The sequence below is a fragment of the Condylura cristata genome, unplaced genomic scaffold (assembly GCF_000260355.1).
Source record: "Condylura cristata isolate star-nosed mole 26May11 unplaced genomic scaffold, ConCri1.0 scaffold00031, whole genome shotgun sequence".
Taxonomy (NCBI): Eukaryota; Metazoa; Chordata; class Mammalia; order Eulipotyphla; family Talpidae; genus Condylura; species Condylura cristata.
Genome location: NW_004567132.1, coordinates 18,758,761 through 18,830,849, shown reverse-complemented (window position 1 = coordinate 18,830,849; position 72,089 = coordinate 18,758,761).

Here is a 72,089-nt window from a genome sequence, read left to right as displayed (position 1 = left end):
ACTTGAGGAATGGGCCACTACCTTGATGCTGAAATATTTGAGGGATTTCCTTTAAAACTTAAAGCATTTGAGTCATTAGGACAGACTAGAATAATTTATTCACTAAGGACATTCAATTTAATCAAAAAAGAAATAGCATATTAAGAAAAGCAGCATATCATTTTTCATGGAAGCAACCTTTCTATAAGTTTATTAGTAACTGGATCTATAAATATTTGAAACTCAGGAAAAGTACTAAATATATCATTTATGTTTAATGATAATGATTTGGGAATGTTTCTTCTTTTGATTTATCTCAATTACAAGAAACATGTTATTGTTAGCCAAATCTTACTTTCTGAAGACAACAATGGCATCCACACTATCAAACTTAGATAAAATAAGCTTTTGTAGTTTTAATGAAGTATGGCTGGAAAGATAAATGAAACAGTTCAGTATATATTAATGAGTTGAGACGCTGAGGAATTTGACAATTTGAAATACATTGACTTTGATCAACCCAATATACTAGTTTATTATAGGAAAAGTCATTCAAAGTCCCTGAATATAGAGCTAATTAAGAGACACCAAGAAATGGTAAGAACACAATGAACATAACATACTTCAAAACTCCTTTCAGGCGCACTAGGGACACCTACCAATTTAGGGGAGTTGATGTGTAACTCAGTGTAATATTTTAAAAGCAGGTCAGGGAGATTCTTATAAATGTCCAATGGAACATATGGTTGTATGTAAGCAATATGGACTGCAAGCCCATGTAAATATTAAAATAGACAAAGTCTATTAACTGACCCAAATGTTATTAAAAAGTTATCAACTAGTGTTTTCTCCTGTGATCCTAATTATAGAAACTAGTCACAAATTCTATTCATGATTATAATATTCCATATCTACCCCTAAATTCTAAGTTTCTCAGACTCCTTTTAGTCATTAAAAGCTAATGTCTTGTTCTTTTTTTTTTTTTTACCCTAAGAGTCCCTGGTTAGTGAGAAATGATCTGATTTTTTTTTTTCAAAAGTTGTAATGTGAACAGTTGTGCAAAAGTTGTAATGTGAACAGTTGTCAAAAATGCTTGATAACAGTTTCAATATGACTAGATAGAGATAAGTTAATTTTTAAAATACCTGATTATTTAATTTTAACATAGGTTTGCTAAAACGAAGGAAACAAAAGACTGCTGTCCTGTTTATAGTGTAGGTATAAGAATCAGGAGTAAATGGGCTTAGCCATTAGTGGTCAGGGTACTTAGAAAAATGATTGTGCATTTAAAAAAAATACTTTAAAAATACTTGGAGATTGGCTATTCATTAAATATATTTGTATTAAATAGGGTATAATTAAGTGGATTTCATTTCATTTAGATAAAATTCAAAATTTTACAACCTTTCCAAGTGACTTAGCCAAAGGATTTGGAAATTTAAAAATGCTTTATATTGTAGAAAAAAACTCTGTGTGTGTGTGTGCATGCACATGTAAGCGTGCTGGGTATAAAAATAGCATACTGACATTTCAGTACATTTATTTTTGGAAAAACTTTCCATAAATGTTCTTGGTCATAGAAAGACTAATGATCCTCTAAAGAAGAGATGGCCTAACTTGTGAAAATGTGAATATTAAGGAAAAAGGGAATTAAGGGTGCATATGAAATTCAGATTACAAATCACCTGAATCTTAAAATGACAAGATTTTTCTGTATTATCTGGATTGATGGGCCCAGATAATCAAAAGATTCTTTAAAAGTTTAAAAGGAAAGAACAAAAAAGAGAAACTGTTAAAGAATAGGCAGAGTGTAGATGTAATTGACTTTTGAATACTGAGGAAGGGGGTCATTAACCAAGAAATGCAAAGAATGTAGTCAGATTCTAGAAACTGGAAGTTAGGGAAATACAATGTAGACCATGAACTCCAGATATAACTGAGACTTGCTGGTATCTTGATTTTTAGCTCATTTAGATCCGTGTCAGATTTTTGACCTATAGAACAAGATGATGATAGATTTGTGTTGTCTTATACTACTAAATTTGTGATTATTTCATCCCGCAACAACAACACAGTATTTAACTCCACAGAGGCTCCAAAAAAAAATGTGTTCAATAGGTTAGTAAATATCGCAGAATCTTCTGCCAATAAGGAAGAGGGATGGTAAAAGAGAAAGAGTATTTAAATAGATTCCAAAGATATGTTTTTTGTTTCCAGATATCTTTTATCTAGACACATTTCTACAGATAGTGACTTGGATTCTGGGTTTCAATATCTACTCTATATTAATCAGGAAACTTTCTCATTATTCACAGCGGATTGTAAGTGTCCTAAAGGATTGTCTTTGAGAGGCAGCAAAGGAAAGAGAAAGTTGAACACAGGTGTAGGATTCAGGATAGTTGAGCATTTCCCACACCCTCTTCCATCTTCCCTCTTTGTGAACCACAGACTCTAGTAAATATGATTTTTTTATTATTATTATGCTGCTGACTAAAATTAGTTTGAGTAAGACATTTGGTATACAAAAAAAAGAGGTATCAGAAAATGCTTGGATCGAGTTTATTTTCTAGTCACTCACAATTCTAAAATCCAGTTCTAACCAAGATCTGCTAATATATACTCTAATTCAGCAAGTTTAATTGAATGCTATAACATTTGTACCACATTGTTTTTATTTACCATGTTGTGAGCACCTCCTGTGATATTAAATGATTTTTGTAGAAAATGTTAATTCTTATATGATATTCTATAAAATGGATATGTCATAATATTTAATCATTACCTTGATTTTGTAAAGACCAAGGTGTTCCAACATTTATTATTTAAAACAGTGCTGAAATGAACATCCTTGCACATTAATCTCTGATGGCATTCCTTGTTTCAAATTGGATTATTTGCTAGAAGTGCAATTATTCACTCAGTTATTCAAGAAGTGTTTATGGAACATTGTGATGTGCCAGGAACTGATTTGGCTTATGGCAATAACAAAACAAAACCATCTCCCTATGATATACATTATAACAAATAAATATAAATATTAAAATTGACTATTGCTTTGAAATAACTTTAAAAAAAAATAAAGGAATAGTAACAATGACTGACCGTGAAGTTTTGAGACTTTTGAAATGCATTTCTAGCTACCTAATATTTAAGGAAACATAGAACCTTCATCTAAAAAAAATTCATGTGAATACCACACACACTATATTTCTGCTGGCATATATTACATTTTTAATCTACACTCAAGATGTATTTAGTCTGGAATCATACAAAGAACAGTACCATAAATTCTGATGGTTCTGTAGTGAACAAAGAAATATTCTTGTGGTCATAGAACTTACTATACAGTAAGTTTCCTTTTGTCATATTTTGCCCAATATTTCACCCCAGTTTGTCTTTGCCTCTTGATAAATTCACAGTTGCCTTTGCTCCTCAACCTAGCTTTTTTTTTCCTTATCTTCATCTATAGTTTTAATAAATTCCTGTTGTTCTCCTTTTTTTTCCTTCCACCTACACCAAATCCCTGACATACTGAAAAAGAACTCATCTCACGTGCTCTGCATTGACTATTACCTTCACGTGGAACCTTTTCTCTGGAAATCTTCAAGAGTTATATATCACCTTTTCCACATTTTTGTTCAAATATCACCTTCATAAACTTAGTGATTATCAGCTTCATAAGCTTAATGATTTACTATTCTCAAAACCCACTACAATTTTATCCTTCCTCTCCATATTAGTTACCATCTACCATCTACTATTATAAAGTGTGTGTGTGTATGTATGTGTGTATATATATATATATATATATATATATATATATATGTATGTATGTATCTACACATAATCTATGTATACAAATACATATTTGTCTTTTTCACCTCTATTAAAATGTTTGTTCTATGAGGGCAGGCACATGTGCAGTTAAGTTTATCTCTGTATCCCCTGTATCTATTTGTTCAATAAATTATTGAAGTTATTTCCAATCTTGACGTTTGTTAACATTTAACCTATATTTCATTTCAATTCTTAGCTCTCAGTCATAATTAATCAATTGCTCATTTTGGTACAGAGTTAGGTAAGAGCTTCATATTTCTTCAAATATGTTGTAAACCAATTTTTCAATACTATTTTCTCATAGTGTTGAAGGCATTTCACTAATAATTTGTGATTACAGCTTAATCAAATAGTGTATTATATATATGTATATATATACATATATATTATACATTATAATATTATAATATATTATACATTATTATTATTATATACATATATTATACATTTCTGGGAAAAACATTCTTTTAAACATTTAAATTAATAAACAAAGAAGTAGAATGAATAGTAGAAATTAATGCTGATCTTCCTCAACTTACAACGGGATTTTATCCTAATAAATCCCTAGAAGCTTGAAAATATAGTACATCATAAAAGCTAGAAACACAGTCCCCTGTTAACCTTCATGATCATATGACTGACTACAGCTGCAGACTGCTGGGGCTGCCTTTCACCTCAAGCACCTTTACAATACATAGTGCTAGCATGGGAAAAGATCAAAATTCAGAGTAAAATTTCTAGTGAATGCATATTGCTTTCCACCTACAATAAAGTAAAATAATTGTAAGTCAAAAATCTCAAGTCATGACTGTAATTGATCTATGAAATAAGTAAAAATTACTAGCAATATTATATATATATATATATATATCTCCTATTATAACACACATGAGTTTTTGTAGACTTGGTATAAATCTTTCATAAAATTCCATATCCTCAGAGTTTTTGCTGAAGAAACTGCACATTAATATAGAAAAGAACAGATTTGAACAGTTATCATCAATTAAATTATTTTGCACATCACTCATTATTATGCTGACTTTTATGACCATTTGAAATTATCCTTTTCTATAAGTGAAATTTTGATGTGAAGCATGCAGGGGTAAGTTATTTCAGTAGATGTTTGTTCTATTGTGTGATGGACTATCCATATAATGTAACAGTACTTATAAAATTAATTTGTTAGTTAACAGTACTTTAAAATTCATTTGTATTGTAATTTTGGGTTTAGGTAACACCACTATGACATTCAAAAGTACAGGTTCACCTCTTTAAATGGATTCTATCACACCACTCTCACCACCAAGGTTCTCCTAGATATAAGACAACAAAATTTTTGCTGAAGCATTCCTATATTCTTAAAAGCAAACACATAGTCACTGTATAACAAGTTTGTATTTCATTTTTATACAAAGTTAAGAAATAGAACAACCAATAATATTACATGATCTGTGTTAGTAAATAGCCTTTAGAATAAACAGGGAAATTTTTAATAAGGAAAGAAAGATCATATGAATTGGTCACATTTGCTTTAGCTAATTTTTATCATAATAGAGGGAGCTTAATCATTCTCTTATGCTCCTTCATCCCATTTCTACAGAGATGCTCTAAAGAGAATTTGGATAAAGAAACAAATCTGGGTCATCTTAGTAAGGGTTAGAAGTTACATTTACAAAAATGGAGAAATTAAGATTTTTTTTGCTAAATAATATCCTCCCTATTTAAATTGTCTTCCTCATTGATGGCTTAATTCTACAGATATGGAAATGTGATTTTGTTATTTCTACCTCTATGGAATGAATTGCATGCTATGATTAATTGGTCAGGCAGGCTTAGAGGTGTGACTGAAAGGTAAAAGCCAATAGACCCAGAGACTACCTGAATGTATGCACAGGGAAATGAAAATACGGTCAAGCCCACATCACTGATAGAAATGATATTAGAAGCCATAACTTAGCTAGTGGTGTAAAAAGATCTGTCTAAAGTGTACTGTCATCTAGTTGTATTAATTGGAGCTACCAATTAATATCTGTATAGCAACAACTATCTTTATCTTTAACAGACTGGATCTAGTAATTTAAGATGCCATCTTACTCTTTCTGTTTCCATTCATCATATTATAATGCTATATACTCTGTACAGAAGACTCTAATATAAAATATTCATAAGAAAATTTTAAAGATTCAAATTGCTCATTTTAGTGTCATTTAGGCCCAATAGACTTAGTGATAAATTATTACTTTATAAGCTCTTTTATTTTAGATATGGTAAAGAAATTTTAGATGTCCATGATACTATATGACTATACTTATTTCCTCTACTTACTCAATATTGAAATTTCTGAGAGCTATATTTTCTCTTAATGCAGCACAGACGGTGATTATTTTATGGTGATATCACTACAGTACTCTAGATAAACTATTCAAACATTTTTAAGTTTATATTTACAAATTTTGAGCACTTTTCCATCTTAGTTGTAATCCCCATAGGCTTCCCATCACCAACTCACCCGTGTGCCATCACCATAGTCCAGTGCACATTCCTCCCTCACACTGCTTTTTGATCTCATTCCCCACTCCACCCCATAAAATGTCTCCGGTATATAGCTGTTCATTATTATTATTATTATTTTCGTGTCTGGTCCATTATACTTCTGCTGTGAGTGAAACCATAATGTATTTTTCCTTTTCTTTCTGGTTTATTTCACTAGGCATGATCTTTTCCAGCTCCATCCATGTTGCTGCAAAAGGCATGTGTTTATTTTTTTTGGTTGCTAAGCAATATTCCATTGTGTATATGTACCACATCTTTTTAAGCCAGTAATCTACTTTTGGGCATTTGGGTTGTTTTCATGTCTTTCCAATTGTAAATAAAGCAGCAATAGACATGGTGGGTACAGGTATCTTTTTTTGTTTTTTAAAATTCATTTATTTGTACATACAGAACTGGGGTACAGGCCAGAGGCTCAGGGGTGGTGAGAGTCTTCACCAGAGACAGAGTGGGGAGCAGAACAGGCAGATCAACGAAGTACACTGCTGAGGGGAGCAGCGGGCGGGTCAGGAGAGGTCTGCCACGCCATGTGGTCACCTCCGGGGCAGGCGGGAATCGAACTCATGAGGAAGTGGCTTTGGCTTCTTAGTGCAGTGCTTTAACCCGCTGCGCCACCAGGAGGGCCACAGGTATCTTTTTGAATCAGTGTTTTTGTGGCTTTTGGGTAGATACATAGGAGTGGGGTTGGTGGGTCATATGGAAGCTCAATTTTTAGCAAGATAAACAATTCAAATTTAAATCAAAATTTGCTTCTTTATCTTAAGCTCAGAAAAGGTGACCTGTTAGACTCACTGAAGTACTTATAATAGATTTCTCTCTGACATTTAAATAGAGCCCCTGTTAGTGAATTGTACAGCCTCCTCAGAATATTCTTCTCCAAATTCATAATAATTAAAAGTACAAACTCCACATTTCTTCTCATTCCCCTGTTTCATAGATAGATAGATAGATATAGATATATATGTAAAACCTGTGTTTTTACTTATTTCAACTAGGTTGGTAGAAATAAATTGACATACTTAATTCAAACTTTTATAGATACCTAGTATAGCAGAAAAATAGGTTTCTGGTGTAAGGAACATTTTACATATGCCATGTACAGTCATCAAAGCTTCCTAAGAGAGTTCTATCGAAGTGGATCCAAAACACACTTGCTAACTTGAAAGAAAATAATTTGAATATCAGACTGATTCTTAGAGATTTGATGAGATGACATTTTCATAAACCAAGTGAAAATATTAAGATCATAGTTTTAAGTAAAGTAATTCCCTTCTGGGAAGGTGATCTAAGACTAACTAATATGTACTTGCACATTTTGAACCACATAAACTTTTCCAGTTATGGCATATTTGATTTTTTGACTCTTTGCCATCTTGTGAAACATCCCATCTAAAATCAGCCACTTGTATTGTTCAATCTTGATGATTTTTCTTCATGAAACATCATTTTTATAGCATTATAGAATATAATTTGCTGGAGTCAGATGGAAATTAAAATTTGTCCATGTCTAATAAAAAGTATCATTTTTTTTTTTTTTGGTCCACAGCAATGCACTTTTAATTCCTTAATTTTTATTGACTTTGATTACATATGTTATGGTGATTATATCTAAATTATTGTCCAAGTGATTCTTTTAGCTACACAATGAGGAAAAATATAATCAGGAGTCTAAAACCATGTGAGAGAGCTGGAGAGAAGATCTACCTAAGTTGGGAACTAGCATTTTAAATATTTACATTTTCCTTTTTTTGAAAATTTCCCTTGGAGACTATTTTGTGAGGCTCATCTATGTGATAGATAATGATCGTTAACATCTTTGGAACAAGGCAAAGTGTTTTTCCAAGGACACAGACTTGGCACTAATTCACCCCTGTATTCACACACACGGTAGCACACAAACCTGCTGTGTGCTTTTATTCACCCCTTAAGCCTGACAGATGTGTTCCCAGTGAGGTTCCACCATATTCTACAGCTGAGTGGGGCCCATATGTTATTGAAAAGAGAAAAAGAAAAGAGGAAGATTAATTCAGTTGTCAATGTAAGTAATTGGGGTTATGTTGCCATCCTTCCCAGTCTGTATGGAATTTAGACATTTTCTTAATTATTTATAAAAACCAGACTTGGACTCAATATCACCAATATGTTTTTTACAGTGTATTTATCCCTGTGGCTCTTCATATTCCGTTCAGTTGGAGTGATGAAGGCACAGATTGTTGCCTTAATTGTACAACCTGAAGAGTTAGCTGGATTTATGGAGAGACCCTGGTTCAAAGTAAAAGTAGAGAAATATTTACATCTTAAATAGTCTGTTTGCCAGAAATCATGACTGGAAAGGGATAGCAGTTCTAAGGGAACATTTTCAATTCTGTGTCCATTGGCTCTGAGGATGAGCTATTTTAACTTATGTCACCCAAGTCTGCTTTGTTTTGAGAAAATATATCAAAATGGGATATTTGTGACCTCCATTTGTAATTTGGAAAGGTTATAGAAATACTGCAAAAGGTATTGTTTTTATTATGATCTCTTTCTCATCAATAAATAGTAGGACAATTTGCTAATAGACTCACCAGTAAAAAATTTATAGTTAACCTATTTTATAATGGTTATTTGAACAAGGGTATCTTTATCCATAGGAGACCAGAATCCCATCTTCCACAAACTTTATAAAAATTGAGTTGGAAATAAACACAGAATTCTATCAAAAGCAAATAAGTCATAAATAGAAATGTAAATGAAGTTTCAAAATCTTAACAGTAGAAAACTATCTACCTAGGATTGTTCATAAAGTGAGTCTTATTTTAAATATTTGCAATCTTTGCAAATATTTAAAATATTTGTTTCACTTCAAAAGAAATTGCCATTCTCTAGTATTTGGTAAGTGAATTTCTAACCAGTTAAATCTGAAAGATTTTTATTTACTGTTAAAGTTTAATATTTTAGGGCCTCCCTGGTAGCCTAGGGGTTGTGTCAACGCTATTATGATATCACCACTACAGCCTGAGTTCAATCCTCTGTGAGGTAGCTAACCCGCATATGACTCAGCAGACCTCTCCTGTCTTGCCTGCTGCTCCCCTTAGCAGTATTTCAGTAAATCTGCCTGTTCTATGCTCATTATGTCTCTGGCAAATCCTCGCACCCCTTGCAGTTCTGGCCTATACCCCAGTTCTATGCAAAGATAAATAAATTTTAAAAAATAACAAAAACATATATTTTCAAAAGAATTAATATAAACACACTAATAATGTTATTCAGTCATATCGTTAACACTCTAGTATAGCTATGTATGTTATGTCCATACATTGTGAATAAACAATGTATATGTGTGTACCTCAACCTATATATGGATATAAGCCTATATATAGAGAGAGATACACACATATAAACATAGATCCATGCACAGTATATGAGTAAATATTACATATATACATGTACATACAGATATCTACCAGCAAGTTTATAGACAAGTGGTTAAAAATGTTTACTGAGTAGAAGTCAGTTTATTGAAAGAAATGTTGATCAAGCTACTTGCCAAAGACAGTGATTTTTTTTTTTTAATAATATATTCACCCCAGGAGGTTTCAAAATCTTATAAGAGTTAATGTTTGGCCCATCTTAAAGACAGGAAAACTAATATCTCAGCACAATGTCATTTGATTAAAGACACCATGAAAACAGCTATTCTGCAGTTTTTACCTGCCAGCAACTTAAAAGTCCGAAATCCAGTCAATGGTAAATGCGTTGATGAATAAGCTGAATTGAACACATTATCCTTAAAAGTGGTCTATTTGGTGACCCTCCCTGCTGGTGCAGCGGGTTATAGCACCACACTAAGAAGCTAAAAGCCACTTCTGCATGAGTTCGATTCCTGCCTGCCCCGGAGGTGACCACATGGTGTGGCAGACCTCTCCTGACCCGCCCGCTGCTCCCCTCAGCAGTGTACTTCGTCAATCTGCCTGTTCTGCTCCCCACTCTGTCTTTGGTGGAGCCTCTCGCCATCCCTGAGCCTCTGGCCTGTACCCCAGTTCTGTATGGACAAATAAATAAATCTTTAAAAAAAAAAAAAGTGGTCTATTTGGAAACCATGAGTAGATGGGACATCTATAGGGTCTCAAATGACTCAATACTTTGTATAAACAAGACCCATAACATCCTAGAACCCAAATCCAGAGAAAACTAACTGCCATATACTCCAGTTACCCTTTAGTGCTTCATCTTACAAATACCTAATTATCATATGATTTTCTAGCATGTGCACAAATGCTCACTGACTTCAGAAGAAAACGCCATTAATTTACAGATGTTTTGAATAGCCAAAGTATATCTGTATATATAATATATATTTGTCATCTTTGGAGAATATGTATACAGACAATTAATAAACTAACCATTTCTAGTCTATAGATATGAATGGATATGATTGGGGGATTTACCAATGGTTGGTTGAGGTACCTGTGCTAAAACCTTGTTTGAGTTCTGGCCTTTTAAAGTCTGTAAAGTTCCTCCTATACTGAGACAATCAATATTTTTATTTTTCCTTCTGACTTATGTCACTGAGCATAATTTCTTCTAGCTCCATCCATGTTGCTGTGAATGGTAATAGCTTATCTTTTTTTGATTGCTGCATAATAGTCCATGTTGTGAGGGAAGGGAAAGCAAGGGGACTGTTGTGAGGGTGCATGGATGAATTGGTGATGGAAATTCTATGGGGACTACATTTGAGAAAAGAAAGCTTTTTTAATTCTTGGGACCCAGAAATTAGTCTATTGTGGTTTTCTTTTTAATGGAACAAATAAAAATAACAGAATGTATTGATGCAACCTGAATTTTCTCTATCTCTGACCCGAAGGGCCCTATAGTGACTATTTTTAAAAGCCCCTTTTTCTTTGGAAATTATTTTTAATTAGATGTGATTATATATATATATATATATATATATATATATATATATATAATATATGTTTTGAGCATTTGAATTTATTTTAAATATTAAGTCTGAACATATTTTAATATGAAATGTAAATTAATATAACTGAATGACAAGTTAATTTACTGCTTTAATCTTATTTGGTAGTTACTTTATAAATTCAAACTCTGTGGTCAGTTCTCCTTTAACTTTTTGTATATTAATTATTTTTGCTTCGAATCTAATAGTACTAATGCTTGTTTCTCTGAAGCCCAGATTAAGTATAAGTCATTTAATTATGATTTTCAACATCTTTTCACACTTTGGGGAAATGTTTGAATACATGAGTAGGGAAGATCTTAATAATCCCCAAAACATGCCACTGAAGTACCATTTTGATGTTTCTTATCACATTGCCTTCTAAGTCAATATTCCCACCGACATTTTTGAGCAGCACTAGTCCTTTAAGATGCTCCTTGGAAAAATGACTTGGGAAATAAATATGTTTGGGAAATGCAACATACTTCATTTCCCTCTAGAGGGCCATAATGAATATTTAAAATGCTCTGACTTTTTAAGTTTAAAATATGCAAAATCACCCAGCTTTTCCTAAGTGTATTTTACTTTGCATCTCTACTTTCCCCACTGATTTTTTTTTCCTTTTTTTTTTTTTAACTTAAAACTACACCTATTGACATACTGTGGTTTCTTGGGAAATATTTTGGGAATTCCTAACATACATCACTGTTTTTTAGGGTTGCCAAAATACACATACACACACATACACAATTTAAGCTTACATCAGAATTCAAAAGGCCAGAAATGGTAAATATTATGCCTTGTGGGCCTATTAACTCACCCTAGCTTCCTAAAATCTACAATAAAAGCCATAAAAACACGGTATGAGCATTATAACATTTACATCATGTACCTGGCAGCAACTTGCAGAATGAAACAGCTAGGACTTTGGCATGAAATATCTGTGCTACCACCAGTAACTAGAAAATGAGAAACTATTGTTAAAGGTATAAAAATGGAAGAGAATCTAATCAGAATATATTTGGCAAATCATAAAACTGGCTCATAATTGTATATCATAAAGGACAAAAGAGACTGAGAAGGGTTACAGGTGAATAGTTTCCAGGATGGATGGATTGGTTAGCCAGTGGAATAGGGTTGGGGTGGGGCCTGATAGCTCCACAGTCTTTGTTTTCATTCTCTATTGAGGGTGTTAAGAAATGCATCAGAGTGCCCTCCCTGGTGGCACAGCAGGTTAAAGCACAGCACTAAGAAGCTAAAGCACTTCAGCATGAGTTTGATCCCTGCCCCAGAGGTGATCTACCTGGCGTGGCAGACCTCTCCTGACCCACCCACTGCTCCCCTTAGCAGTGTACTTTGTTGATCTGCCTCTTCTTCTCCCCACTCTGTCTCTAGTGAGTCCTCTCATCACCCCAGCACCTCTGGCCTGTACCCCAATTCTATATGCATAAATAATAAATCTTTAAGAGAGAGAGATGCATCAGAAGCTGCAAATATTTTGCTTGGAGCCATCTTCTCAGTTGCTACAATGCTGTAGCCAGGAGGAGTCACAGCAGGTATGCAAGGTGGTGAAGTGACTCAACACCTCTGCTTCTACTTCTTCATTTGCAAAATGGGACCACTCTTGAGTCCTCATTACCTTAGATGAGATAATAAACAGAAAGCATGTAAAGGATTGTTAAACACATAATAAACTTACAAAAATAGAAACAATTATTAGGCATCTTTTAAATTATTATCAGGTAAGAATATAAAGATATTTAAGTTCTTTTCTAAGAACCAAATATCTTGCAAAAATTTCCCAATTCTATTGGACATATATTCTTACTATTGGAAATGGAGCAAAGAGGTGTATCAGTTGTAATTTAGCTAGAAAAATTTTAAAGAATCTCTACTTTAAAGGACTATTACTAAATTCTTCATATAATAACTGTGACTGAATTTATGTTTCTTTTGATTTTTAAAGATATAATAATATCTAAGGGAAATTTCAATCATATGATTAAGTTTTTTGTTTTCTATATAGTACACCACATGGAAGCTATTCTTCATGTATGTTTATTTTTAAATTTTACCTCTTATTTTAGTTATTTATATGTTCAAGTGATAGTTCATCTGTGATATATGCTGCAAATATTTTATTTTTGATTTTCTTTTGTCTTCTTCCTTTTCTGTGTATCATTTATTATAATATTTAAATTAATTCTTTCCTTTGTTAATCTGTTTCTGAGTCATAATAGAATTTCTCTATTCTTCATTTAGTAATTAAAACATCTGTGTTTCCTTCTAGAACTTCTGCAGCTTCATTTGTTATATTTATAGAGTTCTCATTCATTTGTTGTTTATTATGATGAGGAATGAATCAAACTTCATCTCTATCTTCATGTCTCTCTCATTGCTTAGTACATTTTTATTTAAAAGTTCACATTTTCCCCAGTGATTTTGTATACTACCTTTATCAGATTTGCCACATTAAATTGCCATTTGTATTTATATTTGTTTTTCTCATGTCAATCTTACTTTATTCTTTATTGATTTGCAATGCTGTTTATAACTTAGATGTATATCTTCACACCTTTCAGGTATATGCTAGCACAACACACCCAAATCCATTTTAAACTTAGCATTTTATTTTTGTGTTACTATTATAAATTGGGTTTACTCTTGCAATATTTTACCCATATCTTATTCATATATTAACATTATTGAATTTTAACTGTTCGTATCAAATTCTGCCATGGTAATAAAATGCTATTACTAATGTCAGTTTTTTGAAGATTTATCATGTATGCATATGCAACTGGGGTGCAGGCCAGAGGTGCAAGGGCAGTGAGAGGATTCACCAGAGACAGAGTAGGGAGCAGAATAGGCAGATCTATAAAGTACACTGCTGAGGGCAGCAGCGGGTAAGTCAGGAGAGGTCTGCCATGCTATGTGGGTCACCTCTGGGGTGGGGATATAACTCATTCTAAAGTGACTTTAGCTTCTTTGTGCTGTGCTTTAACCCACTGCGCCACCAGGGAGGGCCCTCAGTTTTTTGTTTTTTTTTTTAAAGATTCTCTAGAGCAAGAACCAGCAAACTTTTTCATAAAGAGCCAGATACTACTCTAAGATTAGTTGGTAATACAGTTTCTGTACCAACTACTCAATTCGGTTGTAGTGCTAAGACAGCCTTAGACTGTATATATGTGAATAAATATACTGTACTCCAATATAATTTTACTTACCAAATTAGATGGTCAGTCCACAAAGCTTAGTTTGCTGACCCCTATTCTAAGGTTGCCAATAATATGAGGACATCAGGGAAATGGTGATCATATTTTTTTTTATCATTTTATGTAATTCTAATCATGTTGATTTTACTTTGTTCTGTTTGTTTTATATTTTGCCTAAATATGTTCATTAATATTTCCAATATGGTATTAAATATTACTAAGATTCTAGATGTCTCTTTTCTTTTGCATATCCTTGCTGAGAATACATCTGGTGCTCCCACTAAGTAAAATTCTGCTTTAAGAAGAAGGGTTAAACTTTTTAATCTGTAAAGCAAGTATTCACTAATTCCTATTTTATTAAGTGCTTTTGTCAAAGAAAAGTATTGAAATTTATAAAAGACCTATCAATACATACAAAGATAATAATGATTTTTCTAATTAAATTATTAATTCAGTAAATTATATAATAATTTACAAATTGTAAACTATTTGATTTTCACAGGAAATATCCTAATTGCTCATGATGCATTATTTGTATGTGTGTTTTATGCCTTTTTGTGATATTTTTGAGGAATTTTTCATCAGTATGAGTGAAGTTCACTGGTAATTCTGGATAAATGTGCATATTTGTATATGTTTAAATATTAATATATAACTTTTCATAGAGATCTGGATGCTATTGTGTGTGTGTGTGTACATATAATATAAAGTAAGTGTGTATGTATACATATACATATATACATATATATATATACAAAGTGTGTGCATACATACATATACATATGTAAAGATAATGTTGGTTTACATAATTATATTTTAGAAATGTAGATTGCCCCCGTTGTATTTTTTTTAAACTCTGAGAAAATGTACAATAGTATTGTGATTATATTTTTTAAAAAAGTTGAGTTTCCTCTAAAACCCTTTGAGACTAGTAATTGCATGAATTAATTCCATGGAAATTTTCTCTATGCCAAATGCTACAGTACTTGACTTTTTTTCTTAAGGTAATTTCGTAAGGATGTTGCTACTTGTTTGTTAACTTTGAAATTCCACCTGCAATGACAAGTGATTCTTTTTAGTCAGGGGTGAATGTTTGAGTTATTCACTGCATTTCTTTTAAGAGCCTCTAATATTATGTTTAAATGACTGTGTTTTGTTTTGTTTTGTTCAGCAAACTTTCTGGCAGGGATGGTTTGTTGGGGAGAGCTGTCTTCTAATTTTATGATTCTTTTTGTATCTGTAGAATCCTTACTTTCCTTCTTTTTCCTTTAACAAGAAATCTTCAAATGATATTTTCCTCTTTCACGTCATCCTTTCCCTTTCTTAAAACGCTACTTTCATTCTCTTAAAATTGCCAGGCTTCTTATGACCCTCTCAATAATCATTTTGTCTGGCCCATTAGTGTAAGACGTGTTCTGAGTCTTCCTCACCCAGACATCTGTGTCTGTCTTTCTGGGAGTGCATCTGTTACAGGACAGGAAATGGGCACCCAGAAACCCCAGTCCTGCCTGCTCTAAATAGATTCTGCCATCTGTTGCATCAAGACAAAACATGTAAGACCTTTCCTGTAAAGGAACTTTAATTTAATTTGTGTGCAATACAGAAAAGACAAAAATTTATTTGCTCACTTAAACACCCTAAGTTACCCAACCCCTCATGAGTAAATATCTAGTCAACCAGGGCTGGCCCAAAACAAGGCATGAAAACCTAAGTTGCTTTAAGTCTAAAACACCTTCTAGTGGGGACCATAGGAAAAGGCCAGAAATAGCCAGGCAAGTCAGGGAGGAAAAGTGCAAAATCAAACTCAAGACACAAGCTGCCATTGTTCAACTCCCCATGAGTCTCTCATCTATGTATGTTTCAACCAGTCCAGAACCAAGAAGCAAGTGCAGTCTCTTCACATGTCTCCCTGCTCCATGTACTTCCTCCAGACATCATCTGGTTCTCCATCCTTCTCCTTCCTCTCCAGTTCTCCTCTCCAGTTTCTTCTCTTCCCTGCTCATCTCCTCCACTCTTCCTTGGGTGGGCAGTGAACCTGGAATCTCCCATTTTTAGAGTACCACCATCTTACAAAGTTACCTGTGAGCTGTCACTCCTGGGTGCTTTCAGCCTTCTTTTCCAAACAATCTCTGCCTGATCTTCCTTTCTGATGACAAGTCAGAGTTGGCTCTGGTTAAAGTATTTATTTTTATAACTTATAAAAAAGCAACTTTGCAGCTTTATTTCCCTGCCACTTACATTTGAGCTATGGCTTATGGTCAGTTGGATTTGCTATTTTTGTTGGTAAATGTGCTTTTTGAAAGCTGTTAATGTCCTATAGAAACATGGGTGTGCTCTTCTATTATCTACACAGAGAGGTGAAATCCAAATCCAAAAGTCTAACACTCTGACTTGCTCTGGGTAACCCAAGTTCTACAATTGCTTCTTTACATTGATCCAGGACAGAACATTCACCTGAGAATGACCGCACATCTTTTTTTTTTCTCTTGACAGAATGATAGCACTCTTTAAATATCTCCGTAGTCATCCATTTAAGAATAGGCTACTGAACAGAATGTCTGAGGTGAACTGTGGTTCAATACCTGGGCTCATGGTTTGCAAATTCTTGATGGTTCCCTTTTGAAATCAACTCAATCTCTTTCCATTTTTCCTGTCTCTTACCACAGCTCCCAACCCATTTGGTCTCTTTTTACTGCTCCTAGAAAGAAACAGAAACATAAAGGCTAAAAAACAAGAATAGTTCTGCTTTACTACTTAACCATCCACTGAGAATGTGGTGGGGGCCACTGCTTGGGTTAAAGAACAATCTTTTTGCCTGCCTGCCACCTTGCTAATTGGACCATCAGTTAACTTGACCTTCTATTTGCTTCAGTCAGTATCCTTGACTCTTTGGAGTCAAATTATTTTTATGTAGCTATTGTCAGGTTTCCAGCCTAGTTTCATCACCTTTATTTCCTAAATTCACATAAATCAAATGGTAAACAGGAATGATTGTTCAGAATCATGAAACTATTAAAGGAACTAATAGTTGATTTTTCATGTTGGAAATGAAAGACCTATCCCCAGCAAAGTCTTTTCTCATTTCTGTAAGGCTGTGTCACTTATTTTCTACTAGACTATACATAAAAAAATAAATATATTATTAAAATCTACATAAAAATAGGCATTCTTCACAACCAATATCTAGTTTCTCAATTTAAATAGCCTCTAGCTCAAAGGTTTGTGATGAGGCATGTTTAAGACTTAAATGAGCACCTTACTTTATCTAGATTTGTATAAAATGGTGATTAAAATAACATTATTTTACATAATTATAAATTAATGTAACCAAAGCAATATTCAAATGCTTTTAACACAGCTCCCTGAAAAAAAAATGCATCAAATTCAATTTTTGATAAAATGATCTTTTCCTTTGTGATACAAATACTATTAATTCAAGGCTAAAATGGGAATCTGGGAGACTTAAGTACATAGGTTTCCTTAAAAAAAAAGAAAATCATTGTAATAGAATCTTCCTGAGTCTCACCTTATTACTCTTATATAAGACAAAGTAGAATGTAGTAATAAGGAAACTAAGCATCAATATTTTGTAACTACTAACTTAACTGTTACAATAAAAAATCCTGTTTGAGCATGACAACAGGTACGAGATGCAAAAATTTGAATCTTTTTCCAAGGTAGAAAAAGAAACATAATGAATAAAATTAATACTATCTGAGAAAAACACAAACATTAAGAAAACCTGTAATCCAAATTAAATTCAGAAAAAGATACTGGATAATTGAAACAATTATCTAAACAATCTAAAATTTGAATAGAAAGTGAAACTGAAGCAATTCTGATCAGTAAGGACAATTAAAAGGCATTCACCATCTCAATGAACCTGAATTTTGTTTATTCGTTTCCTTGCTGGAAGCTGAGATATTTTTTAGTCTTACATATATTTTTATTAATGAAAGATATGAATGGACATTAATAAGGCTTGCTATCTTTAAAGAATTATTGTCAAAATATTCTTCTATAGCAATTTTAATTATTAGTATACCATTATACAAATAATCTTACAAATTAAATAAAGCAGTATGTGATATTGCATTTCAGGGCTATTTCTTGTATTTAATTATTATTTCAAAATAACTGCAAGCTAAAATAGTTCTTTAAAATTATATATTCTTATACATGCTTTATATGTAGTACTAATATCTGCATATGTTGTATATGTATATCACATTTATCATACACAATACACAGGCATTAGGACGATAATATATACATACAATGATTTATGTGCATACTTACATATAAACATAACTGTATAATATATGGGTCAAATGTGTAACTTTTTTAAAGGCTTGTAATGAAAAGCCACAAGTTCAGTTCCATGATTGTATTATTCCACTAATTTATAAGAATATTACACATTCCACTTGACAACTTAGGCATTGCATATATTCTTTCATGGTTTTGACAATTTGATAGCCAAAAATAATAAATTGCTATTTTAGGTCACGTTTTATTGTCTACTAAGTAATTTAATGATTTTATGTGCCCCATTTCCTCAAGTATCCTAATTTCCTCATTTTAATAGTATATATATTTCTTAATTTTATCTCCTATTGTATTCCACTTTAACTGATGTTGTTTTGGAGAGGTGTTGGGTTTAGAGAGCAGGGTCCTTAGATTGCCTCTGAAAAAAGTTTCATCAGAGTTCCCCTGTTAAGCAGTTTGTGAGAAGTTTCCCCATTGGGCAGAGACATGTAGTTATAGTCAAAGGGGCAGGTTTATTATAAACAGGGAAGGAAAGTAAAGGATGCTTGCGCAGACAAGCAGGTGGAAAGAGCTGCCCCTCAAAGGGACAGGTTTGTTAAGAGAGACACCTGCATAGACACAGGTAGATGGCCCTTTGCCAGCGCCAAAATTGTAGCTACATGGTCTTCTCTTTGGGATTTTATCAAAATGACTGATAAAGTTTTCATCGTGAAATCAAATTTATAAAGGTATAAAAGAATAAGGAGAATTTTGGTTTTATATTTCTGAAATAAATATAGGAATAAATAAATTCTAATTTAATAGAGAGCACAAAACACAGAGTAAGACATTTTATATTTTACTTTGTTTTAAAATTTAAATAAGCAAGCTATTCTTTTACACTTCATCATGTGTACATTAAGTAACATACACTTAAGAAATAGCGATCCTTTAGTTGATTAACCATTTTTCTTAAAGATTAGTTTATCAGGCCCTCCCTGGTGGCTCAGTGAGTTAAAGCACAGCACTAAGAAGCTTAAGCCACTTGCCCATGAGTTCGATTCCTGCCTGCCCTGGAGGAGATCCATATGGCAAGGCAGATCTCTCCTGACCCGCCCGCTGCTCCCCTCAGCAGAGTACTTCATTGATCTGCCTGTTTTTTTCCCCGTTCTGTCTCTGGTGAATCCTCTCATCCTCCACATCTCTGGCCTGTACCCCAATTCTATATGAATAAATAAATAAATCTTTTTTTTTAAAGAGATAAGTTTATCATTGAATCCTGAAAAACATTAGAAATTTGAGAAGCAAAATAATAAATGGACTAATTATTTTTAAAATATATAGGCTTTTCCTTTATAAATCAGCTTAAGCTGAATAAAATTTACTGACGTTTTAACAACAAAAACAATACCCTTTTAACTAAGTTTTCATCAGAAGTTTCACTTAAAATTGAAGGAAATATATTGAATAATAAAGCAACCTAATTAAAATTCAGGACAAAAGCTGTCCAAAATAAAATTAGATTTATTTGTATTTATTAAAAATGTGTTAAAATGCCCAATATGGCCCTCCCTGGTGGCGCAGCAGGTTGAAGCACAGCACTGAGAATCTAAGGCCGATTCTGCATGAGTTAGATTCCCGCCCACCCCAGAGGTGACTACATGGTGTGGCAGACCTCTCCTGTCCCGCCCGCTGCTCCCCTCAGCAGTGTGTCCTCTGTCTGCCTGTTCTGCTCCCCACTCTGTCTCTGGTGAATCCTCTCACCGCCCCTGAGCCTCTGGCCTGTACCCCAGTTCTGTATGCACAGATAAATAAATCTTTAAAAAAAAATGCCCAATATAGGAACTTTCTATATTTATCAAAAGCTTTAATTAAAATTTAAGTGAACAAACCCTAACTTCATTAAGTTTTATGTATACTTTCTGCTGTACAAACACTGACATACTGATATTTTAAATATTGGAAATAGTAGATGTTGAAAACCTTTATCTTACTCAATATATCTATGTAAAATTCACTGGACTATCATCTCCATTCTGTTGCATGATTTACCATACTTTATGGCTTAACAAGTTCCAAAATAATGTTTTTATTTATAAACCAAAAAGTAAGTTAACCAGAGTTCAGTTAAAAGTAGATAAACATATTATTTGTGTTTTTTACAGCCACAATAAATAATATGTATTCAATCAATATATCAAAATATGGATAAGATATATAAAATATCATAATATAATGTCTGCCTCTTATGAAGAAACAAAGATGGGTGGGGGAGAGAAAGAAGAGTATAATGATGTTCAAATTTGTGTGTAAGAACATTTTAACAAAAATATCTGAGGCATATATGTTAAACCATATTGCATGGTTTTACATTTTCAAATACCTAGTTATTCATTATATTATCCTTTATGCATTTCTACATTTTAATCTATGGAGAGTAAAAATTAAAATGTTCTTATAGTATAATACTTGATAAAGATAGTTTAGTAAAATTGTTCATGCCAGTATATTTCCCAGGTCTTTAACTAGCAATTTTATAACAATATTGTAATTTCATTGGAAAGTTTAGACAGCTTTTTGCTCTAAATTCCAGCTTATATCTGGTCCTTTATTAGTTTTAGTAAGTGTCTATTGAGTTGAGATATTATAGATGATCATTTAAAAGTGAGTTATAATATGTCAGGGTTTAAAAGAAATCAATCCAAATTTTTTCTTAAAAAAAAAGCCTCCTTTTCCCTCTAAAATCTTTAGACTACTATGTTCTTTACTGTGTGTATAATTCTTACCTCAAGGGAAAACTACCAATTAGATTTGATTAGAGAGTAGATTCCTTGGGGACAGCTGGAGAAAAGCTCATTAAATTTAATTATTATACAGATAGCAGCAAGTTGAAAAATGTTTCTTTCTTCACTATAATAGATATTCCAAGTTAGTAAATACGCTCACCTAAGGATGTTTTCCATGTCAGAATCCCTCTAGTAAAGCACAAGTTTAACTACGTGATATGATAAAAGTCAGGTGAAGTAAATATTTGCCTGCTTTAATAGTGTATAGTCCTATCTCACACTGTTTCTAAATGTTTTGATGCCTTTGGAACAATAGTTGAAGTATAAACTGACCAGTAAGATCTGGAAGGTCTTGGGAGGAAAAAAAAATTCAAAATATATAAACATACCAAGTTTTTCCATATTGTGTTTGATTACTTGATAGCAATGGGTAATTCTGAAAATAAAGAAAACAAAGATCAGAGTCCATTTTTCCCCCAACAACTTCTAGCTGTCAGTGATGTAAAATGAAATGCATCTTATTCATTCATTCACTCATAACTCATTCTTTTTCAACAATGTCATCCAACAAAATTAATCAGATGTGAGCTAGATGTGAAACTACGTCAGTGATCTCTTAGCAGTGTAGAGGATTAAGAATAAACCAGTGTGTAGTCTAAAAGCAATATGAGAAACTTATGTAAATCATGGAGAAGTAATAAGAAAAAAAATCATTGAGAATAACTAAAGAAATAGTACTATTTTCTTTTCTTTCTTTTTTTTTTTTTAAGAGTTACTTATTTGTGCATACAGAGCTGTGGTACAAGCCAGAGGTACAGAGGTGGTGAAAGGACTCACCAGAGACAGAGTGGGCAGCAGAACAGGCCAACTGATGAAGTACACTGCTCAGGGGAGCAGTGGGTAGGTCAGAAGAGGTCTGCTACACCACGTGGGTCATCTCTGGGGTGGGGATAGACCTCATGCTAAAGTGACTTTAGCTTCTTAGTGCTGAGCTTCAACCCACTGCATCACCAGGAAGAGCCCAGTACTATTTCTTTCTAAGTTCCTTTCACTTGTCCTTTATTTATTTATTTATTTATTTGTTTTATTCTATTTAACCAAATGACTAGCTCTGTGCTTATTTTGGGGAGTACAATGATATGGAAGACACTGTCCTCACCCTCATAAAGGAATACATTCCAGTCATAGAATTAAACAAATAATCACAGAGCTTAATTTTTATGTATATATGGATTGAGAGAGAAATGTAGGGTAGTAGGAGAGCCCATCGAGATTTGAAGAAGCAAGGCTTTACTCCAGATAACTTTGACTCAAATGCAGTCTAGATTAAGACAAAAAAAGAAGCAAGGTTTAGACAAAGAGAAGAATGCCACTAACAAAAGGAAAATTATATGTCAGTGTTCCAAGGAAATAAAATCTATGTCCTGTACAATATAATCTGAATTTTCCAAAGAGTACTCCAGCATACTAAAAATGATTCTCTGTGGGAGGTAAATTTTCATTATCATTTTTTCCTAGGATTTAAGCTTTCTGTTAAATCTTGTTTACAATAAACATGGTGTTCCATTAAATTAGAAAAAAAAATTAGGTTAACCTTTTACATTATCAAGAGATTCAAATGATCAGATACTGACCTTCAAAAGAAATAATCAATACTTAAATTTATTTTGTACCTGGCTCATGAGTTCTCCTGTGCTTAAATACATTAGCATCAGGATATCAGTCTATCAACCTGTTTCACATGCTTCACCTATTAAAATTTGTGACTTTAGGAAACATTCATGATGAACAAACAGTAGGGTCATATGGTAAGGTGTTAGCCAGGAGCAAATGTTTCACACATACTAGGTTCACAAATTTATCGCATAATTTAAAAATGAGAAAAGCAGTAGTCTAATTACCTATCTGAATGCAGCAAAAATAATCAATAGTTGATCAAAGGATTTGACTTCTCCTCTTCCCCCCACCTCAGAACTGGTGTTATCACTAGGAAATCTATGTCTATACCAATCCATCCACACATATGTATATATATATACATATATAGATGTGTGTACAAATATATGTAAATTACACAAACAGTAAGTTTTGGTAGTTGAAGCCAGAATCATATACTGGCTTTGGATGTCAGACTCCATAGAGGTGTTACCTGAATACATTAAAGATATATACAGATAAATCAAGAATTATATTGAGAGAACTGCTTCATTATAAGCAAAGACTTAGTAAAAAGTAATAATAGAGGATTCATAATTTATATGACAATCAATCAAGAATAAATTAATGTTCTTATGACAATTATATCCCCTTGTTTATAGTCTGAGCATTTTTCCTTTAAACAGTATATCTGGCTATTTTATTCAGAAGCAAATTATACTAATTACTTAATTGATGTGTAACACATTGCCACAACTTGTAGGTAAAACAATACATGTTTCTGTAAGATCTGAGCCTGGGTAGGACTTAGTTAAATCCTTTGCTTTAAGGCTTGTCACAAAGCTCCAGTCCAAATGGTGAGCTGTATTGTGGTCTCATATGAAGATCTGACTGGGGAAGACTCCTCTTGCAATTTTGCATACATAGTTGATAATAGAATTAGATTTGTTGTATGCGAATTGCCTGACAGGCTGAATTCCTTGCCAATTGTCAGAGGAAAACCTCACTCCTTATCATCTGGGCCTCTCCATATGGTATCTGTTGTAATCAATGCCAGGAGATGAGATAATCTATTAGCAAAGCAAAAGTTAGTGATGTGTAATGTAATCACAAAAGTGATACCTATCTACTGCTGAATTCTATTTGTTATAAACATGTTACAGGTCTTGCCACTCAGTGGACGAGATCATTACTGTCCTTTAGAATCTGACCACCCCACAAAATTTATATGCATAAGTGGGATATATATCTTATGGCAGAAACATATAAGAAAATTAAGTCAATATATATGCTTACTTAAAATATTTTGTCAAGATAGAATAAGGCTATTTAGATTGCTATACTAGATTGTTTGAAAGTACACAAATTTTATTTATTTTAATTTAATATATATATTTTTACATCAATCTTAATTTTAGCACAACATAACCCTCATGGAATTCCCACCACCAATTCACCTGTGTGCCATCGCCGTAGTCTGTGGTGCTTTTCCCACCAGTTTTGATCCTATTCCCTTCTGTCCTCTCTGTTGAATGTCTCTGATTTATAGTTGTTTGTTGATTTTTGTTTTTACTTTATTACAATTACTATTACCCCCAATCCCTTACTCTCCTCCTATTAGTGAAACTGGTATTTTTCTCTTTCTGGCTTTTTTCACTAAGCATGATCCCTTCCACCTTCATCCATGTTGCTGTAAATAGCATGAGTTTATCTTTTTGATTGATGAGTAATATTCCATTGTATGTATGTACCACATCTTCATGATCTAGTCTCTTTTTGGGTACTTGTGTTGATTCTACATCTTACTTATTGTAAATAGTACTGCAGTAAGCATCGGGGTGCAGTTTTCCTTTTGCATTAATTTTTTTGTATCTTTGAGTAGATATCTAGGTGTGGAATTGCTGGATCTTATGGAAGCTTCATTTTTAGCAGTTTGAGAAACCTTCAAACAGCTTTCCATAGTGGTTGGACCAGTTTACATTTCCACCAGCCATGTAGAAGAGTTCCTTTTTCTCCATGTCCTTGCTAAAATTTGTTGTTGCTAGGTTTTTTTTTTTTTTTTAATATGTACCATTCTCACTGTGTGATTTTGATTTCCATTTCATTGGTATCTCATTGTGGTTTTTGATTTGCATTTCCCTGATTACAGGTGTTGTTGAACATTTTTTCATATGCCTGTTGGCCATTTGCATTTCCTCTTTGAACAACTGTCTTTTTAGTTCTTCTGCCCATTTTTTTGATGGGGTTGTTCACTTTGTTTTTGTTGAGTCTTGTCAGCTCTTTGTAGATCTATGTGATCAGTCCTTTCTCATTAGTATCGTGTGCAAAAATTTTCTCCCATCAGTGGGGTGTCTCTTTGTTTTGGTTAATGTTGCTTTTGCTATACAGAAGCTCTTTGATCTGATGTATATTTTAAACTCTAGATGTTGTACTAATAATAATATGATGCTGGTCAAATCCTCAATTTCACACACTTCATTTACATAGTCTGTAATATTGAGAGGTTGAACTAGAAATCATTTTAATGTTAATACCTTATTATTATACACTGCATCATAAAAATTTCAAGCTTTAAGGTGAGCTAATCCAAAGGGTATTTTTACATTTAAGGGGAATTTTTTTTCCTACCTTAACAACTCTATATTATATAAATATTGGGGTATACTGTTTATAATGCAGCACATGTTATCTTAAAATATGGATGACCATACTGATGTGCTTGATTTTTGCAAATATTTCATAATCTAAATTATATCATATTATAGCCTAATTTTGTAGTCTGAGAGTGTAATCAAGAAGTGACCCTGTATTCATTCAGAGGAACAAAGTTTAGTAATAAGGAAGGATAATTTTATTCTTTATTGAAGGTAAATAACTAAGTTAAAGCACTTCTACATGTGGTCTCCTGACCTTATACCAGTTATCTGCATTCTAGTAACCCTGGTACCTGGTGGTTATAGTTATATGAAAAAAAAAAAATGGGTTCTTATAACAAACATGATTTTTATAATGTTACAGATAAGTTGACTCTGTTTCAAATAAATTTCCTTCACTTTTGCCATTAAAGAAAATCACATATGTAGAGGAAAGGTTTAACTTTTGTGAATTTGATAAGTCACAAAATAGAAAAAAAAACTAGGGATAGGGAATGAATAGGCCTATTACTGCATTTAACAGTAGGATCAGAAATATTGGAGGTGAATTAATTCACCTATTATATATATTCATTTGCTATATAATACTCAACTGAGTGATCTTTTTTTTTTTAATAAGAACAGAGTTGATCCTCAAATTTTCTTTTTTTTTTTCTTTTTTTGGGAAGCTCTATGTATGAATTGGAGGGTGTTAAGATTATGTTCATGCAATCATTATTCAATAATACAGGTCTTGGTGAGAGGTGCCAAAGAGTTATATTATCTCTTATTGTGAGTCATAGCACACACCCTTTGAAAAGACCTTGTCAAACTACTCATCAACTCCATAGATCCAAATGCAAACTATATGTTCTTCCTGAAGAAGGTAGTAAAAGGCATTGGGATGCAAAATTGCTGAGCAAGGAGGAAACCCTGCATGACTCTAGTGGGATGAAAGATTGTGTGTCTTCCTGATGAGAAATAAAAGGGTCCTGGCTACTTGTGAGCATTAGAGATCCCAGGATGCTTCTCAGGGGATGGGACTGTTAATCTATGTGATCTGGAAATAATCCAATTTGGCTGATTGTTTTTTGCCTCCCTAAATCTCTTTTTCCTTTCCATTTATATTGAAAATGTCTCACTTTGTATCCTAAATGGATCACACTATCACTTGCTTAAAAGGGCATATAGTACAAAAGCAAATGTAAATTTCTGTGTAAAATGTCAAATAAGGTGTAAGTTCATAATCCTCTTAGCATTATTAGTAATACTACTAATTTATATTTAGTTATCTTCTAAGGAACTTCATTGTTCTTGAGTATCATTTAGTTTGTGGCTTTCTTTCAAGTTCTTTCATAATTTTCTAGTATAAACTCTCAAACCTACTTCCTTGGCTAAATAAATTCATTTTGCCTCTGGTTATATTGTATTTCTATTTTAATAGCATAAGTTTACTGATACCACACATAATAACAACCATGTTTTTAGGTATATATTTGGAGTTGGCAAACATTTTTTAAAGTTCCCCCAAATGAACTGACCTTTTTTAAAAAAAATCAATCATCTACCCTTTCCCACCTCCCATTCATTTTTCAAATCAGTCTCAGAATAAACCAAAAAGAAACTCATGAGATTTCTTAGCTTTGCCACTCTGCATTTATAAGTTTAAATCAAATCTAATATAATAAATATATAAAAATGTTGATCATCTTATGTTTTCAGTTTCCTTAAGGTTGATTAGCAATACCCCACATGTGTCAAGTAAAACTTAACATTAAACATGTTATACAGTTAAGGTAAATAGGATTAGGTAAACATCCCATGCTTTCCTGAAAGTGGTATTAATTGGGTGACCAGGCAAAGTATAATGAGAAATAAGTACTTGAAAATAAGGAAAAAGGTGATTTAATAGTGTAGAATATTATTGCTCAGAAAATCCCCCAGAGTAATCAGATATCTAGTTCATTCTCTTTCATATGGGTCTGACTCCATCTAAGTTTTCATGATTCTGGTTATTTAAGTGACCAAATTACATCCTACATACCACCTTTTGCCAATCCATTAGATATATTTTATTATGTTCTTCGCAAAATCTCCAAATAGAGCTAGATTATATAAAAATAGCTTGAGCTTCCTCAAGTTGAGTAAAGTCTACAATAGAATTTTTAATTCTACTAAGCCTTTCTTTAATATAATCCTAAAATAGCCCCATGAAATTGCTGATAGATATGTGGGAGTTTAATGCATTTATTTGAAGGGAAAAATTAACCATGTACAGTATACAAATAACATGCTGATTGAAAGGTGCTATAAAGTGAGAGATATTTTTTCTTATTCTGTTAACACTTAAAAAAAAATTGTTGAAAACTGACCATGGTATATGGCTATAGATAGAAGATACTGAAATTTTAATAAATGTGATTCAGACTGGTGTAGGAGTATAAACTGGGTCTTAAGTCTGATGCCTTCATGAGCTATTAATTTAAATTACCACACAAAAAAAAAATAGTTTCAGAAAAATCTAGTCGTGTTTTCAGGTTTTGGGGTAAGAATCTACCTCTGTAATTTTATGTTGACTGAATTCAGTTGAAAAAAGCTTAATTTTATTAGATGACTTTATATGTTTTTCCCAATTCTGCGTATCATACTTACATTAGTCAGGATCCTAATATTCAGTGTGGGATAGAATATCTGAATCAACAGGAAATCTCTTTTCAGTTGAATTAATTCAGAAGGTTTTTTTTTTTTTGTCAACTTGACAGAAAGAATCAATAAGTTCTCATGAGGTTGATATCTCTAGAAAATCCCAAAGGCTACTTAAACCAATAAAATCTCAATCCTATGTATCCTGAGACTTAGATGGAATTTCTTTTCCAAATTGGAAAGAGAAGGAACCTATCTGTATTTGTGAACATGAGTAAACTCATAGAAGGGTATATTTCTCATAGAAAAAATATCCTCTTCCAGACAACATATGCCACATAGAGCTAAAAACTGTAAATCAATAAGTGAAGCCTATTTCATAATCTTAAGCCTGTGGTTCCATATTAAAATGGCATCATCAACGAGGGAAACCTATGAACAGTGATGAAAGTATGTTGTTTGTGGTTCCAGGATCACTGTAGCATAAGTTATACATTAAGTTAATGGCAAATATCTCTTCAAGTGAAAAGCCCCTGAAGAGTTTATTATAGCAGGTAATTTCTAGATTCATAAAAGAAAATAACAAAAAAATTAAAATGAACGTACAGCCACATCAAATACACCCAAAGGAAATCAACAACAAAGGTGTGAAGGTTTTGGCCACGTATCAGGTATTCTGACTTTATATCTTTTTGCTTGGACTTATTTGTGTCCAATTTGGTATGCAAGCATGAGCTCAAGGCTTTCATACATGCATTCACTAGCAGAATTTGTTATAAAGCCTCCAAGAAACTATCCAATAAGCATCACACAGCATCCTATTGTTTCTTGTTTGGTTCAGTCCATCATTCTTACTTGCTTGTTGACTGGTACAATGCAAGGAGACAAGAATTACCTAAAGTGATGTGACACAACATGACACATCAATCAAGGATTGTTGGAAAAGGATACAGTTCACAGTTTTAAAAGTTTTGCCTTTTGGAAGTGAAAGGCTTTAAATTTGTATTAGGGGGGGGGGGGAAATGAAGGACCAATCCAAAACTGAAATAGGAAAAAATACGGTATCGATCCAAGTGCTGCTTGCTGAGTCATAAGGAAATTGAAATTGCTTGAAGGAAAGAAAGGTAACCAGCAGAGCTGATGAAAACCCTGAGGAAAGTGTTCAAAATGAGATCACTGCATCATAATCATTTCATGTTGGTGAGCTCGTCAAGACTTCAAAGAGAAGGATGGTGGGAACTAAGATTGTTCCTCAATGAAAGTGCATATGCTAGGTTTAAATTAATTTCTGAAACGTTCAGTGACACTCAAAGGTATTTTAATTCCTTAACTTAAGATAGATGGTTCAGGGAGGTGGGTAACTGGGGCTCCTCTTTGCTAAGATTATTTTTCAGCTGAGAAAGAACAGGTACTTCGTCACTCTTGTTTACATTCACAGATGAGACTCAGTGTGGTACCCAGACCCCTCCCACCTCACCTACTCCTTTTACTAGGACCATTAAGAGAAATCTTATGTGGAAGCTTTATCAATCACTCTAGTGGTAAGCTTGACTTCTTCAAAGTAATTTAAAGGATTTCAACATTGAAATTCTGATGTACAAAATATTTTCCACAATAACAGTAGTGTTTTGACACTCTCCATGGTCTTCAAAGACTGAGGAATAATTGTTTTACTTTCTTACTTGGTCCCTAGAAATAAGCAATATGGCAGCCTTGATAATCTTACTGTTAAATGTTAAACATGGTTTCAAACTGATAACACTTTCTCCTTTGCTCATGTAGAGTCTTTGACATTTGATAAGTCACTATGCCTTATTAACTCCTTTGAAATAGTGACGAATTTCAGAGAATCTCTAGATTCTAAAATATCATTTGTATCATGATTATGAACAATTATAGATGGAACTCAAAAATATGACTCCACAGTTGCAATGAGAAGTTAGGCAAAAATCTAAGAACATAAACAATTTTAACTAGGGATAAGAATTTGATAAAAAAGAAAAAAGAGAGTATCTTCTCTATTAATGTGATGACTACGGGAAAAAAAAAACTGGATAGGATATGTAAAATTTTGCCTTGGAAAGTATTTCCATGCATTTTATAAACTATATTCAAAATAATCTTTGAGCTAATTGGGCCACAAACTTCCCAGCATTCCATCATATTGTTGGCATCAATGCAGTACTAGCCTTTGATTCTTTCTCATTTCCTGATAATTCCAAGTGTTCCTGAAAAGAGGATCCTAGATTGTGGTTAATCAGTCAGTAAATACATATAGATAGATTAATTCCATGAAGGGAAATTCTGTAATATCAAAAAATATGATCCTTGCAGTTAAAGAGAAGAGAACTGACCACACAAAGCTAAATACCGTCTTTTAAAAGATAGTTTGATGAGCCCTCCCTGGTGGCACAATGGGTTAGGATGCAGCACTGCAAGCTGGCTACAGCCGCTTCAGTGTGAGTTTGATCCCTGGTCCCGGAGGTGACCCACATGGTGTGGCAGACCGCTCTGTCTCGCCCATTGCTCCCTTCAGCAGTGTACTTCCTTGATCTGCCTGTTCTGCTCCCCACTCTGTCTCTGGTGAATCCTCTCACCGCCCCTACACCTCTGGCTTGTACCCTAGTTCTATATGAATAAATAAATAAATCTTAAAAAAAAAAAGAAAATACAAAAGTTCTTCAGTAAATAAGAATCAAAATTTAGATGGGATTTTAAGCACCAACTGATACTGAAATCATTTTTAAAATTCCCAACAAATTGTTGCTTAATCTCTGGGCAAACAATCCTGGAGGTTAGGCAATTTTTACTTCCTGGACATTTCATTCTGTCTTTGACAAACTTTAATATATTGTGAGAAGAAATTGTTCTACTCCATATTTTGCCTCTTGGTCTGAATTCTACCTCTTTAAAAACAAATGTAATCCATTTAAATTTTGTGCCAACATCACAATATGAAATTGGAAGAAACCCTGTGATAGTTCCTTTTTTATTCTTTTAGTATGATTTACCTGTTTACTTAGGAGCCCGGTCATATTTGTAAGTGAAATATAATTTGTTTGGTGACCCATACAAAATTTGTCCTATGTGTCATTAATCTCATGAATTTTTCTTTTTTATTGAACAACATATAGCACTTATCATGCATTCTTATTAAAGTCATCTTAACAAATGCAAACTTATATTCCAGCAAGATTAAGACATTTGGATCTCATTCAGTCATTCAGTGAACTTCAGGGCCCTGAGTGTTAATGATTTATAATGTGATTACCTTACCTTCCATATTATCAAAATAATTGGTAAAAAATCAAGTTGGTACTACATATATAAGAAAAATAACTTTCTCTTCCTCTTTGTTTTTATTAATCTCCAGAGGTGGTTTAGTTATTTGTGAAAGGATAACCTCTATTGAACATTATGTCTGTAGAATTAACTTTAGGCAAAGAAAGGAGAGAATCAAAGATAATAAGTCTAAAACTATTTTATAAACTATAGTAAAAACAAATCTAAATTTAGTGTTAGAGATTTGTGTTCTATATCCACTATCTTCGTAGCGCGAGTTTGAGGACATCACTAATCTATGCATCTTGATTTTCTGACATGGAAACGCAATAATATTTGCTTATATTTTAATTATGTCTTACCAAAGCATTGTCAGGATTAGATTATTATATGCAGGTACCTGACGATTGACAGCTAGATTTTTCTCTCTTCCTAGAAGTTTAACAACCCAGAGAATGAACAAGTCCACAGATAATAAAAGAGTTTGAATGAAAACTGTGGGTAGATAGGCAATCTAAGTGTACAGAGTGGAATGTGTTTAAGTCACCAGTCAAATACTTTCAATTTTGAATACTTGTGTAATCGTATGTGATGTTAAATTCTGTGCTGGTAAAGGTGGGTAATTGGGAAGGAGGCAGAAAAACAGTCTGGAAGTGGGATCTGTTTTGGATTTCACAAATGACTATGCAGATGGTGTTATCCTTAACAAAGAGATTTCTGCTAACATAAGTATTCATCTCAGCAACTAGTGTCTTCATGTATTAAAATTACATCTCTCTCTTTGAGCTCTAATTCTCCTTCAAGTTGCCACATACATGTAAGATACTCCTTTTCATTTCTTTGATTGTTCTATCATGAGTAGGGAACCCAGCTTAACAGAGAAAATTGCATTTATAAAGCATTCTCTGATACTATAATTGCTGTATTTATATATCTATATATGTATATATATGATATACTTCCTTCCCTCTGCCCAAAATCCAAAGCTTTTCCTCCTTTTGGTCAGGAAGGTCATGCTGCTACTGTCTATTGTTATTGTGTCTGGTCCAAAGCAATGACCTTCAGGATGATCTTTCCAGAACAATAGCATTTCTCAGTATTTGTTTCTCACCTGAAAGTGGCAGCTGGCTTTATCACCCTTTCCATGCACTTTCCTGAATAAAAAACAAAGTTCACAGCAATTTTAGGTAGAAGTTACAAATAACAAGTGATTGCTAGATCCCGAAGAAATCATTTTCTGAGCACTGCTGTGAATTGCCATTTAATCCAAGCTTCCTCACCTCCCAAGGACACATTCTTACAGGTGACGAACTGTGTTTCAGGAGTACAAACATCCATTAATACAAGCCCAACCAACCACATAAGTAGAGACAGCAAATGATAGTAAACAAGCAGGGACTGAATGGTAACATCCCACATTTTAAAAAAAGACTTAATTTAACTGAAATCATTGGATAAGCACTTATCATTATTTACAGGAATTTTGGATGTAAAAATCCATGATTTATTAAAAAAATGTTCATAATCACTTATCATCAGAGAACTGCAAATAAAAACCACAATGAGGTATAATCACTCACCTTTGAGGATTGTCCATATCAAAAAGTCCAGAAAGAACAAATGTTGGTGAGGATGTGGACAAAAGGAATACTCATAAACTTTTAATGAGAATGAAAACTGTAAAAGCCCTTATAAAAATCAATGTGGCATTTTCTCAAAATAACGGATCTACCATATGATCTAGCAATTTTAATCCTCAGTATTTATCTGAAGAATTTGCAAAAACACTAATTTGAAGGTATATATGCACTCCTATGTTCTTTGCAGTACTATTCATAATAGTACTATTCACGATAGTGTAGTTACGAAGACAACCTAAGTACCCAATGACAGATGAGTGGATTAAGATATATGGTACATAAACAATGGAATACTACTCAGCTATTAACAATAATGACTCTTGCAGTATTTCATTGTGGCCATTGGGAGAATTTGTTTTTTAAGATTTATTTATTTATGCATGCAGAACTGGGGCACAGTCCACAGGTACAGGGGTGGTGAGAGGATTCACCAGAGACAGAGTAGGGAACAGAACAGGATGACTGAAGAAATAAACTGCTGAAGGGAGTGGGGGGGGGGGTCCGGAGAGGTCTGCCACACTATGTGGATCACCTCCAGGGCAGGCGGGGATCGAACTCATGCAGAAGTGGCTTTAGCTTCTCAGTGCTGTGCTTTAACCCGCTGCACCACCAGGGAGGGCCCATTGTGGGAATATTTACAACATTAAAATTGGCAAATGAATCAGCATTTTTTAACTTAATTTTTGTCCACAGGAAGTGAATTTTCAGCCTACCTCTGGGACCAGGTCTTTAATCCATTTACCGTGCTCATTGATGTACATTTTGGTTACTGTGTTTGTTACTTCACTAGTGATAGATGATTGCCTTTCCAGCAGGATCATGTCTCAATTTAAAGATTCTATGTATGCTGAAGAACAGTGAAAACAAGCCGAGTATGAGTAACTCTTATATTGGACACCCTAAGTCCCTCAGAAGACTTCTAAAAGATTAATATTCATCTCTCTCTGGCCTGTATTTGTCACAAAACCATCTGTTAATTAAATAGACTAAGAAAGTAAATGTCAGTAGTGGAAATACTTGACCACAATTGCCTTAGAGTAATTATACTCATCTTCTGGGAATATAATTGCATCCTTGAACAAAATCAAGAGTTAGTAGTAAGGAAAGAAGTAGAATATGAAGGCTGTACAGTTGCCAACTCAGAGTGGTTACTACTAAAGGCAGACCATGTTTCAAGATTTTCTTAAATATTGCACACCTTAAAGAGATATAATGGACTTTCAAACAGAGAAAAGTATATATAAATTTTCAAAAATATCCACAATTAAGAGTCAATAGCGGCCCTCCCTGATGGCGTAGTGAAAGCACTAAGAAGCTAAAGCCACTTAGCACTAAGAAGCTAAAGCCACTTCTGTATGAGTTCCATCCCTCCTGCCCCTAAGGTGACTACATGGCATGGCAGACTTCTCTTGACCCATCCACTGCTCCCCTCAGCAGTGTACTTCACAATATGCCTGTTCTGCTCCCCACTCTGTCTCTGGTGAATCTTTTCACTGCCCCTGCACCTCTGGCCTGTACCCCAGTTCTGTATGAACAAATAAATAAATCTTAAAAAAAAAGTCAATAGCAAATAAAATGGTTGGTATTGAAAAAAAACATTCCCTTAGATACCACATCTGTTAAGTTAGCGTCATGGAGAATTAGCTGTACTATTACAGTTACATTTGTTCTATCAAAAAACTAATACAATTCTGTATTTTATTATTTTCTTTGCACTCTTGAAAATGACTTAGTCTGGGATTTATCTAAATACATTTTTATGTATTGTATCACTGATATTCACTATACAAAAGTGTTTCAAGTACTACTTTTCAGGTTTTTCTTCTTTCAGATTATCAAGATTTTTTTCTGTGCACAGGCATTTGCCATTTAGCCTATTTTAAATTACTGTAGAGAGGCCACTTTTAAGTACATGTTATGGATAACATTTCTTAGACAAATCATCCACAACTGAACAGTCTTCCCATTCAAAGAGAATTTTAACATCCAAAGGGCGAGGACCAGTGTTTGCTTGTCCTAGAAAAAAACAGCAAGAAAGCAATTGAGTTCTATTTAGATGGTGACAGGTGCTCTCAACAATTTGGATGTTGAAATAAAGGCAGGCTTGTATTAAAAAAAAAAAAAATCCTGGGGGATTGAGTGCCTATCTCAATTCAATCAGTTTTGTTGATTATATTTCTTGAACATCTCTTGAATCAATTTTTTACCTCTCTTTCTCCACCACAGCTATATTAGCAACAATGGCCCCTCACCGATGCCTCTTCCACACTGTACTCAGCCTTATCTTTTCAACACCAAATCTTATCACATCAAAGCTCTGCTACACACACAAAACAAAACTGAAAAATCTTTAGTGTCTCCCATGCTAAAACCTAGGATTTTCAGCATAGCACAAAGCTTTCAGCATTCAGGCACCAAGTTATACATTGGTGTCATCTCACTATTTAACTGGTTCTGGCACAGCAGATTCATCCTTAGTGAGAATAATAGATAACAGTACATACTTTTGTATATATTATTTTTCCAATATCAAAAAATTCCCGTCAAAAAAAAAATTAGTTTTCACTAATTTCCAGACTCTTCTTGATACATCCCTAAACTTAATGAGCCCCGCCTCAAAGCTATTTTTTACATCCCTTTTTTCTACATCTATTTTACAATAATATTTAAAGCAATTTTAATCATAAATTGGATTATACAGTCCTTAAAGTTACTTGTTTAATTGACCATATCTTCTATCTCATTCTTTTAGCTCCCAAGAGCAAGAGTACCTTATCATATTTGTGTATTTCAATGCAAAGTAAGTTGAAATTCTTCTTGAGTGAATGGACTAGCCAATGACTACATAAATCTACTATATGGTCATAAATATGCCTTTGTCTGTTTAAAAAGATGCTTATAAGAAAACACTAAGTTAACAAGTAATAATAGCACAAGATTGCATCTTAAAATAACATAGACATTTTGTTAGAAATATTCAGCAAATGGATAGATGAAATTATTATTAAGAGTAATTTTTATTGTAATTGTTAAGCATTCCTCATGAGGATTAAGATATCATTTGAATTTTGACATAGGATTAAACTTTACATAATCTAGAAGGGAAGAATAGCAAATGATAGCAAAAAACAGATATGACTTTGAGGATATAATAATGCTCTGATTATGTTCAAGGAACCTAGCTTGAACGGTGCCACCAGTTTTTGCTGGAAGATTATAATAGGGATGATTGAATCGATAAGGTGTTGTGAAAAACTAAGTTTAGAGTTGGAAGGTTAGAGTTGTGTGGAAGACCACATTCAGCTTATGCATGTGTGACCTACCGTAAGTTTGTTGACAACAGTCAACTAAACAGATAAAAGTGTTAGTGTGATAGGCAATGGGCAGTAAGTGTTAAATTGAACAGTTAAATGTTGATAGAAATTAGAAGGATCGTTACCTTGAGTCTTAATGCACATGCAATATGTTCAACCTTCAGTAGAAATTATTTTTAATAAATTCCACAACTATGTCCACAACTAAGTCCACAACTATGAGTAGTTATTTTCCCTTTTTGTTTGGATTCTCATATTAGAGATTGTTTTCTATGCAAGCAATGGATTATTTCCATTAGCAAGCAAGATTTGCAGATCAAAAAATTATGTTTATGGGTCCTTCCTGGTGGTGCACCAGGTTAAAGCACAGCACTAAGAAGCTAAAGCCACTTCAGCATGGGTTCGATCCCTGCCCCAGAGGTGATCCACATGGCGTGGCAGACCTCTCCTAAACTGCCCACTGCTCCCCTCAGCAGTGTACTTCATTAGTTGGCCTGTTCTGCTCCCCACTCTGTCTGGTGAATCCTCTCACCACCCATGCACCTCTGACCTGTACCTCAGTTCTATATACATAAATAAATAAATCTACATGCCAGCAAGACAGCATCACTTTGGGGACAGAATCTTAGGGAAACATGGAGTGTCAAGCAATTAAAGTGTGAATGTTTCCTTGGTAGGAACACTTTTAGACTTTGAGGGAACCTGAAGGTGATGTAGTCCAACTCTGTCAAATTAATGATAAGAAACTGGGGAGATAAAGCACCTACATAAATCTGCAGTTAGACTAGTAAGGTAGCTTCTAGAAGATGACTCTGCAGTTTTCATGATCTCTAAACCTATCCTTTCTTCTTGTTAGGGCTAGGTGGACATCTGTTAGCAGCATTAAGAGCAGACCCTGAGTCTTCACCTTCAGATCTTTTAGATAACTCACTTGTGCTCAGTGCAAACCCATTTTTAAGACATGAAGAGATGCCCAGACAAAAATCCAAATTACATTTGCTGCAAAACCCCTGCTATTTCAGTACATTAGCTACAGATTCAATAAAGGTAAAGTGGTTGTTAAGCTTTTCAGCTTGAATGGCATCATTTTTTTTATTGCACTTGGAAGAAAAATGTGGTGGCATCCACCCAAAATCATAAAACCAGAGCATCTAACAAAAGATACTGTGAGCCTTGAGGTCTATTATAATTTCAGATTTGGTGTGCTTCCCACTCTGTAAATCACCTGAAATTTACAGCTGCACCTGCAAACCCAAGCATGAGGCTGAACTCTTAGATAAATAGAATTGCTCACAGTGTTCCCTGAATGTGCACTGTTAGCAAAACTGGGCCCTTAGCCCAACTGGGCTCCAAATATACCCAAACTAGCTGATTCTACTTAGTCAAAATCAATTGGCACTTTGGGGATTGAACATATTTAGAAATAGTGTTAATATTTTAGGTGTCCTTAAGTAGTCTACAATAAGACATGTGAATGTAAGTTGGTGCACAATGTATATTAAATACCATAGTTGAGCCCTTTCTAGAGTCATTCTCCATACTTTCCATGTTCCCCTCTCATTATTAAGGAGGGAAAAACAATTTTTTCAATTAGTCAAACATTAACAAAACGTTTATGGAGAACATTCTATATATAATAGTGTACTGGGTACAGCATGTGTGCACACATAAATCTGATGACAGGTTGACATGATCCCTGCCTTCAGGTGAACAAAGGTGGGGAGAAATGAGTGGCAGCTGGTAAGTAACTACTGTATACAGAATACTTATGTGTTTCTTGCTTAAATATGGCATTTAATCATTGTAGTAATTGTGTATCCTCATTATTTTCATACGAAGTACCAAATGGCAGTATGGGGGGGTGGGTTAGACCTATTCATTGGTTTGCTTAACATTATTAATTTATTAATGCAATCAACAAAATCTATGGTCTTTCCATAGGTAATTCTTGAAAGGCAGGTAATATCTTAATGATTGAAAAGGAGGGAAAATACCTGGCTTAAACATGAAGATAACAAAAAGGGCTTAGTAGCATACAAAAGCAGTGGTTTGGCTAGAGTTGCATCGGGCAACACCACACTGACAAAGAAACGGGAGTCATGGAGCATCCTGCATTATGTAGCATGCTCCACAAATCCTGTTTCCTGTCCATGTGGTGTTGCCCAACACAACAGCTAGAATAGTGTTTAACACAAAGACATGTGCGACAGAATGTTGGAAAATTGAAATTAGATTGAGAAAAATCTAAAGATACAGTTCAAAATGCAAGGACTAATAATTATCCTTTAGTATCAAGTGATTGCTACTGTGGGCATTTGGACATGCTTCTCTCCATCATCATTCACTCCTGTGCCCCAAGAGTCAACTCAATTCACGACCCCCTACCGGTTAACTGTCAGTCACTTTTCTTTTCATGTGAATAAGAAGGGAAAATAGTTATAAATCAGTTCTTTGTAACAAAGAAACATATCATCAGCATTTACTTTGTGTTCTCTTTTTGAAAATTGTTTTGAACTCTAGGGGATTGCTGTACATTATTTTAGACAACATAAAAGAGCTAAATTTATATTGGAGACTCAAATACAAAAGGATTATAATTTAGTTACATGCACTTGTTAATAAGGATTTTTGCCTTGATATAAAAATTAGCAAGGTCTTTTTTTTTAATTTTCATCTATAAAAATTTAGTAAAGATTCTATTCAGAATGAATTATTTTTCTTTGAACAAGTGATTTTTAAAAGTCACATTTAATAGAAGTGTAATTAACAACATATTCATTTTATGAAGCATTTCCCAAGTAATTATTCTTAAAAGTATATAGACTTTATTGGATAATTTTTTCTGTATGTATACACATACATACATATGTTCAGATATAGATGGCTAATACATATGTGTTTATAATTACTCATCGCCTATACTTCCCCCTGTTGTTTACAGTACAACTGGGAAATATTCTAGCTCCACATTTTCAGTAAGCAACAAAATTTCCATTTTTCCAAGCAAAAACATGGAAGTGGAAGAGGATCACATTGAGAAGGAATATCTTGAGTACAATGCAAGAAGCTTCAGAGAAGAGAAATGTTCCCCACATGAGAGCCTTCCTTCATTTGACCTCTCTGTAGCCTTTACACTACAATCCCAATACCATTCTCAAAACACACACACTCAAAACTTTGTTATGACTCTTTGCTATCAGAGAGACCAGAAAAAAAGAATTTAATTATATTTTTTATCAAAGGACACTTTAATAGTAGTTCCTGGTGGGGGGAAAGTGAGGTTTGCTGTGGCAGAGAATAAAGGCCTGGCTTGTGAGATTTATGATCACATTTTTCAAAACATTTGACTTAAAGCATAACCACCCATTAATGAGTGCAATATAGGAGTAAGTTTCCAGAATCCCACATATACTTTCCTGATCTGGAAAAAAATATTGCCTCATATCACTCTAAATATTCTAGAGGAAAAAATATATTTATACTTGGTAGACCACTTGTTCCATAAGCATTTGTTGATTTAGCAAATGTGTTTTTTCCAATTAATTGTAACTGCTTATTGACATTCATATGTTAAAACATGGTTTAGCAATCCTCAGGATAAAGTATATAGATAATCCCTGTGTTTAAAATAGAATAAAATGTTAATAAATATCAACTTATTAACTTAATGTTAATCAATATCAACATAATAATGAGCTGGAGATTTGGCCAAGAAAATTCAAATCTAAAACTGGATCAAGATGAAACTTAAATGGAAGGTCTAAAAATTAATTGTAAAAATAATCCCTAAAATGATATCCAAGATATTACTTTTAAATATATTGATTTCTTACTGCTTCATACCCAGTATTATTTCTTCAGGCTAACTGAAGAACATTTTACTAGGTGATATTTGTAATATGGTCAAAAATATTTATCACAATAAAAATGTGATGACCCAACAGTTTTTATTTTATCATAAATGTCAACTATATTACACTAAGAAACCACCACAGGGTATTGTAAATAACATTTTAAAATAGACAATTGGCTCATAAAGGTTTGAGTTCGTGAGGAATATATATTCTCTGCTCTTTAGCCAATGAGGAAGGAAGGAAGTGAAGGACAGATGAATAAATCAACAAAAGATGGCTGCAAATTATAAATAAAACTACTGTTTCTAGACATTATTCTTGTCTTTATCCAAGAGAATAAACTGGGAAAATGATTATGATTAATGGCAGAATTCAGTATAATAGCCAATCCAAGATAAAAAGCTAGGAAGGAGGGAGGGAGGAAAAGAGGGAGCCAGCAAGGAGTCAAAAGGGTAAAGCTTTGGCAAAAATGTGAATTCTAGAAAACTGTCAAAATTTATCTTTTTCTAGGATTCACAAGATTCAGTCCATTGATTTTGTTACCTTTACACTGATCACCAGATACCATGTATTTTATTAGCATGATCTTTGTATTTCTACAAAATTCCATAAAATATCCTCCATAAATAATTTCTTATCTCTTACACCTTTTCAATTTTATCATCTACAATGGCATATATTTGTGATAACCTCCAACCAAATCCCTGAATTCAATATATTAATTCGTATCTTGGAATTTGTGGAGAAGATCCCTTTATATGCTTTATTATCCACTGGGTTTACTTCTGATCAATAAGTTGGTCTAACTGGCATGTGATGCTACTGAGTCCGAGGCAAAGAGAAGGGACCAAAGCTCCTAATGCATCAGTTTTAAGGAGTCCTCATAGTGTGGGGTCTGCCCTTGCGAGCATGTGCCTGTCTCTTTATCGTTTGCTCCCCCAAGACCTCACTCACAGCACCCTTGTCTCTGTGTTTGCGTTCTTTGGAATTACTTCCCTGCTTGACCAACTTTCTTCCAGACTTGCAGTGCCTCCCATGATGCATAGCTTCTGAAGTGCCCCTTCTCAATAGAAACCCAAACATGTTTAGGAGTCTCTAAACCAAAGCTTCAGTTGTTTCGATACCACCAGGGAAGAACACTGTCATGTAGACACTTTTATAAATAGTCATTTCATTTTTGAGATAAAAAAGAATGGGAAGTATTTGAGGTTTGCTCCCCAGGTAGCAATTCCATTTTATAGAAAAATGCCTGAATACTAAGGAATGTATTTTTAGTATCTTGAATGCTCCCCTCCACCTTGGTGTATCTGTTTGTGTGACCCCATCCTGTGGTCTGAATATAGCCTCCAGTTGAGGTCGGCCTCCTACAGGGATTCTTTCTTCAGAAGTCGATGGGGAGCTGCCACTCATGTTGCAGTAGGGTCTAGGTACTGCTCAGTTTCTAGTTTGTCCCATACAATTTACTTTCATATTTATTGTTATTTTTCAATTGTTGTATGCTCTGGTTTTGTTACCTTGGTAGTATTTTAGTTATTTTATAGTCAGTTTTTTTCCATATTCAGACTTTTTATACATATAAATCATAAAACATTAATTTTCTAACCAAGGCAGACTGAAATAGAGTAAAAGAAGCTGTGGATTTGGGGGTGAGCTACATGTCAGGTGGTGGTTCACATTCCTCCAAACTCACTTTACATTTTCTGGGTTCCCAGAACCAACTGTTTTATGGAGACACAAAAGGAAAGGAATAGTTTTTTAACTACCATAAAATAAAATAGTTTCTGAGAGAATATCTTTAACCAAATGAGTTTTATTCAATTTCCTTCAGAAGCTGCATGTATATGATCATGAACACACAAAAAATATTAACACCAATTTAATCATCGCACCTTAATTAAAATTAGTTTAAAATAACAAATGGTGGATGATCTGCCTTGCCTTTACCATACTTCCTTCCTTACTAGGGGATTAATTTTCTTTTTTGTTAAAGATTTATTTATTGATGCATACAAGAACTGGAGTACAGGCTAAAGGTGTGGGCAGTGAGAGGATTCACCAGAGTCAGAGTGGGAAGCAGAACAGGCAGATTGACTAATATATACATCTGAGGGAAGCAGAGGCAGAGGACAAGACAGGAGAGGACTGCCAGCCATGTGGATCACCTCCCTGGTTGGTGACTGAACTCATGCTGCAATGGATTGAATTCATGCTGCAGTGGCTAAAGACAGCTTCCTAGTCCCGAGCTTTAACCATTTGTACCACCAAGGAGGGCTGGGAATTAATTTTCAATTACCAAACAACACTGTGTCACTATTGATGATATTCCAAAGAATACCATTTTCAGAACCCCAAGAGCAACATTGAAGGAGGGTCCTTCTGTAGTAAAAGCAGTGTTTGAATAAGTAGGTCTCTATCATTAGATCCTCAGGGTCTAGCTCAGAATCTGTTAAATAGTAGACACTTTGTAATTCTTACTGGGTAAAAGAAGGAGAATACAGAATTTCAGAATCATTTTATAAAGCAAGACTGTCCTAAAGTGACATTGACAGGGAGATTATACCTTACATGCAAGGAACAAATGCCTCAGTGCATGTTTACAGGATATAGAATTTAAAAAAATAAATTCTTATTTATTAAAAACTATTTACAAACATAGCTAAAGTAGTGTTTAATAAATAAAACAGCTATCTTTGAAAATACATGTTTTTAGATAAGGTCACCAATTCTACTACGTAAGAATTGTTGTGTTGAAAGATAACATGACATTTTTTCACGTAACTATCTCTAGCAAAGATGCCTGATTAATTTGAAATGATGAGATCAAAATGACTTAGCAGGATGACTTCATATGTAATTGAGACTTAATAGATCAGAAAATATAATCAATAACTTAATTATAAGAAAAATAGATATTATTTGTAAGTAATCAAGTTATTTTATGGTAACAGTGGTCTCCTGATTTCTTACTAATTTAAGATTACTGTTTGAGTACTTAGGGAGCATTAAAATGTTTGTTATAAAAAGGTTAATTGAGCATTTTCCCTTCTTCTGTGCATCGTGGCTTTTGACACCTGACTAGAACTGTTAATGCCATCTTGTTTTTGTGCTTTGAGAACTTCCCTCTCAGAATTATTGTCATTTGAGGATAAGATGTCTGTATCTCTCTACCTCATTGACTTCCCATCTGTTGTCAACAATCATTTGAGAGCATATCTTATTTTGCTCATTCTATCTCTTAATTTCTTTTCTCTATTTAACAGTTACATAATTAACACTATATTGTGTTAAATATCCTTGGGAAAAATGCTACCAAAAAATTTCAGTGTAGAATATTTACATTACAGAGAACTGAAGGTGTTCTGGTTCCTATCTTGGAATCCACATTCCCTGAGAAATTAGTTTATGCATTTCATTGCTAGTATTGTTGTTAGTAAATATGAAATAATTATGTAAACTGAAACAAATAGGATAGGTAGGTTTCTTTCTGGAACAAAAAAAATAGGTCTCCTGAAATAGTTGATGATTAAATTTTGGATATATTGTTTACATCTTCCCCAGTTAACTTCGAAATTAATGCTTGGTTTATCTAGCCTTTTATTTATTTGTTCAAAATCTTAGGGATTTATTTTTTAATAATATTTAATATTAATTTAATGTTTAATATTTTACTAAGGTAACATTGGTTTATGACACTGTGTATGATTCAGAAATATAAGATCCCATCTCGCTCCCATTTTTTTTTTGGCATAGAAGAGCTCTGGTGTAGGCCTCCCCAGAGACAGAGAAGAACAGAACGAGTGGGTTTATTAAAATATACTGATGATGGCAGCTTCAGTAAGGCAGGAGAGGTTTGTTGTACCTGATGTGGGTTAGCTTCCTGACTGGGAATCAAACTCAGGCTTTAGTGGTAACAGTGCTGAGACTTAACCTATAGGACATCAGGTAGGCCCAAAATCACATCTCTTCTGAAGTATGTAACCATGCCACTCCCACCAACCATCAAGACAACCAAATATATAAAAATGTATTTTTAAGTAATCAATGAAAATGGAGAACTATCTAGTCTTTAACTTCATCTATACACTCTTATTAACACCTCCCAGTTCGTTGTCAAATTTTAAAATACCACTCTATTCAAACAGCATCAGTTACTTTAAAATAGACTTTCATATATTTCTCGATGTTATTCCAGGTGTGATTCAGAACAGAATCTGACTGTAACATTTCAGAACTCAGTAAGTGTTAATAGCAGTTTCAAATAGAGAGTGGCATTTTGGCTTCTCTCAGGGATGGAAGGGAGGTTGAGTGAGGGAATAGGAAATGGCTTCAAAGCTAATTTACAAAGATACTTGAGGTAACATAATTAGAATTAGTTCTCACAAGCTAAAATTCTTTTTCACTGTCATGAAAAACAGGATAGGGCCTGAAATTTTTGCATTATTTGTTTCCACTGAATAAGTCAACCTTCTTGATTTAAGGGTATACGTTAAACTTAATGTAGAAATCCTTGTTATATAAACTAATTGTAATTTAAGAAGTAGAAAGACAGTTACTCTGAAAGTGGAAAGCTTATACTTTGTACAAACTAACCAAGCTAAAAATATGCTTTGGTATATATAGTTCAATCAAAAAAATCTTACAGTTACATAAATTGATAATTAAATTTAGACATCTCATATATGAGTTGGCTATGATAATTTTGAGACAGTAGATTTAACTAATACTAAAATAGTTTGAACAATTCCAAATTGTTGCTTCTGCCTCCATTCTTATAAATGCTCAGGTGACAGAAAGTGACAGAATGGCACTATCTCAGTTTTTCAACTGTTTCACACAGCATGTTTGAATTATTTTGATTAACTATTGTGATAGAGCTTATATAAAAATGGTCTTGGGAAAGACAAAATAACTTCTCTCAGGCCATCCTTAACAATTCATGGCTTGGCCCGCCTTGGTGATTCAGTGGTTTAAAGCACAGCACTGCAAGCTACCCATAGACACTTCAATGTGAGTTTGATCCCCAGCCCCAGAGGTGACCTACATGGCGTGGCAGACCTCTCCTGTCTAATCTGGTGCTCCCAGCAGTGTCCGTCATCCATCTGCCTCTTCTGCTCCCTGCTCTGTCTCTGGTGAATCCTCTCACTGCCCCGGCACCTCTGGCATGTATCCCAGTTCTGTATGCATAAATAAATAAATCTTGTTTAAAAAACACAATTCATGGCTAAACATAAACATTAGCCCCTAGTTCCCATGTTTTCTCTGCATCCTCAGATTTTAGAAATAAGTTCCATACTGAGTTAGGTGAGATTTTTAATTTTGAACATGCAAGTATGAATCTCAGCTGTGCTACTTCTACCTATGTGACCATAGAGAAAGCACTTAACATCGCTGACCTTTATTCCTTCATCTATTAACTTAAATGACAGATCTTATTATATAAGAATGTTATTGGAATTAAGAAAGCATGTATTCATAAAGTATTTAGCACTGATTCTTGTGCATATTTATTAAACTTTAACTGTTTTTAAGATTTATTTTGATTTTTATTTATACATATAGTAACTAGGGTGTCACCAAAGGTACAGAGGTGGGAATGAGATGATTCACCAGAGACAGAGTAGGGAGCAAAACAGGAGGATCTACTAAAATACACTGCAGAGGGAGCAGTGAGCAAGACAGGAGAGGCCTGCTGTGCCATGTGGGTCAGCTGCAAGGCTGGGGATTGAACTCATGCTGTACCGGCTAGTGATAGCTTCATAATATGAAGACTTTAATTCCTGCACCACCAGAGAGTATCCCTGTATATTAACTGATAATTATCAATATCATCATCATTGTCTTAAGAAAAGATTAAAACAGAGACAAGAAAAAAGAGATATGTTAGAAGGATGGGTGGAACAAAATGAAATAAGATAGGAAGGTACAGAGACAGTCCCAAAGTGCTCACATGCATTGACATGTGCTTGATAAAGGCATCAATCAAACAAGAAAGAAGGAAGCTTATATTTATTGAGTAATAAGTATCTTGGAAACATAGTAATAAGTATTACTATGTTACATTAACTCATTCAAAACTAACATAGTAATAAGTATTAGTATGTCTCAGTTTAGAATAAAATTGATGCTCTGAAAATATTGTGATTGTATTAAAGTACTGAATATGTATTCAATATATTACTGATGGAAATGAACTAATATTCAAATAGTGTGACACCATTTTGTGGAGTTTTAAAAAACTTCATTATTTCTCAAGACTAGAAAAAATCATTTCCATATAATCAACTAACCACTTTATTCTTCTGATTATTTCCTATTCAAAACTAAGTACTAGAAAACTTGGTTAGAAGAGGGGGTCATTATGGTATTTTTTTTTTTTATTTATCCTTCATCTTCTTACCAACTTTCTGTCATCTAGACTTCCTTTCAATACAAAGAAAGGAAAATAAAGATCCTCTTAATTTAAAAGGATCTATGGGACTCCAGAATTAAGATAAAAAAAAAGTTTTCTGAACTATAATACTAACTAAATTTTGCTGCTGTAGATTTTAGATCACACATTAATCCATTAAGAATATTTTCAACTATTTTCTTATGCATAATCATTATTCATTTCCTAATGGCTTATATTGAAACATATTTTTTTTAATTATGACTTAATGTGATGACCTACTGGCCCAGTGCCCTTGACCTTTGAATCACTCATTTGATATTTATTGAAATACTGCTGTGTATCATTGGGTTTAGTGTTTCTTCTAATTTTATTTAATTATTTTTATGAATGAATCATCTTTACAATGAGATCTATGCATTTTACACATGTAAATAAAACCTAGTGAAGTATATAATTTGATAATCCCACAAATCTAAATTCAGAGTTTAAAAGAGTCTTAAGTACACGTGAAAACCTTAATTCTCTATTTCCAGGTACAAACTACAAGAGAAAATTAACCAAATTTTATGCACAAGATTCTCATTAGGAAATATTTAGTCACAGATGTTTGGAAATTGCCTTTAAGTCCCAAAATAAGAGCCTGTTTGACAAATTATACTTATCTATTCAATAGAATATCACTATCCTTTAAGATTACTTATGTAAAGGATATATAATGGCATTGGAAAAAAGAGGTAAAAGAAATACAGAAAAATGTAAAAGTTCTTTCTTAATAAAACAGTTACTTAAGATAAAGAAATATCAAAATATTACTTTTCTATTTTTCTCTAGAAGGAAAATATCTTAAAATTTTATAATTTAAAATTCTCACCTTCAAAATGTTCTTGATAAGCATGTAAAATATTTTATAATCAGAAGCTTTACTTTAGGAATACCACAATGAGGTGACCATTAACTCATTTAAAACCTAAACATGAAAATCAAAATCCGCTTTCTTCTATTAGCTTTTATCACAACTAGGATATAATATTTTTGAAAATTGCATTATATCTGAGATTTATGATGTATTTCATCTAAAAGTTGAGATGAACTATGTTGAATACAGGAAATTTATGGATTCGACTATTCTGATCCAGAACATGCATACAAAATTGAACAAAATGTATCATATTTATCATCAGAGTTTGCTACAGGAGATGGGCAAGTCACAGAGGATTCTCTTAAAAGAGAAAAAAAAAAGAGCTTTAAAATAAAATGTACCCTTTATGATCACTCCCTTGTAGAGTCCATTTACTTTTATGGCTTCTACCATTATTTCTATGCCAAACAACTCCCAACTCTGTATTTCTGACCACTATAATTCACCCAAGTTCTGGATTCATATTTCATGTGCAGTTCCACTTAGATATCTGTCACTGAGAACTCAAAATAACCCATCAGAACTCATCCCACCCAATAAACATCTGTTTTCAAACTTTCAAATTTTGTTAGTAATATCAAAATGTACCTAGTGTAACATATACTCCCCATTCTCTCAAAGACAACTCAGTAGTGCAGGAATTCCTCCTCACCCTTCAGCTGCTGGGTTGGATCATCAGCATGTTGTGTTTGCTTTATTTTCCCAAACCTTCAGCAATTTCTACTGCATTTGAGGCACAGCCATAGCATAGAGGGATAGCTTAATTGCAACCACTTGCATTCTGGTCTCTGTAGCCTCCTATCTGGAGTCCAGCAGTTCTCTTCATCAGGAATATCTTTAAGAACACTAGGAATGTTGCAGCTGACTTTTAATCACTCTTATTCTCTCAACCATGACCTGTCATTGACTTAAATGGAAACACCTGGGAATTAAAATACTGTTATTTAAATTCAGTTTGTATATATTGAGATGAACTTATCCCAATACAGTATATAAACTGAATTCATGTTGAAAAAATTCACATTTTAATAGAAAAGGTAAGAATATTCATTCATCCTTCAACAAATATTTTGCCAGAAGTGAAGAGATTCTTACATTTTCTCTGACCTATGAAGCATATTAAGATACACTAAAACAATGTTTGAAAGTGGACTACACAAATTTCAGGATCTGGATAGGGAAACTGTGTGTGGGGTGGGGGTGGGGGGTGTGAATCAACCCTATTGAATGGGTATGTCAACTACTCCACATTCAGTATATTCTAGTCTCTAAGTATGTGAAGAAGCCAAAGCACAATTCCTACACTGGTAGTGTGTGCAGGTGCTTGGTAGATAAAATAATAGGAACCATAAAGGACTAAATTTTTAAGAAAGATGACAAAGAGGTTAGATATAACAGTAGGATCTAAAGAAGGGCTGAACTAAGATTTTAGCATTCTACTATCTTTTGTCCTAGGTATCAATATTTTCTTTGACATCTATCTAAGTATAGATGTTAAAGTAGAATTTCAATTTTGATTGTGGGGTCGAGATAAATTATTTTTCAAGTCATTAGAGCAAATGTTGAGATATTGAATAGCAGATGCTAGGGGATCACCTTTTTATTAGTTACTGAATTGTTTGTGGCTTAATGTACTATAAAATAATTAAATAGATGAGTGTCGACAAGAAACATAATAAGGAGAGCTATTAATGTGGGTTCCAAGGGATAGTTAAAGTAATTCCTAAGTGTATGTAGAACAGAGAGACAGAAATGCAGGAACCATGGAGAGAGGTTATTTTAAAAAACACACACACACTGTGAGTACAGAGACAAAAACAGTAAGTTATCAGAGTATTCAGGCTGCATCTACCCCAAATTTATAAAACATATTATTCATATGTGTATTTGTATATATGTATGCGTTTATTACAATGATTATTATAGCTTTATACATATATAGAGTCACACAATGTTTATTACATTTTAACCATGACTAAGTGTTTTGCAATTACAAATTAAGGAGAAAGAATATTCACCAGTAGTATCACCTTTAAACCAACAGGAGGTAGGATTTTGGTAACTTTTTAAGGCAAATGAAACTTCTTAAAAGTAAGTAATTGTGTAGTATTTCAAGTACAACTTATAGCCACTTAAACTATTTTTTTTTAAAGATTTATTTATTTATGCATACAGAACTGGGGTACAGCCAGAGGCTCAGGGGCGGTGAGAAGCGTCACCAGAGACAGAGTGGGGAGCAGAACAGGCAGATCAACGAAGTACACTGCTGAGGGGAGCAGCGGGCGGGTCAGGAGAGGTCTGCCACGCCATGTGGTCACCTCCGGGGCAGGCGGGGATCCAACTCATGCGGAAGCGGCTTTTAGATTCTCAGTGCTGTGCTTTAACCCGTTGCGCCACCAGGGAGGGCCACTTAAACTATTTTTAAATGATCATAATTAGAACTCTGATATTGCTGATATATTTATAATTTATTTATAAAATCAGAAATAAACAATAGCAGTTATATTTGTGATCTTAATATCAAACAAAATATAATTAATATTGCATACATTTCACTAATATGTCTTGTGTTTTATACCTTAAATAAAAGTTGTTTAATATAATTTTTTATATAAATAAGCTTATCTCTATTTCTTGTTTTTGCAATGTTAGGTCATAACAATATTGTTTTGACATTTTCATAATGTCAAGATTAATTTTAAATTTTGAGGCAATGTTTCTAAGGCTACTTAATGTGAGCACAGCATTTGAAAACACATCATTTCAGAATCTAAAATGTACTAAATATATTCTTCATTCCATTTCATTGTTATAAATCTGGGCACTTAAATGTAAGCACATATTCACAGTCACTCTCATTCTCACACACACACACACACACACATTATTTCTAAAACACATACAGCCACATGCAAACAACCTAAAACATAGAAATATAGACAACCAAAAAGGCAAAGGGGACTGACATGTATTTCTAGTCTATTTCTTCTTACTACTCTTCTCAGGAATAATTATAACAACTTAGAAATTAGAAATAAAAGGTTAGAAAGTGTTCTATTGATACTAACAAATGAAATCAAAAAGGTATGAATATATTTTTAAAATAAAAAGTATGTAAATAATAAGGATACAAGTAGAATAGACAGATCTGGCTTAAAAAAGAATGATGGTATTCTAGAAAAGTGAATATTTTGATGATGGTAAGGAAATTGTAACATCCTGCTTTCTGTGAGTGGGAGAAGTTGGAGTCTTTTAGATTCCCTCAAATTAATAGTCCTAGTAATAAAAATGCTATTACCTCTGAATGTGAAATTGATGTATTAATGTATTAATTTGGGTCACCTGACAATTGTACATTAGAAGGTCACAGCTAGAAGAAGGCAAAGCCAGGCTCTTTAAAGCAGAAGGTGTAGAGCAGAATATGGCTAAGTATATGTTGTGGTAAGAAGTTACAGAAGTAGAACCTCAAGAATTAATGACTTAACAAGTATTAGAGACCAGGGATTAAAGAAAAATTTACAGAAAATTGGAGGTTATAAGCAAGAAGTAAGAAGGAGGTTGGAATGAATAAGGAAAACTACAAAGGTCGATTGGGGAAATTGATTGGTTCATGGGCTTGAGCTAGGGGTATTAAATTTATTACACTGTATGAAACAAAAGAGTTGGGAACTGGAATATGAATTTTCCTTCAGATACTATATGGAGGTAGTAGGGCACTGTACTCATATGACTTTCAATTAGTTAAAATGTCTTTTGCAAGTAAAAAAACAAAGGTCTGGGCCCTCCCTGGTGGCACAGCAGGTTGGAGCACAGTCCTGTGAGGCTAGCTGGGGCTACTTCAGTGTGAGTTGAATCCCCAACCCCAGAGGTGATTCACTTGGTGCCACAGACCCCTCCTGTCTAGCTTGCTGCTCCCCTGAGCAGTGTGCTTCCTTAATCTGCCTGTTCTGCTCCCCCACTCTGTCTCTGGTGAATTCGCTCACAACTGCACCTCTGGGCCTGTTCCCAGTTCTGTATGTATAAATGAATAAAATCTTTAAAAAGAAAGAAAGAAAAAAAAAGGTCTGTTTTTTGAAAAGTCAAAGGAAAAGTCAGTCGTACCTAACATTCATGTCTCCCATAACTGAAAAGCTGTAGTAAGAAGTGTTAACACTCTACAAATCTGTATACTCTTGCCCTTTCTCAAAGGACAGCATTACAGTTAACACTTAGAAGGAATTTTTTTGATTCTTCATAAGTGTCATCCTTTATTTCTACAAAGCATTCAAAGTCAAGAGAACTAGCACCCATATCTCTTTGAAACGGTCATTACAATGATATCACATCTACTTATATTACTGCTCTAATTTTAGACACTACACATGCAGAATTTGGTCCCAAATAGGATGCAATTATGGAACAATTGAAAGGAAGAAGATCTTTGCCTCTTTAAATTTTAAGAGCTTTCTTACTTTACTGTAATTTTGGAGAGAACAGTAACTCTTTAGAGAACTTGGTAGAGCACTAAATGACATATTCAGGTAACCACTTACTATCACATCATTCAAGGTTAAAGAGAAACTCAAAAGAAATCTCCAAAATTTGGTAATAATAGAGAAATTAGTCTTCTTTCCATTAAACCCCAAATCAGTGGTAAACATTTAAGCCTAAACTAAACTTTTCTAATGTAGGCAACAATTATTTTATTCTCTCGCTATTTCCCAAGAGTAAAAGCAAATGACATTTTCCTGTGTATTCTGAAAATAACATTTCATTTGCTCTATTGTATCCCAAAACTAGACTGTTATACTTAGAATCAGTACTGTGGAAAATGGAAATTCTGATTCCAGAGAGAAAGCAACAATAACAGTATAAACAGTATTGTTATAACTATCAAGTTCCATCAGAGAATTGTAATATCAGGTACAAAGCAAGAGAAAAAGTGATAACTGGCACCAGGTGAGACAAAAATATTAATGTTGCATCAAATGAAGATGGTATAGCTGTAATTCTATCAGTACTCAGTATATTGATCTTAATATATAACCTAGGAAATAAAATAAGTTGGCTGATTTCATCTAATATACATCCTCTTATGCATGAATCTGAAAGTTAGTCAATACAAATTATGTATTTGCAGAATCAGATGAGAATTTCTTAATGTTGAGAAATGTGTCAACTATTAAGACAGTCATCACATTGTGTTGCAACTAGTATCACTATGTTCCACAGATTAATTCTGAGTGCCTTTCAGAGTAAATAGTGTAGCAGTATATATGTTTTGTCTTACTGGAGACTGATATTCAATAACTTTTTGGCCAAGTGAATTTTAAGGGCATATTCCTAGAATTTAACACTTTCCTTTTAAAAGTCAAAAACATTTCTCTTCAAGCAGTGGGAATGACTAGGTCCTGAGACACTAATGCTTGCTATCTAGAACACCTACAGAGTTAAAACATTAACATCAAAGTTCTGGTTTATTATTTTACAATGGAAAAATAACACATAGACCCTCTTAGCACTTAACATCAGTGGGACCAGCACATTCTCTACTTTGCTGTTCAACACTCCAGGAAGCCAAATCATAATCAGAAATTACTTTATTGATTTACCACAAGAACTAAGTCTCAGAAGAGAAAATTACTGAGAAGTCCATCACTTCAGAACCATCTTCTTACGAGATGGATGCACACATGAGTCTGAAAGTGACCCGTAAGCCTGGAAACCAACCAAGAAGACTGGATGAATCCAAGCTAAATGTGTCTGCCTGAGAAAGCTACAAGCTACTCTCTTGATTGTGATGAGTTTCCCTCCAAGAGTGGAAATGCATATTCCCTTGGCTACAGAACTTTGCAGTTATGTGCATTCTACAGATGGACTTTCTATGGAAGACAGATATTTTGAGATGATAGATAATGTACACTCATCAGTATTTGCATCTGTGCTATGAACAACTTCTCTTGTGACTTCCCATTTTCTTCTGCTTTTATAGTAGCCAAGCCTTTCTAAATGGCACACAATTTTTCAAGTGTTTTAATGCAGTTCATTTTAAGTATTATTAAATCCTCTAGCTCTGTAGTTATTCTTTCCTGAAGGTGAATTTCAAAAGCCATCAAACACATTATATATTAACCATATGTGGCTGTATATGTAAATTATATATCACATAAGAATAAATGTTTACTTCTATGTAGCAATTTATGCTTCAAAAAGAATTCCCTACCTTTCAAATTACTTTTGTTTAATTATATATTTTTTTAATTGAAAAAAATGCACACATGATTCTGTGATATGGCTTCACTTCCATTCAGATCTATGTTACCACACCACATACATAACCAGTTACCCATAGTCCGCCACCATTTTCCTTGTGCCTTCGCCATATTTTGCTCCCTACGCTCCTCTTTCCAATCTGGTATCTTTAATTTTAACTTCAAATGTCCAGGGTTTCTAAAAGAATATATCAGTATAATATTTAATGTTATGAAACTTGTTATTTTTCCCTTTTTTGTGTGAAAACCCTATTTTTAAAGAATTTGTGTAACTGATTTAAGATTACATATCTGGTATGCAGTGGTGCTTAGATTCAAAACCAGCTATTTCTACCTCCTGAACTCTTTGCCACTATATTAAACTAATTGGTGATGTTCCTATAGTCCTTTTCTGCTAGCAAATAATTTCTGTCCTTATCAGTTGCATTTGATAACAATCTACCATCTTCAATATTAGTAAAAAGTATTTCTATATTGATACTTTGGGACTTCTTTGCAATAAAACTTGTGGATTCACTTGTATATGTTTAACCCTGTTTTCCTTATTCTCATTGTCTCCTCAACTGTCTAAGTGGACATCCATTTATTCAGCTCCAGTGAAAATTTTATCAAGGTCATAAATCAGCCTGTTACCACATTTACTATTCATATCTTTGATTTAATTTTAATATATTGAGAAAATTAAGTAATTCTTTCATAAAATAATTTATATTTGTGGAGACTATAACTTCATAATCTGTTGGTTAGCTTTTCTCTCTCTCTATCTTTTTTTTTTTTTAACCACTTGCTTTTTCTCATTCTTCTTTTCTGGAAATTTACCTTTGTCTTAACTTCTCACTTCAGTCTCTACAATCTTAACCTGGAAAGTCTCATTTACTTTCATGGATTTTTTTTTTTTAAAGATGTACTTATTTAGGCATACAAGTATCTCTGGGCCAGAGGTGCAGGAGATGAGAGACAGAGTGGAGAGCAGAACAGGTGTGTCTATTGAAATACACTGCTGAGGGAACAGTGGGCCAGACAGGAGAGGTCTGATGTGCCATGTGGGTCAGCTCCCTGGCTGGGGATCAAACTTGTGTTGCTGTGGCTGGCATTAGCTTAATAGAGCTATGTCTCTAACCCCTGCACCAACAGGGAGGACCCCACTTTCATGAATTTATACATCATCTATATGCACAAATTTTCTGTTTTCGCTCTAGAAATTTAGGCAGCATATTCAATATCTGAATGTTGTTACATCTTATATTTAGTAAATAAATGAATTTTTATAAACTTGCTTCCATGGTCATCACTTCCCAAACCTTCACTTATTTAGTCATTTTGATTTCACAAAATAGCACTACCATTCACACAAGTTGCTCAAATCAACTATCTATAAGCCATCAGCAACACTTCTCTCCATCTATTTTATCCAGTCCAAGAGTACAGTAATTAATTCTATATTCAGAATATGTCCTGAATCAGACCATTTCTTCTGTATTTCCATTATTCCTACTCAATTCCCCACTTCCCCACTACTGTCATAAAGTTACCATCAAACATTACAACAGCTCAAGCTTTTGTAATAGACTCATAATTATCCTTTCTACTTCAAAATTGAGCCTCTTTAATCCAGTTTATCAGCCTAACATTTGGAAAGACTTTTTAAAAATGTAAAACAAGTCATGTTTTCTTTTTTCTTCCTTAATCCTCTTCTATTTTCTTATCACTTTAATATCAAAGGCAGATGTTTTTACTTGGTCTAAAATATTGCAAATTATCAAATCCTGTCCATTCACTCCCCCTCTTTGATGAACACTTGTTATTATATTCAGACAACCTGTATAAATCCAGAACAATCTCCACATTTCATGACCCTTAACTTAGCCATATTTGCAAATTCCCTCTTGTGCTGCAAGGTAACAAAACACTGGTTTCAATGATTGGAAAATGGTTATCTTGGGGTGCAATTATTAAGTTCACCACAAATGCCTACATTCCTCTGAGAAAGAGGGTTCCCCATTTGATTTTGCACCCTCGCATGTTGTTCCACATGCATTAACCACACTTCTTTGATCATATTGTGGTAAACCGTCTCCTACTGTGCCTTTGCACTTTTTGATAAACAATCACTCTTGGTTACCCTTCATCTTTCAGATCTCTGGTGAATATTCTGTCTCTGAAACTTCGTTATCCACTAAAACTTCCTAAACATTTAAGTAGCATCTAGTCATTACCCACGTTTTCCTTTATTTTATTTTCTTTGTAAAATTACCTTTCTAAATGTAGCTAATGGATTTATTTTTAAAGTTTGTTCTTTAGCTATCTTGCTAGAACTTAAACTATGAGAGCTGGGATATGCCTGTCTAAATCAGACTCCTATATCCCCGGCAGCTGCAGAAGTTGTCTGGAACAATGTGCTTAGTAAATATATCTAACTAAACGATATTCTACAAATGGAGGAATTGAGTGCTTTTCATATATGATTTTATGTTTACTAGATGCAATCAGTCCTGACTCCTTTTTTCTCTCCGCTTCCCTGTTTCCCTGTAGAGCGCTCCATCAGCTTCATCTCTACCCTAGCTGGCTTCACAATCCAATTCCAAATGTTTTCTTACCAATAGAAATTTTCTGCAACCAGTCACCTTCATTTGCCCCCAAAATGCCATGATATAAAAGGTAATTTAGGCCAGAGAATTCCGTTGAAGGGCAAAATGTTGAAACAAAAAGACAGTTTAGACACAATTGCAAAAGCTTAAGCTAGCACCTCCTTTGTACTTTTTGAATCATTAATAATTTGTCATGTATTCAGCACATGTTGGCAAACTGCCTAATAAATATAGATAATAGTGAGTAACTAGTTTCCCATTGGTTCTAATTTACCCTAGGGAAAGTATTATGTTGTATTTTTGTCTGTTTACTTTTGCATTACTGTTACAAAGATAAATAGTATTCCAAATGAAGCATCCATATGATTACTCTAATGTTCTGCACATATTGATATTACTCAGAATAAATTTATCAAATGTTTTTAATTTTTGATTAAACATGAAAATATTTATAGATAATTTATGAATATTAATCATGTGAAAAAAGAATTTTTCTAGGAAAATAATGTTTTTTTTAAAAAGAGACAATTATGACAACAATGCATATATACAAGAAATGAATTATCAAACATTATTTAACTATCACCTTATGAGGAAAACAAGCGGACATTAATCTGGTCAAAAAAGGATACAAAGCACAGGCACAATTTATAAATTGGGAATAGTGAAAAATTGTACAAGTCGAGTCAAAACTTGAGGGTATATTTGGGAAGAGCTAATAGAACTTCTACCATAAAAGACAGAATTTGCATGTATATATACAGACAGGATTAGATACTATAAACTACCTCCTACTGACAGGAGTTGTAAAACTGCTCAAAGACAGGAGGAAAAATGAAATCTGACAACCTAGAAGGGTATCCTACAGATAAAGCAGTTTTCCATTGGAGTAAAAAATTTTTTCACAGCTATTGAACTCAGGTCTTTATGTAGAAGTAATTGACTAAAAATAAATGACGTATAAGGTATTGATTGACTAAGGCAAGAAGAAATGTATCATATATTGCTCTATGATTAGGCAATAATACACATATGTTTATATGTTTTTATTTCTCACAGGACTGTATTATATAAGTTTAATATGTTTCTGGACATATATTTTCAATGTTCTTCAGTATTCTTTTGGCTCTTTCATTTTGTGTATTTTTAGTATCCAGAAGTTCTAATTTTATATAATTATATCAATTAACATCCCTCATTATGCTTTTATTATGCTTATGTTCCTGGGTACTAGACTTTCATTCCACATGAACAGAATATTTACAGCATTTTCTTTTCATTTTTCAACTTTTTTTTTTTTGCTACATACAATGCTGTGAGCTACCTGGTACTTACTTTGATAAGGAATTACATATTTTCTAGATAACTAATTATATATCCTCTGATATATTAATTAGCTAACAATCACCATATAATATAAGGGCACATAGTTTTCACACTCCTAGCTTTCTGGTTTTTTTGTGTGTGTTTGTGTATTTATCTATTTGTTGTGTATATTAGGAGTATATAACGAGAATCAAATTTTTCATATATTTTTATGATATATATTTGATTATGTATTCATAGATATTTACTTTTTATATAAATTCATATGTAAGAATGACTTAAAATAACACTAGGATGGAAGGTAAACATTTATTCTTTTATTCCTTATAATAATGAGAAACTGTCATTGAGTTTTATAGAAAATATAGGTTGAATTTTAGCACATGCTAATTGATATTACTATGTTCTTATACCTATGTTTTGGAAAAGTCAGTCGTACCTAACATTCATGACTCCCATAACTGAAAAGCTGTAATAAGAATATATATATATATATATATATATATGCTTTATTATCAGATTCATATTTTTGCAGAACAAATTATTCCAAGATCTAGCAACTTAAAACAATAATCATTTATTATCTCACAGATTCTCTGAGTCAGAAATTCAGGACCAGCTAATTTGAGGAGTCCTGGCCCAAGATTTCTTCAGGTTGCAATCAGTGTCATCAGGCAGTTATCCTAAGGCTTGATTGGGGCTGAAGGATTCATTTTCAAGATGGCTCATTCACATGACAGTTGACATGAGACCGGAGTTCTTTGCTGTATGAGCCACTTCATAGACTACTCAAGAACACTAGCTTATGTGAAGGAAGCCAATTTCTCCTGGAGCTAGAAACCCAAGAGAATGTGAGTAATAAGGAGCCAATAGCCTCTTTTCAGACCCAATCTGATACTTACCTTTTTCTATTAGTTAGAAGTGAATTTTTAAGATCAGTTAACTCATAAAATGACAGGAATTAGGCTTCATTAAATAAAGACAGGTATATCTGATTATTTATGTATCTTAAAGGTACCACATTTATTGCATTTGAAAATATGCTATTTTAATTGAAGTTTTTAGTCAATTTGAAGATATTTTATTTTGGTCTTTTTCATCTTAATTCTTTTTTTTTTCTTTCTTCCTTCTGGATCATTTTTCCTAGTCTTTTGCTAGAAAGACAAAGTATGCTTCGTTAACTTCCTGTTGGGGTTTGTATGATGCACAAAATATTTTTAGTTCTATTATAGTAAGGTTTACATTTTTTAGCCTCGTGGTTTATTTTGTAATTATTGCATTCAGATTAATACTATATTTTCATTCTGTTCAAGGTAAAATAATGACATTAATCACTTGTATTTTGGCCCATTTTTGTTTTTCTAATTTCTCAATTATTACTGATTTTGCCTATAGCAATTTAGCATAGCTTATTATTATTTCTTTATTTTATTTTCCTTTTCACATTTTAATGATAAGCTTAGGTATAAAGTATAGCTAGCTAATAGAGTAGATATTATAGGGCAAAGCTGTGATTTAGAAGAGGGGGAGGTAGAATACATTTAGGGGAGGCAGAATACAGTTATGAAAAATAAACACTAGCTAAACATAAATGTCTTCATTCTATGTTTGTTTTTACTTTTAATTGTTTATTAAGATAACATTGCTTTACAATGCTGTTATGCCTCATGTCTATATGTTGTATGACTGTTAGCACACCATGCCCATCTCTAAGCCACAATAACCTCCACTGTGGTTTAACCAAGCCCCTAACCTTTTGCTCCTGCAGTACCACCCTGCTTTTCTAGTAAACTTATTCTGCAGTTAGATTTCAGCAGCTTGTTTTGGTTTGTTTCCAGCTGTGCCTTTGCTTTTTCCTTGTCTTATGTGCTGTGCTTTCTGTCATTGTATTAGTTGAAATCTCACAGCCAATATGGATAATGAAGCTCAAGGACCCATGCAGAATGGTGATCCAAAGATCCAGCCTACAAAGTTAAAGTCAGATATACAGTGAGTCAGTAGGTTGCTTTACAAGTTTGCCAAGTCATAAGCCTCCCTTGATGTTATAGCTGCTTGAATTAAGGAAGAGAAGGATACCCAACATTTGTTCCAGACAAGTGACAAAAGTGGTCTCCCTAAAGGGTTAACTTCAGTTAACCCTTCAGTTGCAACCCATTTCTGTTCCTAGTGTCTGTCCTCTGAGGTATCAACAAAGTATTCAGGAGACAGTGTGTTTGTGCCATAGACAAGTACCAAGGAAAATGGCAGAACACGTAATAGTTAGGTCAGCCTGACAGCTCAAATTCAGATGAAGGAGGGGCTGGTGCTTCTGGGGACTGCAAAGCTAGATACCAGCAGCCCCAGGGACAGTAAGCTCCCCACCCACCCACCAGCGATTGTTGTTTTGAGAAGGTACAGCGTTTTGATCTATATTGTGTTAGGAGCCAAGAAATAACCCTGTAGTCCAAGTCAGACAGAAAGAGATGCCTTTCCCAGAGGCCTGACCTTTTCTGGAAGGGTCATATCTCAGGTTACATTTTCACTCTTTTGGGATGTTTTCTGCCATACCTCCTTGTGGAAACATTGCTTGTGGTCAGTTCTTTTCCAGGTGCTGTTGCTACCTTACTGATACCTGTTCTTTAGGATGATGGAGGAAGACATGACTCAGGCTTGTTCTTATCTACCATCTTAGAGCCTATTCACAGCTATTTTTCAGTGCCATTTTAAGTATTCTATCTTTCTAACACTGTAGAGAAGTTTTGTGGGTATTGTTTTTCATTGTTTGGTGGATAACTGGAAGAATCAGATTATTTTCACTAGTGGACTCTTGACTGGAAAAAGCCTGTGATACTGAACATTTTATTTCTGATCACCATAGACCAATGGGCAGGTGTCTGTCGATTAAAACTTTGCTTTTGAAATTTGTAAGATGTAGGACTTCATCCTCTACCCCCTAATGGCTGCTATTTATTTTTTTTTTCAGAGTGACTTGTTCACATATTCAGCAAAATCTTAACCAGTTCAACCTTATTCTTGATTTTCTATTTTGCTAAATCAGTACTATTTTATGTTTTGTTCCTTGGGGTGACAGTTGCTTCTTCGCATGTTGGTTGTGACTTATATAGAATATAATGAGCTATTTACCTTTGAATATTCAAATTTTTCTCATCTTAGTTAGCTTTGTTTATCTCTTGTTTTCTGTTATTTCTCTTATGATTTATTATAAAAATACTGATTCATTTTTAGGAAATCTAATTTCACCTATTTTAGTAATTTGTAGTAGCTAATAAATCCCTAATTGTATTTTCTACCATGTTCACTTCTATTTTCACTAGCTTAATGTCATTTTTAATTCTACTATAACATTTTATTATAGTTTCATGTCTTTATTATAATACCTAACTCTTTCTACTAGTTTCTTAGTGAACTTATTTTATATATAATTTTTAGTCTTGAAAACTTCTGTATTCAGTCAAAATTTTATAAATTTTGCAATTGGTCTGAGAGCATAAAGCACATGCTATTTAATATATGAACATTAATGTATCTAGAACAATCATTTGCTGATCTTTATTGAACTTTGGAATATTATATTTTCTTTCTACCAAGTACTTTCTAAATACGTACATGAGTAAATATTTTTTCCTTATTTCATTATAAGAGTTTGTTCAGTTCTACCATTTCTTCAAAAACAATAATGGAATAATTTGCTTGGAATTCCCTCTAAAAGAGTTGTTGTATTCTGTCCCATGCCTTGGGCAGCATATGATGAAGAGTGAATTCACTGAAGTGTATCTGTGTGTGTATGTATGCATTTGGCTTCATATTTGGTAAATCTTTTTTTATTTGCAATCCACTTTAATAAGAATAGTGCTGTTTCGGGGGAAATTTCCACCTTAATTTCCCCTGCTAGCATAGGCATATGGTGGGTGGAGCCATGCATTATCTCCTAGCATTCCTCTTTTCAAAGCAGTTAGCACCAACAGGTCAGAGGAATCAAAGGAAATGATCCATGCCAGACACTGCAAAATGATATCAATATCCACTTTATTACCAATTTCACTTGATTTCTGATGGCTTTTGAAATGGATTTGGTTTCTTGGATCACTTTCAACCTGGTTCTGCAAATTTTATTCTTAGAAGAATTTCTTTATAATTTCTCATGTCATAGAAAATGTAAAGAATATCTTTAAAATTTCTCATTGTCAGAACCAATGAAAAAAAATACCTTAAAAATTATGAGAACTGTATTATAAATCAGGGCAGAATGGAGATAGACACCTACGTTAAATTGTACATAATACTTAAGAATGCACTCAATATTTCTTCTATTTTAGTGCAGGTCTACTTGGAGTAGAGCCTGAATTATGATTTTCTCAAGTTGTAGAACATCAGCTTGGGGGTACATTTAAACAAAACATAATCATCCCTTCCTACATATGTTCTTCCATAAAAATTTTGTCCTTGTTTTTCTGTACAATTATATGCCACATTATGTTTTTCTTAGCCTGGTCACAGAAATGCTCAGAATCTCTCTCCCATTTATTACTTATCTATCCATCAACATCTCTCATTTATTTTTTTATAGTCATAGTGTCAGTGAGATGTAGTGCCCCGTTCAGTATGCTGTCAAAAGCCATGGTTTAACATCAAAACATATATCTAATCACTTTATTTTTAGATCAAAAAATGTATGTTAGAAACATTAGGTGATGTCCTGCCAGTTTGCCCTAAATTTCACTGTCTCCAGACAATGCAAGTGCTAGACAATTTATATGCTGCAACGGTTTTCAACTCGCTTTTTATCCCAATGATTTTTTTTTATTTTGTTAGAAAATAACATCAATCTACATTTATAATAGTACTAAATTATAAATCTACACTATCAATGCTAGTAACTTGATACTTAAGCTTACTTTTCCTGTTATTTTAATCGTTTTAGTCTCTTTAATTGTTATGCTAATTTACAATACAAGTAATTATCTTTATACAAAAAAAAAACACTAAAAATAATCATTGATACTTGGTTAATTGTATTTATCTAATTCCTTCCAGATTAACATATATAAAATGGAGTCTGTTATTTCTAGTACAAATTTTCTTATTGATTCTACCTCCAAGGGATCAGGATTTAAAAAAGGCCATGATATATCCTACAGATTCTTGTTTTGCACATAAAAACCTCATGGAGGCCTGAAGCAATTCATAACTCTCAGTTCTTTTCCAATCCCTTTGACATTGCAATAACCCAGACCCTAATTTAGCCCTCTATCGTATATTTTCTAAATTTGAGGCAGTATACAGCTAAAAAACTTAGACAGAAACTGAATGTTAAATGAGAACAAATTTAGTTCAAAGATGGAGACCTATGGAATTGTCATATTAAGAAGCCAAATAAGAAAATGAACTGGGAAGGGAAAAGCACAAGGGACTATGATGATGGTGCACAGGTTAATTGGTGTGAATTTCATGGGAACTATACCTGAGAAGAGAATACATTGTACCAAAATGAACAATGATGTCATATCTATCCAACTATCTATCTATAATATTAAAATTAAAAAATGAATTATTCAACAGAGACTTAGAGAAACCCAAGAAAGATGACAAATTAAAATGCACCAATTTAATTTAATAACACTTAATTTACTTTCATTGTTTTAGCTAGAGCAAAATTCTCTATTAAATAGAATGAAAATTGAAGAAGAAAGTATATTTACTTTTGTTTAAGAAATTTTACTAATGGTTAAGATCAGTACATGGAAGGATATGTGGGATCCAGAACATTTGCTAGTTGTCGTTGTACTACAATGGGCACTATTAGGACATGACAATATGTTAAAGAGATACAGCTACTGGAGATTCAGGTCATAAAGTAAGTATACTAGTATAGTTTGGAATTTCTGAAAATGCCAAAAGTACATGGATTGGTCTTTCACAAATGAAAGAAAGAAGGAAGGAAAGAAAGGCAAAAGGAAAGGAAATTTTGAAAATACGGTAATTGACTTTTGAGCAAGTTCTACTTGATTTTATCTATTTTTTCAGTTGAAGGTTTAATCACAGTGATAGACTAAAAGGTCAAACTCTAAAAGCTGAATGGCAGTTTGAGAAGTGTGTGAAATGCACAAAAGTATTATTGTTTGGTAACCTTTGATTTCCAATTGTATGCATGGTTTACTTGAAACAGACTTTTGTAATGTTACGAGTTAGACTATCAATTCTATCTACTAGTGAGAATTTCACGTAGCAGTAGAAAGCTACAATGTAGTTTGTTTTCCAAACCTAAATGATCAGTATTTGTTTTAACTATAAAACATTTCATTGTTCCTCTTAATTTCTTGTACTATATTTTGTTACATTGACTGCACCTTAGTTGCTACTTATGTCTGTTCATTTAACAAATAAACACAAGATTTTGTACCTTTCTGCAAATAAGGTAACATTTCTGCATTTAGTTGCCTTATTTGTGTCATAAAATATATACTAGTATATACTCAGAGATTTTTTTTTTTAAAGATTTATTTATTCGTGCATACAGAACTGGGGTACAGGCCAGAGGCTCAGGGGCGGTGAGAGGCTTCACCAGAGACAGAGTGGGGAACAGAACAGGCAGATCGACGAAGTACACTGCTGAGAGGAGCAATGGGCGGGTCAGGAGAGGTCTGCTGCACCATATGGTCACCTCTGGGGCAGGTGGGAATCGAACTCATGCGGAAGCCGCTTTAGATTCTCAGTGCTGTGCTTTAACCCACTGCGCCACCAGGGAGGGCCCGTACTCAGAGATTTTTAAATAAGGAGATTAAATGATGTAGTGCCTATATTGGTGGTATAATAAGGATGCAGTGAAAACTAATATTATAATAGCTACCTTTTCCCTATTACTGAATTACAGAATATGCTTAGCTTTACATGAATTTATTAGTTAATTTTATCATTTGTTAGTAAAATAATGATTTTTGGCCAGAGAATATTAATTGCTACAATATTCATATTTCAGAAATTGATCTGGCATGTATTTTGTTTAGAACTATGTCAATAGTCATTTAGGACAACATTATTTTTATTGGTTTCAGTAGTATTTAATATGCCATGGCTTTTCACCTTTTAATTTTAAGTACTTTATTTTTTTTTTTTTACTTTGTTTCTTAAAGATTTACCAATTTTAAAAATAATGTTCTCAGGAAATGTAGATAACATCTGTCTATATGAGTGTGTGTGCACATGTATGGTGGGGTAAGCATTCAGGTTCAAGATTTTCTTCCTATTGACTGTAAATAAGAACTAGATCAATACAGAGAACAAAAACTTAAAAGTCATTAGTGTCGTCTGTGTGTGTGTGTGTGAGGAATTAGGAAAAGGATATCTCATTATAATGTATTCAATTTATAATACATTTTTTATCTTAGCATTTGCTCATTCTAGCTGAGTATTTTAAGAGACTGTTTTAGTTTAGACATGATGCTCTGTAATGTGGTGAGTCATGGCTGTGGGAAAGCTTCTTTTCCTGCATTGGATTACTTTGCTAAGTATTGTAAGGTAAAAAATTTATATTATGAAAGATTACACATTAGTATTTTTTATCATATTATTCACTTATGAAAGGAACACAACCCATCAGTAAAACACTACATTTTTCAAACAGTTTGAAAAAGCAACTTCTTAAAATGTTGAATTTTCTTTTTTTTTATTTTTTGAATAAAAGTTATCTTTAGGGGAATAGAAATACATGACTAGGAGAATATGTATTACAAAGAAATAATACACCATAGATTTTTTTTTTCTTTCTTTGACGAAGGCTATGAAACCACTATTTCCTTGCTTCTGTTGCCACCTGTGCCCTAATTAACTTTTTAAAGAACTTGCTCTGTGTTTTCATTCATTCAAAGTTTAGGAGAGCATGAAATCCATTAGTATTATGTCCAGCATGGTTATGCTTTACGAATGATGATATATTTTATGCTAAATTCCACAACTCTTCTTCCCTAAAGAGGAAAAGTGATCTTTCACATGAAAGGTAAGAACCTGGCATATCTGAAGCAAAATGATGTTACTGTGATGCCCAGATGCATTAATACAAATGTGATAAATCATTAAATATATGTTTTGTTCAAAGAGCATTTAAGCATATTTTAAACAGTTTTCATTTTCAAATGATAAAACAAAAAGTTTTCTAAGATAGTTGCAGAGCATTTGAACAGCTATGTTGCAGGCATAAGCTATACTCTCTGGCGACAGTTCTAACTGCTCCCCAGAACTATTCCTGGAATAACAGACAGTGATCATAACAACTTCATAGCTGTGTCAACTGCAATAATGGAGGCCATTATTTGTCATGTAAATGTAACTAGTATGGCTATGAGAATTAAACAACTAGTATCACTGCTTGTTCCATTCCCAGCATCATGATGTGATGTTTTAGTTTTATCATCCATCTCTTACATCCCAACCCCAATGCCAAACTCCTTAACCTCCGTCCTCATGTTTTATATTTCCATAATAATTATGTGAATGTTAGCACATAATTATTATGTAAAAACTCTTACTTCACAATAATCTACACCAAAATTCTAATCTGATCCCATATAACCTATGAAAGGTCCTTTTCCACTGCCCATCAGAATTATTTATTAAGTGTTGAGACTGGCTATTCACTGATGCTGCAAACAACTGTTTCCACTTATGTATTCATTGTGCTTTCAGGCTCTTCCAAACTTTTGGAGTTGTCTTTCTTTCATATTCCTATTGGTTTGTTTTTAAACATTCTTCAGAGAGTAAGGCTCATATGATTCTACAGATTTTCTCTGAATCTTGCTGATCCACCTATTGCTGATACCATTTTCAAGGTTTGATAGAATGATCTGACTACACAGGGCAATTTACATTTCTGTGTGCTTGCTTCTATGAACTGCAGTTTTCAATGGGCACACTTCCTCCAGACATGACAAGTACTTTGTGCTTCTTACTTGGCTTTTACAAGTAACAGCATTAATGTCCTCAAACACCAGCCAATTGTATCTCATGTAAAAGGAATGTTCATATAACATACTGGCAAATCTAAAGCAGGTCATGAGAACAGAGAGAGAAAGAAAGAAGGCAGATGGATGAAGGGGTCCTTCTGATCGGTGTCACTAGCTCATTTAGTAGAGTTGGGCTAACTTAAGACCTCTGGAGTTGTGCAAGAACCAATTATTAAGAAAGAATACAATGATGTCCATCATAACAAGGTATACTGAAGTCTTTTTTAAAAATAAAGATTCTTGTTTTCCATGTTGACGTATTAAGAAACATCATAAAATGCACTTGTGAGGATCTCCTTTTCTTTGAAAAGACTCATATACTCTTAATGAGCATCCAGCTTGAGAATTTTGTGTTCTGGATAGAGTTTAGTCATTACACTGAATATCACTGTGAGCTCCATAGTCAAAGCAACCAGTAAGTAGATGGTGATACTTCTGAACTTTGTCTGCATCTAGTAGATATTCTACTAATGTATGAGAACAAATCTCTTGTTATCAAATATCTGTAGCCAAGTCCCTTGCAATACAAACAGTCTTTTCTGTTACAGAGTCTGTCTGCTGCCAGCAAGGTCACCTTTTCCAGGTAGACAGTGAAAAACGGAGGAAATTGCAGATCTGTGACCTTGCTCTTCTCCATGAAGATTCTGTTATTCTGAAAATATTAAATAGAGGAAGGATCCAAAGAATTCAAACCTTTATCTGAAAATTTACAATCATAGAGTCTACAATAATAAATGAGAAACAAAAAGAAACTTGAAAAGTAAATTATCAGCCAAAGGAGAGGGGAGACTTAATAAAAGAAATACAATAGTTTTCAAAAGAGCTCCAAACAGAAATTCATTGCTCTGTGCTAAGTAGAAGTCTCCAGGTAACTTGGAGATGGGTGTGGTGTGCTACATACATCTATAGAGGTGGGGGACCCTATACCTCTAAGCCATATACAGTGTTGTAAATCAATGTGACCTCAAAAAAAAAAAAAAAAAAGGAAACACATTCCCCTGCATAATATTCTGTTGTATCCCATTCCATATTGTCCCATTTATCTAAGATACATATTATTTTACATATGCACCTGCAAAATGGGTTTTCCTGACTATCTGATTTAACTCAATATTCATTTGCATTACTAAGGTCCTCAAAAGGTTTTATGGTCCACAAAATAATCCTCATACAGTTCCATTGATAATAATATTTCTCCTCCTTACTGCATCTTCTATTGCTAATAATAACATTAGAATACCATTGTCAGGCCCCGCTTTAAGTCATTACAAGTATTAAATCATTTAAATGGATAGGTATTTATTAATTTAATCATACATTTCAATTGGCATTAGCCATGTGTCCTGATGAATAAAGTACAGTTGAGAGGTAGAGGGAAGGCAGCCTAATCCAGCCAGAATCTCTTCTGATAGGTCTAGGGCCAGGCCTCCTCTAAATCTACAACATAGTTACTTCTCTTTTTAAGATTTATGCATGCAAAAAATGGGGTACAAGCCAGAGGTGCAGGGATTGGAGGGTAAAAGGATCCACCAGAGGCAGAGTGGGGCACAGAATAGCCGATCTACTGAGATACACTGCTGAGGGGAGCAGCAGACAGGGCAGGAGAGGTCTGCTTTGCCATGGGGGTCAGCTCCCTGGCCAGGGATTGAAGGTGCTGCAGTGGCTGTTGAGAGCTCTTTGGTGCTGTGCTTTAACCCCTTGCACCACCAGGGAGACCCCCATCATCTTTTTATCCAAGCTCTTTGAGTTAATTCCCTGTCATTTGTAAGTAAGATATAGTTACCTAACCGATAAAATTAGTTCAATTTTGTTTTCAACTGGACTTATCAGTTAAAATCTTTTTGTTTGATGTTCTTGACTCAACAACAGTATTTTTAATTCACTTATTTAATTTTTTTTATTGAGTTAATATTGATTTACAATATTGCATATATTTTAGGAGGGTAAGTTCATGCATCCTCACATATATGTTTTCACACAATATGTTTCAAAAACACAATGTGTTTCAATAAACAGAGAGTAGAGAGAGAACTACTTAATGAAGTTCTTGTCTACTCATGTTCTCTCTCCCTATTTTTATTTTCCAATTTTTCCATCACCAGGGGACCACTGACATTAATTTCTTATAGGAACATACATATAGTCTTATTTCTTCATTTTTCTTATACAGATGGTAACATCAAACTTATACCTTTATATAATGCTTTAATTTTTTCACCTAACATATCTTGCATATTTTTCCTTATTACCTCCTAGAAAAGCTCCTAATTTTAAAATGTATTTTTAAGCCAAACAAAGACAAAAATAAGTCAAATTGAGAATAATCATCAGGATGTACAAAATTTGAGTATAACTTTTATGTTTTTTGATTTTTCCAAACTATTACTTTTTTACATTTTTTTATTGAGGTAGCATTGATTTACAGCACAATTTATGATTCGCAGGTATACATTTACACAACTTCAGCTATACATTAGTACACCATACACACCACTGAAGTATCCATAGTTCTCTACCATGTCCATTTTACCCCATCCCTTGCTTCCCTGTCCTCTACCTCTGCCTTGATAGTTTCAGTTCTGCAGTTAGATTTATCCTTTGTTTCTCTACATTCCACACATGAATGAAATCACCCCATGTTTGTCTTTCTCCTTCAGTTTATTTTGTTTAACACAATCCCCCCCACCCAGTTCCATCCATTCTATCACAAATGACATTGTTTATGTATACACATCTTAATCTGCTCATCTGTCATAAGGCCAATAATTATTTTCATTACTTGGCTGTTGAAAATTTTAAAGTAATATTAAACAATGTCACAAGAACAATACTATGAGGGTCTGTGCTGGATTTCAGGAATACAATAATGATGATGTATGTATGTAGAGAGATATGAAATGGTAGTTAGGAGATTAATTAGGTGGAGCTAGAACAATGGCTTTTTTAAGTGTTGCAGGTTTCATTTGTGGTATAAAGAGACAGTCTTTTAAACTTTCATCTTCTAACCAACGTCTAAAATTATAAAGTGAGTTAATGGTTCACGTGAATGAATCATTTCAACTAAAATAATTGATGATACACTTGTGCCTTTAGGGCCCTCCCTGGTGGCACAGCAGGTTAAAGCACAGCACTGAGAATCTAAAGCCGCTTCTACATGAGTTTGATTCCTGCCTGCCCCGGGAGGTGACCACATAGCGTGGCAGACCTCTCCTGTCTAACCTGGTGCTCCCAGCAGTGTACGTCATCCATCTGCCTGTTCTGTTCCTCACTCTGTCTCTGGTGAAGCCTCTCACCGCCCCTGAGCCTCTGGCCTGTACCCCAGTTCTGTATGCACAAATAAATAAATCTTTTAAAAAAAAATATTACTTTACAAAGGATAAATCTAACAAAAACTAGCTCAATCAGATGATCCAGGTTAATTTCATCAAATTGAAATTAATTTTATCAAATTTAATTTGATAAAATGTGTGATAGTGTATATCCTTAATGAATTTGCTTTGAAAAAAAAAATCACTTCATCTCTCTGCCTTTCTCTACAATCATCCCAGTATAATCATGAGAAAGACTAATCCCAACTTAGGGCATACCACAAAATACCTGACCAATAATATTCAAAATTTTGTAAATCATCAGAAATAAGAAAAATCTTTGACACATGAATGCTAATCGTAATTCAGGATTCTGGGACAGAGAAGGCTACAAGGGAAGAAATGGCCTTTATGTATTAACAATGTGCCAATTCAGTCCACTAATTGTAGAAATGTAATACCAATGCTTTACTAATATAAAATTGTTAATAGAGGGATCTGAGTTTGCACATATAGAAGCCCTCAGTACCAACTTTTTGTTGTTGTTGTTTTTTAAAGATTTATTTATTTATTTGTGCATACAGAACTGGGGTACAGGTCAGAGGCTCAGGGGCGGTGAGAGGCTTCACCAGAGACAGAGTGGGGAGCAGAACAGGTGTATTGACGAAGTGCACTGCTGAGGGGAGCAGCAGGCGGGTCAGGAGAGGTCTGCCACTGCATGTAGATCACCTCCAGGGTGGGGATCGAACTCATGCTGAAGTGGCTTTAGCTTCTTAGTGCTGCACTTTCACCTGCTGCGCCACCAGGGAGGGCACATTATACATTGTTTTTAAATTTACATAATTAATATGTTAACTTTTTTCAAGCTAAGATCCATAAACAGATACTAGAATTTACTAATATTATCATGATTGTTGGCAAAGTATTTGCTCACAATTCATATTCTTTTTTTTTATGGAGAAAAATATATATGAAATAATTCCTGAGTTGAAGCATTAGTTCTTTGGTTATCACTTGCAGATCATTTAATATCAGCAGGAGTGTTAATATAAAGAGTGAATGGGATTTAAGACACATCCTCTTCAACAGGCTCTCTGCTTAACCTTTAACAAAAGGACTAACAGAGTTATATTTCTTTGGATCATGAAGCTTTTTGAAGTATTTTTATGGCTATTATCACAAAGTAGATACTCATGTCAAAATGATACAAAAAACCAAGGGAAAATTTCCAATGACCTAAATACAAACAATTTCAACAATTTCAGCAAAATATAGATTGTAACCCAGAGTTTAAAATAAATATGTACAAGTCATAGTGATACTAATAAATGAAAAAGTAAAGAAATAAGGGGAAAATAATAAGTCCCCAGTGAAGAATTCCAAATAATTTATGTACATACTTCTTAAAGCTGGAAGATAATTCTCCATCCCTTAAATGTGAACTTTGCCTAGTGATTTCCTTCTGTAAAGAACAGTAAGGTAAAGGGTTAAAATATTACTTTACAGGCCCTCCCTGGTGGCGCAGTGGGTTAAAGCACTGCACTGAGAAGCTAAAGCCACTTCCGCATGAGTTCGATTCCCGCCTGCCCCGGAGGTGACCACATGGTGTGGCAGCCCTCTCCTGACCCACCCGCTGCTCCCCTCAGCAGTGTGCTTCGTCGATCTGCCTGTTCTGCTCCCCACTCTGTCTCTGGTGAAGCCTCTCACCGCCTCTGAGCCTCTAGCCTGCAC